General features: G+C 45.6%; 1 protein-coding gene across 2 annotated transcripts; it reads right to left on the reverse strand.

The window, feature by feature from the left end:
* Window positions 1-11,435: 11,435 nt before the first annotated feature.
* olfm2a (olfactomedin 2a) lies at window positions 11,436-47,886 on the reverse strand. 2 transcript variants are annotated; one of them, XM_038989228.1, is made up of 6 exons: window positions 47,749-47,886; window positions 31,111-31,260; window positions 18,166-18,321; window positions 16,462-16,681; window positions 15,672-15,778; window positions 11,436-12,567 (listed from the first exon to the last, which is right to left on the reverse strand). In XM_038989228.1, the coding sequence occupies exons 1-6, from the start codon at window positions 47,884-47,886 to the stop codon at window positions 11,893-11,895; spliced, it is 1,446 nt and encodes a 481-aa protein (XP_038845156.1). In that variant the 3' UTR covers window positions 11,436-11,892. The 2 variants fall into 2 exon arrangements, with proteins under 2 accessions (XP_038845156.1, XP_038845155.1); XM_038989227.1 differs by having other exon boundaries at window positions 47,743-47,886.
* Window positions 47,887-72,089: the final 24,203 nt, after the last annotated feature.

Here is a 72,089-nt window from a genome sequence, read left to right on the forward strand (position 1 = left end):
CTGTGAGTGCAGCGTTTAGTCCCACCTGCTTCTTGGTGATTGCACCATGATGTCATCTTCACAACACATGTCACTGTCACTGCAGTCACTTGATCATCCATCCCATCCCTGTGGACACGGGTAAGTGGCCAGAGCAAAGTGATGGAAAGTGGGTTGTTGTTAGGGAGGGAACAAATCAAAATCGAAATCAAAGTTTATTTGTCACGTGCGCCGAGTACAACAGGTGTAGGTAGACCTTACAGTGAAATGCTTACTTACAGGCTCTAACCAATAGTGCAAAAAAGGTATGTGTATGTGTGGACACCCACACATACACATACATAAATTTCAATTCACAGCAGTTGGCAAATGGGTGTCCACACATACACACCCAAAGAAATAAAACAACAGTAAAAAGACAGGCTATATACAGTAGCGAGGCTAGAAAAGTAGCGAGGCTACATACAGACACCGGTTAGTCAGGCTGATTGAGGTAGTATGTACATGTAGATATGGTTAAAGTGACTATGCATATATGATGAACAGAGCATAGCAGTAGCGTAAAAGAGGGGTTGGCGGGTGGTGGGTGGGACACAATGCAGATAGCCCGGTTAGCCAATGTGCGGGAGCACTGGTTGGTGGTCCCAATTGAGGTAGTATGTACATGAATGTATAGTTAAGGTGACTGTGCATAAATGATAAACAGAGAGTAGCAGCAGCATAAAAAGAGGGGATGGGGGGGACACACACACAATGCAAATAGTCCGGGTAGCCATTTGATTACCTGTTCAGGAGTCTTATGGCTTGGGGGTAAAAACTGTTGAGAAGCCTTTTTGTCCTAGACTTGGGACTCCGGTACCGCTTGCCATGCATTAGTAGAGAGAACAGTCTATGACTGGGGTGGCTGGGCTCTTTGACAATTTTTAGGGCCTTCCTCTGATACCGCCTGGTGTAGAGGTCCTGGATGGCAGGCAGCTTAGCCCTGGTGATGTATTGGGCCGTACACACTACCCTCTGTAGTGCCTTGCGGTCAGAGGCCGAGGAATTGCCGTACCAGGCAGTGATGCAACCAGTCAGGAGAGCGAGGTGGGGAACAGGGGAGTGAGGTGGGGAACAGGGTAGCGGGGCCAGCGTCGACAGAGAGGTGGGGAACAGGGTAGCGGGGCCAGCGTCGACAGAGAGTTAGGGAACAGGGTAGCGGGGCTAGCGTCGACAGAGAGGTGGGGAACAGGGTAGCGGGGCCAGCGTCGACAGAGAGGTGGGGAACAGGGTAGCGGGGCCAGCGTCGACAGAGAGGTGGGGAACAGGGTAGCGGGGCCAGCGTCGACAGAGAGTTGGGGAACAGGGTAGCGGGGCCAGCGTCGACAGAGAGGTGGGGAACAGGGTAGCGGGGCCAGCGTCGACAGAGAGGTGGGGAACAGGGTAGCGGGGCCAGCGTCGACAGAGAGGTGGGGAACAGGGTAGCGGTGCCAGCGTCGACAGAGAGTTGGGGAACAGGGTAGCGGGGCCAGCGTCGACAGAGAGGTGGGGAACAGGGTAGCGGGGCCAGCGTTGACAGAGAGTTAGGGAACAGGGTAGCGGGGCCAGCGTCGACAGAGAGGTGGGGAACAGGGTAGCGGGGCCAGCGTCGACAGAGAGGTGGGGAACAGGGTAGCGGGGCCAGCGTCGACAGAGAGGTGGGGAACAGGGTAGCGGGGCCAGCGTCAACAGAGAGGTGGGGAACAGCGGAGCGGGGCCAGCAGGGCAAAGGAGGTTCTGTGTGGCTGGGAGCATCCTGTTGTGTCCCTGGGGGGTTGGGGTGATGGACGGCCCTGTGAATGGCTGTGACTGTGACTGCAGCACAGCGGTGGTGGCCCCAGCCCGGTGGTGGCAAGGTGGGACGGGTGGTGGTGCCAGCGCTGTGCTGCAGAAGTTTACGGCCCTCGTCTGTCTCCCTCTGTCTCCTTCGCTGACAGGGCCCCTGCTGTGATGAATGTAAAATTGATAAAGGTTCATTGATATGCGTCGACTGGAGGAAAACCCATCGACTACCTCAGCAGACTCCCTCCCTTCCACCCTCCACTTGTTTGGGGTAAATGTATTTAATAACAGGATCAGCAAATCAGCCCAGCCCCAATTTGCATATTAATGAGGCACTGTGCGTGCCTCCTGCAATGTTTATGGGGAGTAAAGTGGGAGGGAGCAGAGTTTTAAATGACCTTTACTTTGTGTATTTGTGGAGGGTGGCAGGGGTGGGGCTCTGTAGTGCCACGGCGAGGAATTACCATTTTTCAAGAGACAGATAGCCTAAGTATATTAATTAGATGGATAAGTCCCTTCCCAACCTGGACAGTTTGTGTGGGAGTTCCTGCTCATTCACACACACTGAATACAAATAACACGCACAGATATCCAAATCCAACGTATAGGTTTTTCTGTGATTTCAGAATGAGACATTTCATGTGTCCCACATAAATCAATATCTAACCATTATTAGCTGTCAAGGATGAATGTGTTTTTTATGTATGGCTGTACGGTAAACTCCTTTTATGAATGCATGGATATAATGAAGATTTGTGTAGCGTTGAAAATGGAATCCATATTCTATTCGACGGGCATGAATTATACAACAACTCTGTGTGAGGAGGAATGTGAATTCACTAACCCAAAGACTGCTGAACGTATTACTCTGGCAGGCAGGCGTGTCCTTGGAAACTTGGCCCTCTGGACTTGCGCTGCAATTAGTTCCATGTTTTAGTCACACACATTATATATACAAAAGTATGTGGACACCCCTTCAAATTAGTGGATTCATTCGGCTATTTCAGCCAACCCTGTTGCTGACAGGTGTATAAAATTGAGCACATATCCATGCAATCTCCATAGACAAACATTGGCAGTAGAATGGCCTTCCTGAATAGCTCAGTGAATTTCAACGTGGCAGCGTCATATGATGCCACCTTTCCATCAAGTCAGTTTGTCAAATTTCTGAGCTGCTAGAGCTGCCCAAAGCATAGTGCCAACTGTAAAGTTTGGTGGAGGAGGAAAAATGGTCTGGGGCTATGCCCCTTTGCTCCATGGTTTGGGCTAGGCCCTTTAGCTCCAGTGCAGGGAATTCTTAACGATACAGCATTCAATGACATTCTAGATGATTCTGTGCTTCCAACTTTGTTGCAACAGTTTGAGGAAGGCCCTTTACTGTTTCAGCATAACAATGCCCCCGTGCACAAAGCGAGGTCCATACAGAAATGGTTTGTCGAGGTCCTGCACAGAGCCCTGACCTCAACCCCATCAAACATCCTTGGGATGAATTGGAACGCCGACTGCGAGCCAGGCCTAATCGCCCAACATCAGTGCCCAACATCACTAATGCTCTTGTGGCTGAAGGGAAGCAAGTCCCCGCAGCAATGTTACAATATCTAGTGGAAAGCCTTCCCAGAAGAGTGGAAGCTGTTTTAGCACCAATTCCATTTTAATGCCCATGATTTTGGAATGAGATGTTTGGCAAGCAGGTGTCAACATGTTTTTGGTCATGTAGTGTAGCTTTGTGGTGTCTAAAGTGGGCCTTGGCCTGCTCCTCTCTGCACCTCTCCCCTCTGCACCTCTTCCCTCTGCACCAGACCACCTGTAGTCCTATGACAGGCAGCCTGCTTCTTCTCATTTCTCGGTCATGAATGAGTCTAGAGGAAGAGGTGGAAGGGAGAAGCAGAAGGAAATAGATTCTCTCTCTCTCTTCTGAGATGCTTTCCCTGCCTCCTCTTCTCTTGTTCTTACAGAGGGGGCGAACAGCCCCTCGTCTATCGGACAGTAACTACAGCAGGAAAAGGCTTCTGATCCCTCCTGTCTCCTCACCTCAGCCCAGATTTCATTCCTCTCTCTCTCTCTCCCCTGGAGCACATCCTCCTCCCTCTCGCACCTCAAGATTCTGTTAAAGATTTGGTTTGAGCTCGTTATTGCTCTGTCAGCGCTGTTGCGCTTCGTGTTATCTCAGTCTGTATTTATTTCACTATTGTATATGTACATTTCAATCCACACATCAACACCACGCCACACCAAACGAATAGACAGTTTGTTCTTGAAGAATGAATTCACTCCTGTTCCTGGCTGGTGATGCATTATCTGAGAGGAAATGAGAAAGGGGGAGAAACTGTGGGAGCGAGGATGGAGGAAGAGGGAGAGAGAGAGGAGACAGGAGGGAGTGTTTTAATATTGACGCCCATGTATTCCTTCTGTTCCCAAATGAATGGCAGTTGGAGTGAGAAGAGGCTGAGACAGAGACAGAATAGAACTGAGAGTGAACTACAGGATCATGAGCGTTCCATTCAGTTGAGATCCTAATGGCACTGTGAATGGTTTAGTAAATGGTATAAATGGTCATTGAGCTGACAGATGGAGGTGGTGTATACCTCCATCCACACTAATGCTGCTGTTCTTCAGGCCACTCAGCGACTTTTATAGACACACCTCTATATCATGTTCGAGTCTGGAGGACGTGACATCAGTCAAGGCCATGATCCCTGGAACAGGAACACACAACAACAAGCACTGACACTAATAGCCTAGCCTGCTCATCACATCACAATATCAGACCTGATTTACACCTGTGACACGGGCAGTGACGTAGTGGAGGAGAAACACTGACACGCGTCACGTAAATGCCGTGTTAATACACAGCCTTTTGATATTGTGAATGAATAGCGTTTACACGCCTTTCTTTATCAGCACATTGCAGGATACAGGCACCAAATCTAGAAATAAGTCCTAGTGGGGATTTTATATGGCACATCTCTAACTGCAGTATCACATTAAGCTCAGTTAGTCGAACACGGCGCTCGCAATGCCAGGGTTGTGAGTCAATTCCCGCTGGGACCATCCAAATGAAAATGTATGCATGCGGTCGGTTCTTTATATCGGAATGGCCACCCATCCCGACCTAACCCTATCCCTACCCTAGCTTCCTGTCCGCACCCCGGTTCAACCCTAACTCTAACCCTATCCCTACCCTAGCTTCCTGTCCGCACCCCGGTTCAACCCTAACTCTAACCCTAACCCTACCCTAGCTACATGTCCGCACCCCGGTTCAACCCTAACTCTAACCCTATCCCTACCCTAGCTTCATGTCCACACCCCGGTTCAACCCTAACTCTAACCCTATCCCTACCCTAGCTACATGTCCACACCCCGGTTCAGCCCTAACTCTAACTCTAACCCTACCCTAGCTTCATGTCCACACCCCGGTTCAACCCTAACTCTAACCCTATCCCTACCCTAGCTTCATGTCCGCACCCCGGTTCAACCCTAACTCTAACCCTATCCCTACCCTAGCTTCATGTCCACACCCCGGTTCAACCCTAACTCTAACCCTATCCCTACCCTAGCTTCATGTCCACACCCCGGTTCAGCCCTAACTCTAACCCTATCCCTACCCTAGCTTCATGTCCACACCCCGGTTCAGCCCTAACTCTAACCCTAACCCTACCCTAGCTTCATGTCCACACCCCGGTTCAGCCCTAACTCTAACCCTATCCCTACCCTAGCTACATGTCCACACCCCGGTTCAGCCCTAACTCTAACTCTAACCCTATCCCTACCCTAGCTTCATGTCCACACCCCGGTTCAGCCCTAACTCTAACCCTAACCCTACCCTAGCTACATGTCCACACCCCGGTTCAGCCCTAACTCTAACCCTATCCCTACCCTAGCTTCATGTCCACACCCCGGTTCAGCCCTAACTCTAACCCTAACCCTACCCTAGCTACATGTCCACACCCCGGTTCAGCCCTAACTCTAACCCTATCCCTACCCTAGCTACATGTCCACACCCCGGTTCAACCCTAACTCTAACCCTATCCTTACCCTAGCTTCATGTCCGCACCCCGGTTCAACCCTAACTCTAACCCTATCCCTACCCTAGCTACATGTCCACACCCCGGTTCAGCCCTAACTCTAACCCTATCCCTACCCTAGCTTCATGTCCACACCCCGGTTCAGCCCTAACTCTAACCCTAACCCTACCCTAGCTACATGTCCGCACCCCGGTTCAACCCTAACTCTAACCCTATCCCTACCCTAGCTTCATGTCCGCACCCCGGTTCAACCCTAACTCTAACCCTATCTCTACCCTAGCTTCCTGTCCGCACCCTGGTTCAACCCTAACCCTAACCCTATCCCTACCCTAGTTACATGTCCGCACCCCGGTTCAACCCTAACTCTAACCCTATCCCTACACCCTAGCTTCATGTCCACACCCCGGTTCAACCCTAACTCTAACCCTATCCCTACCCTAGCTTCATGTCCACACCCCGGTTCAACCCTAACTCTAACCCTATCCCTACACCCTAGCTTCATGTCCACACCCCGGTTCAACCCTAACTCTAACTCTACCCTAGCTTCATGTCCACACCCCGGTTCAGCCCTAACTCTAACCCTATCCCTACCCTAGCTTCATGTCCACACCCCGGTTCAGCCCTAACTCTAACCCTATCCCTACCCTAGCTTCATGTCCACACCCCGGTTCAGCCCTAACTCTAACCCTATCCCTACCCTAGCTACATGTCCACACCCCGGTTCAGCCCTAACTCTAACCCTATCCCTACCCTAGCTACATGTCCACACCCCGGTTCAGCCCTAACTCTAACCCTAACCCTATCCTAGCTTCATGTCCGCACCCTGGTTCAACCCTAACTCTAACCCTATCCCTACCCTAGCTACATGTCCGCACCCCGGTTCAACCCTAACTCTAACCCTAACCCTACCCTAGCTACATGTCCGCACCCCGGTTCAACCCTAACTCTAACCCTATCCCTACACCCTAGTTACATGTCCGCACCCCGGTTCAACCCTAACCCTAACCCTATCCCTACCCTAGCTACATGTCCGCACCCCGGTTCAACCCTAACTCTAACCCTAACCCTACCCTAGCTACATGTCCGCACCCCGGTTCAACCCTAACTCTAACCCTATCCCTACCCTAGCTACATGTCCGCACCCCGGTTCAACCCTAACTCTAACCCTACCCTAGCTACATGTCCACACCCCGGTTCAGCCCTAACTCTAACCCTATCCCTACCCTAGCTACATGTCCACACCCCGGTTCAGCCCTAACTCTAACCCTAACCCTACCCTAGCTACATGTCCACACCCCGGTTCAGCCCTAACTCTAACCCTAACCCTACCCTAGCTACATGTCCACACCCCGGTTCAACCCTAACTCTAACCCTAACCCTACCCTAGCTACATGTCCACACCCCGGTTCAACCCTAACTCTAACCCTCTCCCTATCCTAGCTTCATGTCCACACCCCGGTTCAGCCCTAACTCTAACCCTATCCCTACCCTAGCTACATGTCCACACCCCGGTTCAGCCCTAACTCTAACCCTAACCCTACCCTAGCTACATGTCCACACCCCGGTTCAGCCCTAACTCTAACCCTAACCCTATCCTAGCTTCATGTCCGCACCCCGGTTCAACCCTAACTCTAACCCTATCCCTACCCTAGCTACATGTCCACACCCCGGTTCAGCCCTAACTCTAACCCTATCCCTACCCTAGCTACATGTCCACACCCCGGTTCAGCCCTAACTCTAACCCTATCCCTACCCTAGCTACATGTCCACACCCCGGTTCAGCCCTAACTCTAACCCTATCCCTACCCTAGCTTCATGTCCACACCCCGGTTCAGCCCTAACTCTAACCCTAACCCTACCCTAGCTACATGTCCGCACCCCGGTTCAACCCTAACTCTAACCCTATCCCTACCCTAGCTTCCTGTCCGCACCCCGGTTCAACCCTAACTCTAACCCTAACCCTACCCTAGCTTCATGTCCACACCCCGGTTCAACCCTAACTCTAACCCTATCCCTACCCTAGCTACATGTCCGCACCCCGGTTCAACCCTAACTCTAACCCTAACCCTACCCTAGCTACATGTCCGCACCCCGGTTCAACCCTAACCCTATCCCTACCCTAGCTACATGTCCGCACCCCGGTTCAACCCTAACTCTAACCCTAACCCTACCCTAGCTTCATGTCCGCACCCCGGTTCAACCCTAACTCTAACCCTACTTATTAAGGGCTCTATTCAATCCGTATCCCGAAAGTTCCGCGTTACACCATTATTACATTTTAAAGGCAATGTTCCCGCATTAGCGGAGACTGCCTTCACGGTGAACACGGCATATGTCTGCTCACTCGGAAATAACCTTCACATTTATATTGCGTCATCTGTTATGCTTCCGTGATACAGACTGAATAGAGCCCTTCATCCTTTTCGTGTCTTGAGGCTTGTCAGGCCACATCTTCTTTTTCTACCCTAACCCTAAGATTAGCCCTGACCCCAGATGCTTCCTTCCACGGTGCGGCCGAGCCCTCTGCCCTGTCCACTAACCTACAGCAGTGTAAATACAGAGGGAGATTGGGGGAGCAGGAGTCCACGTGGCCCCACCCCCATCAGCTACATTTCATGTTAAATCTTCACTGCCTCAATGAAGTGTGCCATGTCAGAACATCACAAGTGTAAAACCAAATTATCCATGGCTGTGCCCCAGAATATTGCCACAGCTTTACTGCCCTTCACAAATCCTAGCCTAATTAGACTCTAGAGCTGGGAGGATCGATGGCTGCTCCAAAACGCTATTAAACACAGCAGTTAAAGGAGAGGGTCTCTCAGGAGACATCTTTCTTTTCTCCATCTCTCTCTCTCTTCTGTACCTCTACCTCCACAGTCCTCCCCCACTTCAGAGAGAGAGAGAGAGAGCTCATCCAGAGTGATTAAGATACTGTAGGACCCTCTTAAGAGAAGGAATATGGCTGCAGAGTAACTGTGTTGTGTTTATGTGTACCTCCCTCCTGCTGCCTGCCGTCGCTTCAGTATAGCAGGGAGGATATAACTGATGGTTTAATTGGCCGGTTATAAAGCAGCTGCCGGAGCTTGCATACAGCGCTGTAAGTCTTCATTTAACAGCAGGGCATCTTTGCTGTTCCAGCCTCGGCTCTGGCTGCAGACGAACGACATGGCAGCTTTATATGTATAATAGACTTTTTCTTATTCTGCCCCTCCACGAGACGGATGCATGATTAATATGGTGGTGGGTGGGAATGGGCTCTCACAACTCTCAGGGACCAGAGTGTTTCTCTCTCTGTCTTCTCCCCATTCAGCTCAGCCCCTCTCCTCTCCATCACACTGTCTGCCACTATTATATGAGTCAATCAGAGCGAGTGCATGCAGAGCAGAGCAGAGTAGACATGCATACTTATAGGCAGCTAGGCTAAGCTCTGAGTGAATGAACTCTTACTATGCCACTCCATGGTTCAAACTTCTCTTCCTGGATTGCATAAACGCTAGGATCCAATCAATCGCAGATAGTGGATTTTTCAGGATACCACTTTGAGAAGTGTGAAGTGTTTGATTTGCACAGCAGCATGTCCTGGATAGAGGGAGTTGACACTTGTAGAGATTGTCAGTCTGGTTGTGTGCTCTGGATGACTTTGGTTGTGTGCTCTGGATGACTTTGATGAGTTGAACGCTATGGACTGGCGGTTTCTAAATCAAGCGTCATTTCCCTCCATCCAGGACATGTTGCTATGCAGATCAAACACATTTCTGGAAATCCACTATCTGAAATTGACTGAATCCTTGCCTGACGCTTCCAATGGACAGAGACATGTAATGGACCAAAATCCTCTAATTGAAGCAGAAGTTTGTTAATAAAGCCTGATAACGGTGAAATAATATATGTTAGAATTTCCTTTGGGTGGATATGATTGTTTAGGAGGATGTAAGATAGAAATGATCATGTTAAGGTTTTGGAAATACATGTCACAGGAGGCTGTTGAGGGGAGGACGGCTCATAATAACGGCTGGAATGGAGTAAATGGAATGGTATCAAACACATGGAAAGGTTTATTACCATTCCAATATTCCGTTCCAGCCGTTACTATGAGGCCGTCCTCCCCAATTAAGGTGCCACCAACCTCCTGTGGTGTGTGTTAATATAGCTCTACTGTATGAGTGTGTGTATGCATATTTAAAATGGGCAACTGTTTAGATCCCAAACTCATTTCACGCACGATTATTTCCTCCGTTTCATCACAGCTGTACGTGTCCTTCCTCTCCGCTCAACTCAAATGGATGAATAATTAGACCTCGTCATGAAACACAGCCTCTCTTAGTGGACTGTCCGTCAGGGGGTGCATCCAAAATGGCACCCTATTGCCTATAAAGTACACTACTTTGGACCAGAGCTCTATGGGGTGCACTTTTATAGGGAACAGTGTGCCATTTCAAGCGCAGCTGGGAGTAACCATACCGTAATAAAAGCTTTTTTCTTTCTTTACATTAATTATTCTAAGAGACCAATACTCCGTGGGAGATACGGCCTGTGTTATTCTCCATGCTGAATTAGATTGATTTGTGTCTACGTGAAGTCTCAAAGGAAAGCTATTGAGACATGTCGTTGTTTTGTGTTCATCGTCTGAGTTTTGGTATTGTCCTGCATTCCCACACGTCCTTCTGCTTGTGAAATGTCAGCCTTGCTCTGTCTGTGAACTCATCAGGGTCCGGGACAGCATGAAGACTGACCGATAGAAAGGTCACCTCCAGAGAATCAGATCACCATGGTAACCCAGGGCTACCCCTCACCACCTCATCCTCCCGTTTTATTCTCCTGGGTCTCTTCTAAAAAAAGATCTGATCTCGTCTCAACCTGTATAAATGAATAAAATGAAAGGAAAATTGTCTCTATCCAAACTCCTCTGCCTTTCAGAGATAAACCTGAAATGCCAAAGGGGTTTTTTAGATTATTTTGTTGGTAGTTTTGTTTTATGTGTCATTGAATAAACAGGAACACAGTGAAAAGGTCACTGTTTATGCAGGTGGTGTCATACTGAGTGTGCACTCTGTTTGTCTATTGTAGTGCAGCGGGGGCTGGTGAAGAGCTATGCACTTTTAAAGAGATGGAGAGAGCCAAACGCAAACAGCAACAGTTGGCGTCAGTGTTGCCTGGGGGCTCAGTTCTCTGCCTCAATGCTAATGTTGTCACATTTATCGTTACCATTTCCATGTCTCTCTCTCGCTCCCACACTCTCCAATCCCTTCACACCTCTATCCTTTTCATCCATACTGTTTATGACCACTTGTTCTTTCACAGGCAGATCACCTTGGAAACAACATTGTGGCTGTATTCAAACTTTGAGGTTTTCAGGTAGTGAGAGCTCAAGATGGACATGTTATTTGGAGTGTTGTTTCTTCTGTCCCGTTAGGAGGATTATTGAAGGAAATGGAGCTTTCATAATGAAAATCAAACCAAAAAAAGCTATTTCAGCCCTCAAAGAGAATAATGGTGGACGTACTCTCCTCAAGAGGCGGGAGCCACAATAAAGGACAAAGTTTTAAATGGTAAAGGTTGATATTTATTTCTCATCACAAATAAAAAGAACCATGCTTACTCATCACAGAAAAGAAAATCAGAAAGTCTCGCCCAGTCTATATATATTTACTGACCTTGCTGTCGGAGTGGATTTTTTTCTGAATGAATAACAGCAGTCTATGAAGAAGATTGAAATGCTTTAAAAAAGTCCAAGCCTCCTTCCGTCCATCTGTCTGCCTGCCCATCCCCCCCCCCTCCATAACAGCATTATAGTTTTGTTGTGTGTTCGGTCTGACTCTGCCTCTGGGTTAGCCTGGTCCCAGATCTGTGCTATCTTTCCAACACATATGGTCAATGTCACACTAGGAGTTGTCAAGACAGCACAACAGACCCGAGACCAGGCTAGCTCTGGGTGTCTCTGGAGGCTTGTGAACGCAGGACGGCTCATAGAAATGACTGGAATGGAATCAATGGAATGCTTGTTTGATATCATTCCATTCATTCCATTCCGACCATTACAATAGGCCCGTCCTCCGATGTAAAGTGACACCAGCCACCCCTGGTGTCTCTAGTCCCCAGCGGTCTTAATGACCTGGAACAGAGTGACGTTGTAGAGCACCTGGTGTCCATTGTTCCAGGTGTACAGCACCCTCTCTCTGGGGTTATAGTCCATCATGGAGATGTGGGAGTACTGGTTATGGAAGGGGATGTCTGTGTACTCGTAGCTAGAGGAGTTGGTGTAGTAGGCGAAGTAGATCTTAGCCCCGGCCAGGTGGGAGTTGGTGACGTATAGCGTGCTACAGATCATGAAAGACTCTCCGGCGCTGCGCTTGGGGAACCCTGTGTCCCACGTCTGCAGCACCTCCAGGCTCTGCGGCTCCAGGCGGCTGATGACGATGTTGCCTGCGTTTGGGATGGTGGTGTAGACGGCCCACAGACCGTTCTCGTCTGCCATCAGGTCGATGTCTGAGGAGCCTCCCCAGGAGTAGGGGAAGGTGTTGTTGTAGCCGGCCCCACTGAGACTGCGCTGCACCAGAACACTGCGGGACCTGAAGTGGTACTTGATGATGATGTTGCTCTGGTACTTGTTGTAGTACAGGGAGCCGTTGTAGACCACGTGGCCGGTCCCCGCCCAGGGGTGGGGTAGCAGGTGCTGAACGAAGTTCTGGCCTTTCATGAAGTCGTTTAGGGTGCGGTACTCCAGGACACGACGACCTTTAAAGTAGCCGTCCATGGACCACACCTAGAGAGAGAGAGTAAGTGAGTGTGAGAGAGAGAGTAAGTGAGTGTGAGAGAGAGAGTAAGTGAGTGTGAGAGAGAGAGTAAGTGAGTGTGAGAGAGAGAGTAAGTGAGTGTGAGAGAGAGTAAGTGAGTGTGTGAGAGAGTAAGTGAGTGTGTGAGAGAGTAAGTGAGTGTGTGAGAGAGTAAGTGAGTGTGAGAGAGAGTAAGTGAGTGTGTGAGAGAGTAAGTGAGTGTGTGAGAGAGTAAGTGAGTGTGAGAGAGAGTAAGTGAGTGTGAGAGAGAGTAAGTGAGTGTGAGAGAGAGTAAGTGAGTGTGAGAGAGAGTAAGTGAGTGTGAGAGAGAGTAAGTGAGTGTGAGAGAGAGTAAGTGAGTGTGAGAGAGAGTAAGTGAGTGTGAGAGAGAGTAAGTGAGTGTGAGAGAGAGTAAGTGAGTGTGTGAGAGAGTAAGTGAGTGTGAGAGAGAGTAAGTGAGTGTGTGAGAGAGTAAGTGAGTGTGAGAGAGAGTAAGTGAGTGTGAGAGAGAGTAAGTGAGTGTGAGAGAGAGTAAGTGAGTGTGAGAGAGAGTAAGTGAGTGTGAGAGAGAAAGTAAACATAGTGATAATGTCGTGCTCCATTACATCAGAGGTGTCTGATCTTCAGGTGTGGAGGGTCAGTATGGTCTTTCTTCCTGGACAACCTGCCTACGGTGGTGCCCTGAGCTAAGTGTGTGTGTGTTCATACGAGCATGTGTAGGTGTGTGCACATGTACGCGTGAGTGTGTTTGTGTGGTGTATGTGCAGTGCGTACAGTGCTATTGATCTCCTGTGTGTGTGTGTGTGTATGTGTATGTGTGTGTGTGTGTGTGTGTGTGTGTGTGTGTGTGTGTGTGTGTGTGGACATGTTTAACTATTCAGTAGTCCTCACAAGAATAGTAAACAAACAAAAATTTGACCAACTAGGGACATTTTTTTGGTCCCCACAAGGTCAAATGTTATTTCTAGGAGGTTTAGGGTTAAGTTTAGAATTTAGTGCTAGGCTTAGAATTACGTTAAAGGTTAGGGTTAGGAGCTAGGGTTAGTTTTAGGGTTAGGGATAGGAGCTAGGGTTAATTTTAGGGTTAGGGGCTAGGGTTAGTTTTAGTGTTAGGAGCTAGGGTTAGTTTTAGGGTTAAGGAGCTAGGGTTAGGTTAAGGGTTAAGGTTAGGTTTTTGGGTTACGGTTAGGATTAAGGTTAGGGTTAGGGAAGGGTAAGAGTACGGTCAGGGTTAGGGAAAACAGGATTTTGAATGGGACTGAATTGTGTGTCCCCACAAGGTTAGCTGTACAAGACTGTGTGTGTGTGTGGGAGTGAAGAAGTTGTCTGTATTCTCTGCTCTGCAGTCAGCCCAGCCAGCCACACTGCTCTCTGCCCTTTTCCAGTCCACACTTACAGGAAATCAATCCTGTTAGCGTCTCTTTCCCTCTTTTCTCTCTCTACTGAGAATGACTGGATCAGGACATTGACAGATCTGCCCCCTCCATGACCCAATCTCCACTCATCCCCTGGCCTCTCCAGTATTAATTGATTCAATTAAACCACAGTCAGCTCACATATGTACTTTTTGCTCTTAATGTATCAGGCAAGGATTTAGGTTCTATCCACTAGTTTTCAGACTGATCCCCGGAGGGAGGGAGGACAGGAGCCGGGGTGGTGCTGGAATAGCAGCTGAATTATGGAGGAGGGAAGATTATGGAGCATTAAGTATTATTTCCCGTTTTCACTGTTAAACGAGTCCCTAGAGCATGGAGGCGCTTTGCTTGAGCCCTAGTTGGGACACGCACAGGCAGACAGGCATGTCTGAGAGAGAGGTTTTTTGTCATGTAGCATTTGGGAGGCAGTATGGAGCAAATTACATTTCACTCTCAGGAGCCAATGACATTTCGGCTCCAAAATGTGATCACAGTGATGGATATGGGTGTTAATGTGATACTCCTTGGATGTATGTGGGCTATAGGATCAGTGACCGATATGAATTCTAACGTGATGTCAGTGAGCAACGTGATCATTAAACACAGTAGTCTGCATGGGGGAGACAATGACCTACAACACATATATTTAGTCTGGGACATGATGACAGTGTTAAGATGAGAAAGGCCATCTTCATTTCCCCCCCACTGAACGAAACATCTATCATCTCCTCCCCTCATCTCTCTCTTCCCTCATTTCTTCTATCCTCCATTCCTCTCCCCCTCCACATATCCCCTTCTCTCCCTCTCCTCTTCCCTTCTACCATCCCCCCCTCTCCTCTTCCCTTCCTATACCCCCTGTCCTCCCTCTCCTCTTCCCCTGTATCTCATCTCCACACCAGAGGATCTTGTTAACGTGCAACCACATGTCATCTCCAATTAGGAAAACCCATTACTATATCATCTATGTCCAAGCTCACATCCTTGTCTCAGTCTCTGCTGCTCGGCTAGCAGTCACACTGCTGGTAATTACCCAGGGGATTGGAGAAACTTCTGCTTAAACAACTCGTTCATTTCTTCCCCCGCGACAGAATGATTCATCAGCAGGCGTACTGTGGCTGTGACGGGATGGGACAGGAGTGAGGGAGGGAGGGAGAGAGAGAGGAGGGAGGGCTGACATCCATCAGTGACTCAGCTCTCAGTGACTCAGGAGTCTGACAGACTGTAGGCAAAATAGTATGTCACCAAAGTAGCATTACAGCATACAACCCCCCTGTGAGGGTCCTGTGGAGCTGTAGTCTAAGCCATGTGATACACTCTGTTTTGGGGGTCAGGGGTCAGTGTGTGTGCGTGGTTTGGTTTATACTATCCTTCTGGTGACCAGAAGACCTCACAAGGATAGTAAAACAAGGACAATTCTGAGTGGGGACATTTTGCCAGTCCCCAGAAGGAAAAGGGCTTTTTTAGGTTTAAGGATTAGGTTTAGGGTTATAATTAGTGTTAGGTTTAGTTATAGAGTTTGGGTTAGGGGTTAAGGTAAGGGTTAAGGTTCGGTTAAGGGTTGGGGTTAGGTTTAGGAGTTAGAGTAAATAGGAATTTGAATGGGAATCAATGTTTTGGTCCCCACCCGGGTAGTAAAACCAATGTGTGTGTTCGTGCATGCGTTCATGTGGAAAACTTACCCGGTTGTCTGAACTAGGGATCATGGTGTCAGTCATCCAGGAGCCGAATCTTGACCCTGACGCACGGATGGTGATGGGGTTACTGACGCCGGTCAACTTCCCACAGCCTGCGACACACACACACACACACACACACACATCCACCCACCCAGAATATCGTGAAATATTAAACAGCTAAAGGAAACATTTCAGCTGCAATCCCTTTTTCTGTTAAATCATCAGTTTAGCTCCACATATTACATGAGAATGATCATTTATCCGGGCATCTCTAGGCCATTACTGGATCATTTATCCAGCTTAACACTGAACATCACTAGAATGTTGACCATTAATAGCCTGCGTCTCAGCTACTGTAGCTACATTTCACATTGCTCTTAGTGATAGTACTCTGGTGGAAAGGTGGCATCCTATGAACTCTGGTTTTTACAAGTGTTTTCAGAGAGCACTGCTTGACTATTCATTGAGAAAAACAGTAAGTCCTTTATTCTAAATCCAACAGCATCTCAGGTTGTGAACAAATACATTTAGTATGATAATATTCCAAATGATCTGTATTAGGTTTTTCTTACATTGCCTAGTCAATGTGAATAGCCCTCACAGTATTATGTACACGAAGACTACCTCTAACCAGTCATAGTAGAGTAGTCCATGACAAGCCAGATGACATTCAATGCTGTTGGGATGTCAGTATCTTTCTATCAGTATAATGTCATCCTGGATCTTCACCTTTATGGATATTTATGAGTCTCCACAGATACCACCCCCCCCCTCCACCCTCCACTCTCCTCACCCAGTTTCTGCATGCAGGAGTGGAGCCTGGTCTCCAGCAGCAGGACCCTGTGTCTCAGCTCCTCGTAGTCGTAGGCTCCCATCTCCTCCTGGATGGCCATGAGCACCAGCGACAGGTTCCTCACCTCCTCCCTCACCCGGCTGATCTGACGGGCGTCCGTCTTGTACTGCTCCAACACCGGCAGTAGGGGGAGCAGCTGGGTCACCTTGTCCTTCAACTCCTGCGGGTTGGATGGAGAGAGGGAGAGAGGGGTGACAAAGAGGAAGATTAGATTCAGAAAGAGGAAAAACAGTAGGAAGAGGAGTGAGAGAGAGAAGCCACACACATAGCAAACAGAAGGGCAGATGTGTGTGTGTGCTGGTACTGACTGCATTCCAATGTCAGAACTAGTTGCTGTTCTCATGACAAATCCCCAAATGTGTTTTCATGCACACTGTTGATCCTGGACTCTATTGTTTCATTCTCCAATGCATTCTTCCTCATCCGGGGACCTAGGTCATCTATCCTATCCTAGCCTCAGCTCTACATCTATGACTGATCTGCTGTCAGGGAGGTGGTGGGGCTGATTTCTCATAGGCCAGTGGTGTATTGATGAAGGGGCAGCAGGAGAGGAAAGGTAGCCTGAGGTAGCCTGCTAAGGTACATCAATGCAGTCCTGTGCTGTGAGGCTGTTAGGAGCAGCAGGCACATCAATAAAACTAGTCCACCACAGGGGGGGCTGTTTTCTCCTTGTTAAGGTTTATCGTAAATCTGGTGACGGAGCAGCTCTCAGCCCCACAGCATAAATCTCATTTCCCCCCGTTCGCCCCGCAAAAATTCCCTCTCGTTAATCTCCCGTGCCCTCGGCGACGTTGAGCGCCACACATTCGTCAGGCTGTCTCACAGAAAGTCAAATGCAGCTTTTAGACTTACGCTGTTTTTCTGGACCCATTGGATTGTGAATGAGTATTTATTCACATTTGGAATGCTATTTGAATTTGCATGACTTGGCATATGCTAGCGATATTAAGATATATTGATGAATGGGGGGGGGGGGGGGGGGTTCGTAAACATTGCAGTAACTTTAATAATAAAACGTGTTGAGAGAGAAACACCACAGGGCCATTCCCCACCACAGGGCCATCCCTGTTGCCGTGCAGAGTCCCAGCAGTAAATCAAGTTTACGCATTAAGAATTTATCAGAGCATCTTTTAATCAAACCATTATATGGTCCATCTAATATCCGCAGAGTGTAAGAAACACGTGAAAAGGACCAGCTGACAGCAAGACAGAAACACTGTCTGATAATGGAGCCTGAGATTCCGCTTGTAGGAAGATAAGGAACAGATAAATGTGAATATATATGGCTGTTAACTGAGAGAGAGAGAGAGAGAGAGAGAGAGAGACACTTGCGCTTGGTCGTGGGGTTTTAATAATGCAGGAGAGATTGTGCTCAAATTGCCGCCTGTACATGACTCAATTACACTGAAATAGCAGATGAAGATAAGCTATATGAGTGTTAGTGTGTCTTTATGTGTTGTGATGTAGAGGAGGCTGTAGTAAGTATACGTTATAAAGCCTGTGCTAGAGTCCAGGATGTTCCTATAGAAAGTTCTTATCAGAAAGTTCACATACATAGTTTAGAAATACGCTTCAGGTAGAAACCTGTGTGATTGATTTTCAGTACAGATGAATGGACACATGCACGCATGTCATGTGCATTACCTGTAAGCTCTTGGGGTTGAGGCTTCGGGGGTTGTCTGAGGCAGTCTTCAGCTTGACGTCTACAGCCTTCATCAGGCTCTCTGTGTTCCTCACATACTGAAGGTCCCTGTTGGTCCGCAGGTCCAGCAACTCCATGGACTGGGTGATGTTCTGGACCTGTCAGTCAAACACACACATGCTGTTAGAACGCACAGACGCACAAACAGACAGATAGATACAGAAGCCCCGTTTATACCTGGTTCTAACTTGAGTCCTTTGTCCTGATCTTGTCCACATTCTGATTGTGCCCACATTTTTTGACAGGTGTAGACACTCAAAAGACACAGATCATCCTGCCCAACTCCAGAGGTAGTCAGACACACATTGTGACTGGATATCTTACTAGTGTAGACAGATCTGTACACAGAAACCATTTAAGTCGTCATTATTCCTCCCTCTAAAATCACTGAGAGGTGGCACCATTGACTGACTACATCAATATGTGTCAGTCAATAAATAATAAATAAACAATAAATAAATGTTATTTTGAAGGAATAGCTGTGAAATCATTTGCATAAATGAAGGGACCAGGAACTCTTGTGACAATTCAGACGGATAACAGACACATTATAATACCATATGTAGACACATTTCTGGACATGTGGGCACAATCAGTATGTGGACAAGATCAGGACGGACCCAAGTTGGCACCATGTATAAACGGGGCTAGAGTCAGACACACAGACACGCAGTCAGACACGCAGTCAGACACACATAAAATGACATGTTTATTCAGTGGCCTGTGTTTTCCTTTTTATTAAAATGAGTGTGCTGTGCCGTACTCCCAACAGCACTTTGCCTTCACTTCCTCTTATCAGAAGTTAGCGGTGTCTTCCTCCTCTCACCACCAGCTGTCCAGCCCACCCACTGGGACAAATGCCCACTGGAACCACCCACTCACTATACACTCTGCTACTGCTCTATTCCACCCACACACTACACCCACTCTCCCACACACATAGTGGCCAGGGTTCAACTGGCCAAACCTTATGTAACTAATTAACAGAATACTTACAACCTCATGCTAATCGCATTAGCCTACGTTAGCTCAACCGCCCCGTGGAAGGGACACCGATCCCGAAGAAGTTTTAACAGAATGAAATATTCATTTATGTACATGAATAATTATGGAGTTTGTAGTTCATTCAATGTGTGTATTAAAGTATGTACTGTACATGAATTACACTATATACAAAAGTATGATTAGTGGATTCGGTTATTTCAGTCACACCTGAGCACAGCGCCATGCAATCTCCATAGACAAACATTGGCAGTGGAATGGCCTTACTGAAGAGCTCAGTGACTTTCAACATGGCACCGTCATAGGATGCCACCTTTTCAACAAGTCAGCTCGTCAAATTTCTGTCCTGCTAGCGCTGCCCCGGTCAACTGTAAGTGCTGTTATTGTGAAGTGGAAACGTCTAGGAGAGTAAAAATCATCTTTCCTCGGTTGCAACACTCACTACCGAGTTCCAAACTGCCTCTGGGAGCAACATCAGCACAATAACTGTTCGTCAGGGGGCTTCATGAAATGGGTTTCCATGGCCGAGCAGCCCCACACAAGCCTAAGATCACCTGTACTCTGGAGTGATGAATCACGCTTCACCATCAGGCAGTCTGACGGACAAATCTGGGTTTGGCGGATGCCAGGCGAATGTTACCTGCCCCAATGCATACCACCAACTGTAAAGTTTGGTGGAGGAGGGATAATGATCTGGGGCTTTTTTTCATGGTAGCGTTTCATGGTAGCTAGGCCCCTTGGTTCCAGTGAAGGGAAATCTTAATGCTAGAACATAAAATGACATTCTAGAATCTAGACGATTTTGTGCTTCCAACATTGTGGCATCAGTTTGGGGAAGACCCTTTCCTGTTTCAGCATGATAATGCCCCCGTGCATAAAGCGAGGTTCATAAAGAAATGGTTTGTCGAGATCGGTGTGGAAGAACTTGACTGGCCTGCACAGAGCCCTGACCTCAACCCCCTCAAACACCTTTGGGATGAATTGGAATGCCGACAGCGAGCCAGGCCTAATCGCCCAACATCAGTGCCTGACCTCACTAATGCTCGTGGTTGAATGGAAGCAAGTCCCTGCAACAATGTTCCAACATCCATTGGAAAGCCTTCCCATAATAGTGGAGGCTGTTATAGCAGCAAAGGGGAGATCAACTCCATTTTAATGCCCATGATTTTGGAATGAGATATTCGATGAGCAGGTGTTCACATACTTTTGGTCATGTAGTGTGTATTATGAAGCCTCCGGTTGTGTGTGACTGTGTGTAGACACACTGTGTCCTGGCATGTGTGACAGACAGGTATCTCCATCCCCAGAGAGGCCTTGAGGTAACACTAACATTAGCTAACGCTAACCACAGACTGCTAGCAAGTTCCATATACCTTCTCCTGGCTGGTTTAGATACATGTTCTAGTCCAATCTGCTTCTGCTGTCTGGCGGTCCAGCACAGTGAGTCATGCTGCTCCATATCTCTTCCTTATCACACTGAGGGAGGTGATAAAAGCTGTTTAAATGTCTGTCTGTCTGTCACCTGCGAACATCATGACTCGGGCTGGGCCTAGGGCTCGCGATAATTGACAGTTAATTAACATAAGTGTTTAACGTCTCCAGGAATCTACACATACAAGCTGCATACACGCCTGATGCGCGCCTTTGGAACATAAAAGTCTAATAAATACAATGAATCTACACCATCACAATAAATCCATTCTTATTTTAGTCAGGTCTAAAGAAACATGATATGAAGAAAATGTATTTCAGAAGAACTGAAAATGAGTTGGCCTACTGTATGTTATCTTGCTGTGCGCCCATGACATAGGCTAGTTCATTTAGCAGACAAGATATGCTTATAAGTCGTATGTCATTATTTTATATTATATGATTTTATAGTATGAAGAATATAATTGAACTTAGCTGAATAAAATAGAAAGGATATTTTTCCCATCCAGGAGAGAGTGGGCATATGAAGTGGCTATGTTGAGCGTAAAAATTATAATTTGCTACAGTAGATTTATATGCTTGATTTAGAGTTATTTGGCAACTTTAGTTGTGAATGATACAAACCTTAGAATGCCTTAAATCAAAACAAATATGGGCTGCATGATGCCACTACAGGCTATTGATGATTTGAGAAAGTTGCAAAAAGAACTTAAGCTTTGTTCTTTGCCTCAGGCTGCACGCTCTGTTCTCTCATCACATTTTCATTCTCCTCTTTTTAGTGGCAACCATCAAAACTCTGCTTTCACACAGGATTGCATATAGAAGGAATGAAGGAGAAAGAGGAGGAGATGGAGACGCACCGTGGTGAGATAATCTCTAGCTAAAGGTAATGTGTCAGCCTATTAATTGTGAAAATATAAAAAATGCCCTCTTACTAGGCTATTCAAAATCAAATCAAATTCACTATAATTGTAGGCTAACTCTGGAAGCCACCCTGCACAATCAATTAACCAATAGCATCGCCTAGGCCTATACGTTCTCTCCCAGATTAATGGATAGACATTTTGGAGCGTAACATAAGGTAACCAAACCATCCAGTATGCATAATACTACAGTCCAAACTCAAAGACGATTACTAGAATTTTGGAGTATAGGCTATGTATTGTATAACGGCACAATCGTTAATTTAATTCAGTTTTTTGGGGGGGGGGGGGCTTGGGCTCATATATAGGCCTATGGTATTCACAAGCTCTAATAGTATGGTCCTTTTGAATGAATCAACACCTTAGAATGTCCATTTTGATGTGTTAGGCTTTGAAACAACATCCACAATGAGCATGTTTTCCACTCAGTTTCAACCTGCTGTTGAACTTCTTTCTTCAAACTGATCATCACAGTGAGGTGAGTTTTAAAAGCATGACACTGTTTTGATGATTAGTGTTGGATGTGATTTTTGACTGCATTTGCATTGCTGTCAGAGTGGTTAGAGGGACAATAGAGCCCTGAGTACCAGGTAATTAGGACCTGATGGTGGTTAGAGCCCTGAGTACCAGGTCATTAGGACCTGATGGTGGTTAGAGCCCTGAGTACCAGGTCATTAGGACCCGATGGTCGTTAGAGCCCTGAGAACCAGGTCATTAGGACCCGATGGTCATTAGAGCCCTGAGTACCAGGTCATTAGGACCTGATGGTCAAGTTAGTGAGTTGGGTACTACCAAAGCAGTGCATAAGAGGATATAACTCAACAGTCATGTGGAATTATTATTATTGTATTTTTTTAGGGGGTAGACCAGCTTTTGTATTGCAGATAGATTGTGGCTTCCATAAATGTAATTGTTTGCATCATTTCCAATCCCTCATACATTTTCTTTGTAAATATATACAGTACCAGTCAAAAGTTTGGACACACCTACTCATTCAAGGCTTTTTCGTTATTTTTACTATTTTCTACATTGTTGAATAATAGTGAAGACATCAAAACTATGAAATAACACATATGGAATCATGCAGTAACCAAAAAAGTGATAAACAAATCAAAACATTTTTGATTTTAGATTCTTCAAAGTAGCCACTTAACAGATGACAGTTTTGCACACTCTTGGCATTCTCTCAACCAGCATCACCAGGAATGCTTTTCCAGCAGTCTTGAAGGAGTTCCCATACAGTTGAAGTCGGAAGTTTACATACACCTTAGTCACCTTAGCCTATTTGAATAACATTGACACCCAAAGCACCTTGAAAAATGAATGTGTAACAATACTTATCAGAAGTCATGTTGCTTGTTGCTGTTTGCCATCATGTTTCTGTCATCATTTAGAGTTAATGTACTGTATCTTGTTTAATGTTTACCACATGCATTAGTGGTGAGCTTTGGCAGCATGCATTAAAATTCAGAGAGAGCGAGAGCGAGATCATTCTAATCTGATCATCTTTCTCTCCACTTTCGATGGGCTTGTGTCCTAATTGCATTGCTCTCTCTCTCATTACAATTGACTTTGACTGTCGGTGTGGCGGTAATATGATCACCGCAACAGCCCTAACCATGACCATGGGTATGGAATTTGTACACCTTTACAAATGATGCTAGATATTATATCATTTTACAATCTCTGGATAGAATTGAACTTTGTACGGTACATTGTTAGCATATCCTTGGCTGTCTGAGGTGAGGATCAGATCTAGTGCGTTTTAAATGAGGATGTTATATCGGATGACAGAGTGGCTCCATTCAGCCCACCTCCTCCTCCTCCGCTAGGCTCTATGGTATGCTGGGTGGGCGGCTCAGAGACAGAACCACTGATCCCAGGTGTCCTCATTAGTCTGGCCTTTATTAGACCGGAGTGGTAGTCCTTCACAGCTGCTGTCTTACAAGCTCACACACACCATGCCCACAAACACATTTGTGCATTCGTCAAAAAAGTGTGTGTGTGTGTGGACACAAATGTGTGTGTGTGTCAGTCAAAAACCTGAGCGGCAACTATATTCATTAATAACTTTAGTGAAGTGGGCAACATAGCCAAAACATTTGTGATTTACAGCACCCTACTAGCGTGGAGGGACTGTAAGAAATACCTGGGCATCTCCTCCCAAATATGTTCTCACTCGCCTATAGTAGGCAACCCAGACTTGCCAAAAGCCCTGAGGGATGCCAACTTTAATCTTTGGCATACTCTAGGAATCAGGACCTTTTCAGACCTATTTCATCAGAAGACCACTACACTGAAATCCTTTCAAGAGCTCTGCAGTGAATTCAATGTGCCAAGATCCCATTTTTTTTTTTTTAAATATCTTCAAATTAGACATGTCATCTCCTCATTTACTTCCAAGAGGAGGTTTAGAACTCAGTTGAATGAAGTTGAAACCCTTCTTGTCACAGCACAATCCATTAAAGGCAAAATATCCTATATCTATAGACTCCTTTCTGAGAAAGGAGGATCCTCCTTTACTCCTTTGAAAATAATATGGGAAAAGGACCTTGGTCTGACTATCAGTGATGAGTTATGGGCGGAGGTTTGCGACAGGGTATACTGCTCCTCTACTAATGTAAAAATGAAAGAATCTAATTACAAATTTTTGTACAAATTTTATTACACTCCCTTGAGACTCCATAAAATGAAAACAGACATTTCTCCTAACTGTAAAAGATGTACCTCTGAAAGTGGAACCTATATGCATGTATTTTGGAGCTGTAGAGAGATTGCCAGATTTTGGCAATCTATACATACTGCTGCACAGAAAATACTAGATGTACAGTTTGATATGACCCTGTGTCTCTATCTTCTTAATGCCCAGCAGGACTTTGTTCTTGATCCTGACAGATAAAATCTGCTCATGACCATTACATACTTTGCTAAGAAATGTATTCTTCTATTGTGGGCCTCTAATACTTCTCCTACATTTAAAATGTGGATTGACCAGATTGTTGACTTTCTCCCTCTTGAAAAGCTCACTTATGACCTCCACAAGAGACAGCCCAAGTTTGATAGACTCTGGTCTCCACTACTCAACTATATTTCAAATTGGACAGAGTGAATGGGGGGATCAGGGAGATGAGCAGATGCGTGTTGTGTAAGGTGCTGTAAAATCTAAAAAACTAATTATTGGCTCGTCATCTCAGCTAAGGCTGGAAATAGCTAATAAGAACCTTGATAGTGCTGCTGCAAGTTCTATATTTTAAATTTTGTTATAATTATTATTTGTGTGTATGTATGTGTATATATATATATGTATGTATGTATGTATGTATGTATGTATGTATGTATGTATGTATGTATGTATGTATGTATGTATGTATGTATGTGTATATATATATATATATAAAACAATTTTTTATTATTATTATTTTTTTAAGTCTGTCACATCTGTGAATGTGGAATGTGTTTGGTTGGTTGATTGAAAACTTAATAAAACTTTAAATTGAAAAAAAAAAAAACCTGAGCGGAGGAGACACACAGCGTGAAAGGAAGGGGAAAAGATTGCTATCAGTGTGAATGAGATCAGAGAATTCAGGTGTCTCATTGATACACTGAGGCTTCCACAGCCCATTCAGCATCTCAATTTACCTCACCTCTCCTCTCAGCACCCTATCAATGTCGGCCTTCCTATCTCTCTCTCTCCCTCCGCCTCTATCTTTTTACCACCCACAGACTCCCCTCACCAATCCTAACTCAATACAGTCTCCTGCCAGGCTCCAGTGGTCTAGTATGTACAGTAGAGCTGGAGATGTGTCTATGAGAAGTTAGAGCAGAGTGCCCTGCTGGGGAAAAAGGCCTGGACAAGAGTCTCAGCAAGCCAAATTATTAGCCACAACACAACCGCTGAAACCTCTGGAAGGAGGTGGAGAGTTGGGGTTAGATATACATGCCGACTGACGCGCTCTCGGCATCTCTCTCTCTCTCTCTCTCATAATACCCTACCAAACCACTAGGCTCTTTTCTAGACCTGAAAGGATCGGTTAGGTTACACCTTGTGATTCACCTTGGCTTCTGATTTGCTGGGGTGGCTTAAACCTATGCAATAATTTCAGACTTACAGGAGAGTCTATGGAGTTTGGAATTCAGCGTCCCTCTCCCCAAACCTGGGTGTGTGTGTATGTGCATGTATGTGTGTGGGGTGCAGAGAGTGGTTGGAGATTGCATTTGCATATTCAGTGCTCTGAGGCCGCTGCCAAGCTATTCCAGCATCTCTCTACATGTTTGAGGATATGTGTTTCACACACAGCTTTGTTAGAGGCAGGCACAAAAACAGATGTGTGTGAATGAGTGCATGAATGAGGCATTTTTTTTAGAGGCATTCTATTTCATATGGCTGCTGTGCTGTAGTGTATGAGTGTAGAGAGATGGTGTAGAGAGTGTATGAGTGTAGAGAGCTGGTGTAGAGTGTATGAGTGTAGAGAGCTGGTGTAGAGTGTATGAGTGTAGAGAGATGGTGTAGAGTGTATGAGTGTAGAGAGATGGTGTAGAGAGATGGTGTAGAGAGTGTATGAGTGTAGACAGATGGTGTAGAGAGTGTATGAGTGTAAAGAGATGGTGTAGAGAGTGTATGAGTGTAAAGAGATGGTGTAGAGAGTGTATGAGTGTAGAGAGATGGTGTAGAGAGTATGAGTGTCGAGAGTGTATGAGTGTAGAGAGATGGTGTAGAGAGTGTATGAGTGTGGAGAGATGGTGTGGAGAGTGTATGAGTGTGGAGAGATGGTGTAGAAAGTGTATGAGTGTAGACAGATGGTGTAAAGAGTGTATGAGTGTAGAGAGTGTATGAGTGTGGAGAGATGGTGTGGAGAGTGTATGAGTGTGGAGAGATGGTGTAGAAAGTGTATGAGTGTGGAGAGATGGTGTAGAAAGTGTATGAGTGTAGAGAGATGGTGTAGAGAGTGTATGAGTGTGGAGAGATGGTGTAGAAAGTGTATGAGTGTGGAGAGATGGTGTAGAAAGTGTATGAGTGTGGAGAGATGGTGTAGAAAGTGTATGAGTGTGGAGAGATGGTGTAGAAAGTGTATGAGTGTGGAGAGATGGTGTAGAAAGTGTATGAGTGTAGAGAGATGGTGTAGAGAGTGTATGAGTGTGGAGAGATGGTGTAGAAAGTGTATGAGTGTAGAGAGATGGTGTAGAAAGTGTATGTGTGGAGAGAGATGGTGTAGAGAGTGTATGTGTGGAGAGATGGTGTAGAAAGTGTATGAGTGTAGAGAGATGGTGTAGAGAGTGTATGAGTGTAGACAGATGGTGTAGAGAGTGTATGAGTGTAGAGAGTGTATGAGTGTAGACAGATGGTGTAGAGAGTGTATGAGTGTAGAGAGTGTAGAGAGATGGTGTGGAGTGTATGAGTGTAGAGAGATGGTGTAGAGAGTGTATGAGTGTAAAGAGATGGTGTGGAGTGTATGAGTGTAGAGATGGTGTGGAGTGTATGAGTGTAGAGAGATGGTGTAGAGAGTTGTCATGACGCTGGCCTGGGGGTAGGTTTATGACAGTCATAAATACCTCTCCCCCCTTTTTTTCCTCTCTCTACCCTACTGATGTGACTATTGAAAATCCCTTGGTTAACATAGAGATTCTGGGGGGAAATGAACCATATTTTGGTAATACGACCAGTTGAACATATGCGTTGGTACTTAATAAATATGATGTCAGTTCGGTTGTCATCTGAGACATTCTCATCAATGATAGGATGACAAACGGTACAGTGGAAAGTCTACATATTATAGTTATCAGATTCACATGGAATTGTTGTCCAATTGTAATGTTTGAATATATAATTATTGGTGAAAAGATTAAATGTAATTTTAGCTTCCAAATGAGAGATTTGGGTTTTCATAAGGTTAGGGCTCTGCTCAATCAGTGGCCCGCCCCTGTGAAGATACATGGGTTATAAAACTATGAAAACACACCCTTCTCCCTCCACTATATAAGCCCTTGACGAAAATGTAACCTTCTGTTCCGAGGACGACGGTCCATACGTTAAAAGGACTAACATGTCAACTACAGAACTAAGCCAACCTCAGCGTGAGCTTTGGTTGTGAATGGTATGAACTTTGAACTCTTATTCACTAAAGAAGTGAGACATCCTAGTCGTTGAGTTAGCAACAGCAGCTGTAAACGTGGGCTAGGAAAGGACAGACAGAGTATCCCGTCTACCACACAACGACGACACTACAACGTATTTTGTTCACCACCAGAGACACTCTTCAAAGAACAAAGGACTGTTGGGCAACACGGCCTTCCATCTACCACCAACCTATTGAAGCACAGCTCAGAGTAAATATTTCTTGCATTTTCCTTTTCCAAATGGGCGGTAATTTAGAACGCTTAAGTTTCTGTATTTACGATAGAGTAGCTGCCTACGGCCCGATAGAGACATCGCTTCTCCCTTTGTTCTTCAGTCTCCCCGCTCTTTCACTCAAACCCAGCCCCCTTTTCTTTGTGTAACCAGCTGTCATATCTGTTCCGTCCGCTAGGGACGTTTTCCTTTATGACATAATTTGTAATCAAGGTATGATTCATTCGGTGTATATGTAATTCTGTGTGATTAGTTAGGTATTTAGTAAATAAATAATTAAACCCAATTTTGTATTGCTGATTCAACTGTTAGCCAGGGTTCGTGAAGATAAACAAGAATTTACAAATTTCAGATGAGACTGAAATAAGGTGACGATTAATATTGACTGCTATTGATGTAAAATATTACTAGGTCTTTAAGAGTTTATTCGGAAGATAACAGCTCTATAAATATTATTTTGTGGTGCCCCGACTTTCTAGTTAATTACATTTACATGATTAGCTCAATCAGGTAATATTAATTTCGGAGAAAGGATTTTATAGAATAGCATGTCATATCACTTAATCCGGCATAGCCAAAGACACGACAGAGTGTATGAGTGTAGAGAGATGGTGTATGAGTGTAGAGAGATGGTGTAGAGAGTGTATGAGTGTGGAGAGATGGTGTAGAGAGTAGAGGTCGACTGATTATGATTTTTCAACGCCGATACCGATTATTGGAGAACCAAAAAAAGCCGATACCGATTAAAAATCGGCCAATTTTATAAATTTATTTGTAATAATGACAATTACAACAATACTGAATGAACACTTATTTTAACTTAATATAATACATCAATAAAATCAATTTAGCCTCAAATAAATAATGAAACATGTTCAATTTGGTTTAAATAATGCAAAAACAAAGTGTTGGAGAAGAAAGTAAAAGTGCAATATGTGCCATGTAAGAAAGCTAACGTTTAAGTTCCTTGCTCAGAACATGAGAACATATGAAAACTGGTGGCTCCTTTTAACATGAGTCTTCAATATTCCCAGGTAAGAAGTTTTAGGTTGTAGTTATTATAGGAATTATAGGACTATTTCTCTCTATACCATTTGTATTTCATATACCTTTGACTATTGGATGTTCTTATAGGCACTTTAGTATTGCCAGTGTAACAGTATAGCTTCCGTCCCTCTCCTCGCTCCTACCTGGGCTCGAACCAGGAACACATCGATAACAGCCACCCTCGAAGCAGCGTTACCCATGCAGAGCAAGGGGAACAACTACTCCAAGTCTCAGAGCGAGTGACGTTTGAAACGCTATTAGCACGCACCCCGCTAACTAGATAGCCATTTCACATCGGTTACACCAGCCTAATCTCGGGAGTTGATAGGCATGAATTCATAAACAGCAGAGCTGCTGGCAAAACACACGAAAGTGCTGTTTGAATGAATGCTTACGAGCCTGCTGGTGCCCACCATCGCTCAGTCAGACTGCTCTATCAAATCATAGACTTAATTATAACATAATAACACACAGAAATACGAGCCTTAGATCATTAATATGGTCGAATCCGGAAACTATTATCTCGAAAACAAAACATTTATTCTTTCAGTGAAATACGGAACCGTTCCGTATTTTATCTAACGGGTGGCATCCATCAGTCTAAATATTCCTGTTACATTGCACAACCTTCAATGTTATGTCATAATTACGTAAAATTCTGGAAAATTTGTTCGCAATGAGCCAGGCGGCCCAAACTGTTGCATATACCCTGACTCTGCATGCAATGAACGCAAGAGAAGTGACACAATTTCACCTGGTTAATATTGCCTGCTAACCTGGATTTCTTTTAGCTAAATATGCAGGTTTAAAAATATATACTTCTGTGTATTGATTTTAAGAAAGGCATTGATGTTTATGGTTAGGTACACGTTGGAGCAACGACAGTCCTTTTCGCGAATGCGCACTGTATCGATTATATGCAACGCAGGACACGCTAGTTAAACTAGTAATATCATCAACCATGTGTAGTTATAACTAGTGATTATGATTGATTGATTGTTTTTTACAAGATAAGTTTAATGCTAGCTAGCAACTTACCTTGGCTTCTTACTGCATTCGCGTAACAGGCGGGCTCCTTGTGAGGCAGGTGGTTATAGCGTTGGACTAGTTAACCGTAAGGTTGCAAGATTGTCAGCCCAGGGATTCAAGGTAAAAATCTGTCGTTCTGCCCCCTGAAGAAAGCAGTTAACCCACCGTTCCTAGGCCGTCATTGAAAAAAAGAATGTGTTCTTAACTGACATTCCTAGTTAAATAAAGGTGTAAAAAAAATAAAATAAGAATTAACATATTATTATTTATTTTATTTTAAATCGGCGTCCAAAATTACCGATTTCCGATTCTTATGAAAACTTGAAATCGTCCCTAATTAATCGGCCATTCCGATTAATCGGTCGACCTCTAGTAGAGAGTGTATGAGTGTGGAGAGATGGTGTAGAGTGTATGAGTGTAGAGAGATGGTGTAGAGTGTATGAGTGTAGAGAGATGGTGTAGAGAGTGTATGAGTGTAGAGAGATAGTGTGGAGAGTGTATGAGTGTAGAGAGATGGTGTAGAGAGTGTATCTACACCATCTCTCCACACTCATACACTCTCTACACCATCTCTCTACACTCATACACTCTCTACACCGTGTATGAGTGTAGAGAGCTGGTGTGTTCGACTGTTTATTTAAACTGACATTGTGTGTGAACAGTTCGAGTGCAGCTGCAGCAGTAGGCTGGCTGCTCCATTTACTGATCTGGTTTATATTCTTTTTCCTCACTGCTTTTTCTTGACTTTGTTTTTCAGCCTAACGGATCCAATTGGAACAATGCTACAAGGTGAAGGCTCAATGAATCCAATCTTCATGGGTACCTTTTTTTCTAAAGCTACTGCAATCGTTTTGACTAACGAACTAAGTATTCTGACACACAATGTTTGCATGCATGACTGATCAAATCTCAGTGGGAATGAGTGAGTGTGACTGTCATAGTGTGACTGTCATAATGTGACTGTTCATTGCTAAGAGTCTAATTGGTTTACTACAGAAGAGGCCAGGGTGTGGATTCGTTTCTATGCCTGCGTTGTGTGTGTGCGTGTGTGATTGTACCAGACGTGGAAAACAAAATGTGTGAGTGTGTGTGTTGTTGACGGCTGTTACCTTCTCCATGAGCTGTCGGAGCTGCCGACTGCGTGGGTCTCGGTTACACATGTTCTGGGCCGGGGCCACCACTGTACAGATACACTTCCCATCTGCATCCTGAGCTGAACTGTAGATCTGCCAGCCCTCCTCTGGGCTAGGATAGATAGCCTGCACGGAGCCACAGAGAGAGGGGGGTGAGATAGTGATAGAAAGAGAGAGGGGGAGAGAGGGAGAATGGAATAGAGAGATGCCGTAAAGAAAAGTAAGAAGGCGAAAGAAAGGAGAGGATGTAGAGAGAGAACAAAATAAGGGGGGGGAGAGAGAGCGGGGCTTACAAAGTAGAGAAAGGGAAGGAGGGATCAAAGGACTGTGTGAGAGGAGAGCTTCTAATAAGTTTGGACACAGAGAGGAAATAGAGCTGTATTGGGATCGATAGCACTGTTCTTTACCAGAGCACCATGGGAGGGGCTGAAAGGATGGATGTCTCTCTTAATAATCCAATCAGGAGAAGTAGTGTACACACACACTCAAGCATTGACATACTGTACAGAAACACAAACTCAAGCATTGACATACTGTACAGAAACACACACTCAAGCATTGACATACTGTACAGAAACACACACACGCCTGTAAGAGACACATACACACACGCAAACATGGCTTTAGTACAACACACACGCATATGGACACAAACCCCCACACAGAATACAAAGTCAATTGTAATGAGAGAGAGAAGAGCAATGCAATTAAGGACACAAGCCCATCGAAAGTGGAGAGAAAGACGATCATTTTAGAATGGTTTGGGGGACAGACAGGAGGACTGTGTTTGGAGTATAAAGTAGCAACCACCCTGGGAGCCAATGTGTGTTTTTTTCTCTCTCTCTCTCTCTGAATTTTAATGCATGCTGCCAAAGCTCACCACTAATGCATGTGGTAAACATTAAACAAGATACAGTACATTAACTCTAAATGATGACAGAAACATGATGGCAAACAGCATCAAGCAACATGACTTCTGATAAGTATTGTTACACATTCATTTTTCAAGGTGCTTTGGGTGTCAATGTTATTCAAATAGGCAGTAATATCTTTATGTCACAGTGGCCTGTCTAGCCGGTTACTGTGCGCAATATTCCTGTCTGTACTCTTTATTATTCCACCTTTACATCATCGAGTTTCCTGCAGCTCGAACGCTCTATTCTCTAGTCTGAGGCTAATCTCTCTCTCTCCGTCTCTCCCCCGTTCCCCCTGGAACGTTGAGGCCTAGCCCGAATCATGAAAAACAGACCCAGACCATTATTCCTCCTCCACCAAACTTTACTTGGCACTATGCATTGGGGCAGGTAGCGTTCTTCTGGCATCTGCCAAATCCAGATTCGTCTGCCGGACTGCCAGATGGTGAAGCGTGATTCATCACTCCAGAGAACGTGTTTCCATTGCCCCAGAGTCCAGTGACGGCAAGTTTTATACCACTCCAGCTGACGCTTGGTATTGCGCATGGTGATCTTAGGCTTGTGTGCTGCTGCTCGGCCAAGGAAACCCATTTCAGGAAGCTCCCGAACGAACAGTTATTGTGCTGACGTTGCTTCCAGAGGCAGTTTGGAACTCAGTAGTGAGTGTTGAAACCGAGGACAGACGATTTTTACCCGCTTCAGCACTCGGCGGTCCCTTTCTGTGAGCTTGTGTGGCCTACCACTTCGCAGCTGAGCCGTTTTTTCTCCTAGATGTTTCAACTTCACAATAACAGCACTTGACCGGGGCAGCTCTAGCAGGGCAGAAATTTGACGAACTGACTCGTTGGAAAGGTGGTGAAGGTGCCACGTTGAAAGTCACTGAGCTCTTCAGTAAGGCCATTCTACTGCCAATGTTTGAATATGGAGATTGCATGGCTGTGTGTTCGATTTCATACACCTGTCAGCAACGGGTGTGGTTGAAATAGCCGAAACCACGAATTTGAAGGGGTGTCCACATACTGACTACACCGGCCACTAGAGTGCATCCTCCATCATGCGCATGTTGATTTTGTCCATCCACATCTTACAAAATCATGTTTCTTTACTCCGACTATTAACACTAGAAAAGCTGGGCATCTAGTAATCTCGTTCTGAGCCAATACATTCTAACATATAATAAATACATTTCATTTATGCTATTGCAAAAAATGATCACAATTATGCCCTTTGAGTTTTTTGTTAGTTATCTGTGATTAATATCTCCTCGTTCATCGTTCAAATACCCACGTGGGGTTGGAAGCTCCTGAACAACAATGAGTAGAATGGAGAGGCTGGACATTAAGTGTCTCAATTAGAACCAAGATCTAGTTTAGCGCTTGGCTACACAGACAATACGCACGTTCACAGGCCCGAGTGGTGTGGCTGAAATGACTGAATAACATGTGTACATTTATTTTGCACCACTTGCGCACGCAACGTGGCCGGTGTGGTTTAGATGTTACTGATCCGTTCCTATTTTCAGTATTCCTCTGCCTAAATGTCAGATCAATTACAGGGCTGGGAATTGCCCGGGGACTCGCGAAACGATATTAATCACGATACTTAGGTGCCGATACGATATATATTGTGATTCTCACGATTCTGTATGTGTTGCAATTTGATACTGTGATTTGATTGTGTTTCGATGTTCCAAACATACTGCTCACCATGTGTCTTCTACAGAGGGACAAGAGAGAGCCATGAGAAAACGAGTTTTGATCAGTCACGGAAATAAAATGGCTGAAAACAAATTGGCTCCCTATTTAAAAAGATGGAGAAATACTGGAGTTTGGTGCAGGTACAGCCAATTAGCGCAAAAATACTACTGCGATATTGTCAAAATGATATAATATGTCTGAATAAATATCTCGATATGAAACTGTGTCCATTTTTCCCCCGTCACTACTCATTAACACTACAAAGCAATACGTAAAACATCAGGCACAGTAATATTACACGCAGCACATGATGCAACCTACCATACATGCTCCAGTTGTATATAATCAGCCTAATGATCATGAAACGAATATGCAGAACATCTGGTGCAGCAACGCATGCTCCACCATCGCCCTCATATCCTCTTATCGTCACATCTTCACACATACGGTGACTGTGTTCTCCAGACAATTCACTGGTGCGGAAAAGGTTCGTGCAGAGTGAGACATCTCCTGTTCATTAATGTTTCATAACACTGACTTTTAAATGAAGAGCTTATTAAAATCAGACCCAATTTCATTACCACCCACCTATTACTTCTGGAAGTAATTTCCCTCATCTCCCCGTAATGGCAGAGGGAGCAGGTGGCTGCAGGGGGAGCAGAGGAGAGGAGGAGGAATCTTGGGGTAGAGATACAGCTGCACTAATTTGTCTGGCAGCTTCGGGAGCGCAGATACTGTCGATATACGTGCTGCAGATCTATATCCATGTAAACATCAGCCCCCATAAGCAGCAGTAGTGGTGTGTAGGAGTCTGATCAAAGTGAGTTGACATTTTGTTACACAACACCCACTTATTTATGTAAATATGATTGTTATTAAATTCCCTCTCCCGGGACGAGAACAGGCAAATTTACAATGGTTCATCTAGCATCTGTACACATAGTACACGCTCGCACCATGCATCCATGCTCCCAGCCTCTCATTAGGATTTTAACAGCAATCTCCTGAGCATCAAGGGAAAAGCTATAAGCTTCAAATGCCAAGCTTGAATAGTATCTGACTGACTGAGACAGACAGACAGGGAGTTGAATGGAGAACTGTGTATGTAGTACAACATGTATGTTAACTTAGTCTTTATGATAAAAGAGCTCTTTTAATTCTTTGTGGCCATCACTGAGCTTATTCATCTACTGAACATTCAGCAAGGCTTTAAAGAGGCAGCAAAGCAAGTCCTGACTATAATCCTATTCTCCCACAGTCACAGACAGATCCAGACGGGTGTTTGAGGAGAGAGGTGCTGCTGGTGTCCCAGAAATGGCTCCATTAGGAGCTGCAGATGACATAGAAAACGTAAAGCGGCAGATTTGGGGATGTCACAGTCAATGCTGCCATGCGAAAGCCCATTAAGGAGATGACAGCGGTAATAAAAAACGGGGGATGGGGGATTACAAATCAAATGGGTCTTAGTCACTAAAATGAAAATTACATTGCTCTTAAGACGTCTGACCTGCCCCCTCCACATGAATCATCACTAGGATCTCTCCTCTCTCTCTGGGCGGCTCTATCGGACCTGGGTTCAAATAGTATATGCTTTCTTTTGAATGCTCCAACGGTGCTTGATTAAGCTCGTCTGGCATAATGGAGAAGGCCCAAAAGTGCAAATCCCACCCATCTGGCGCTCCAGACAGGCTCAATTAAATACTGTAAGTATTTGAAAGGAAACCAATACTATTTGAACCAGGGTCTGCCACACCACCACAGCACACCATTCTCTCCCCACCAGCCATCCTGCCATGCTAGATTGACAGAGAGATACTTAAACAGAGAGTGAAGGAGGTAGAGAGGGACATGCGGTAAAAGAAAGGCTGACAGAGAAAATAGGAAAATGGTCGAATTTCAGTGCGATGGAAGCAATTTCCTCTAGCTGCTGAGCCCGTGGCTTGACTATCTCTGTCTCTATCTCTGCACAGTCAGAAGAGTGAGTGACACATTCAGTACCATACCTGCTGGAGGTGGGGAAGAGGAGAGGTGAGATGAGGAGAGAAGGCTGAATTCTTTGTGGCCATCACTGAGCTTATTCATCTTTGAACGCTGGTGATTGTGTTGCTTTCTAACCTCTAAACATTGTCCTAAAGAGAAACAGTTAGCCGAGTTTAGATTGAGATTAAACACTAGGAGCTGGGTGGATAAACAGATGAGTGATAAATGGTCAGGTGAATGACCAATGAGGAGATTGGTTACTTATTTGGCATTGATTACCTATGATCAATCTTTGATCACAGACTGACCAATGACCATAAAGACTGATAAATTGAGAAGTCAACAGACCTGTGGGTGATGTCACAGTGTCTCTATCAAGGTGACCCAATCTCCTGCAGTACCACCACCCTGCCACTGGCATCTCTACCTCCTCAAACCTCTACTAAATTCAGCAAAAAAAGAAACATCCCTTTTTCAGGACGCTGTCTTTCAAAGATACTTCGTAAAAATCCAAATAACGTCACAGATCTTCATTGTAGAGGGTTTAAACACTGTTTACCATGCTTGTTCAATGAACCATAAACAATTAACGAACATGCACCTGTGGAACGGTCGTTAAGACACTAACAGCTTACAGACGGTAGGCAATTAAGGTTACAGGTATCAAAATGTAGGACACTAAAAAGAGGCCTTTCTACTGTTTCTGAAAAACAACAAAAGAAAGATGCCCAGGGTCCCTGCTCATCTGCGTGAACGTGCCTTAGGGATGCTACAAGGAGGCATGAGGACTGCAGATGTGGCCAGGGCAATAAATTGCAATGTCCATACTGTGAGAAGCCTAAGACAGCACTACAGGGAGACAGGACGGACAGCTGATCGTCCTCGCAGTGGCAGACCACGTGTAACAACACCTGCACAGGATTGGTACATCCGAACATCACACCTGCGGGACAGGTACAGGATGGCAACAACAACTGCCCAAGTTACACCAGGAACACACAACCCCTCCATCAGTGCTCAGACTGTCCGCAATAGGCTGAGGGAGGCTGGACTGAGGGCTTGTAGGCCTGTAAGGCAGGTCCTCACCAGACATCACCGTCAACAACGTTGCCTATGGGCACAAACCCATCGTCGCTGGACCAGACAGGACCGGCAAAAAGTGCTCTTCTCTGACGAGTCGCAGTTTTGTCTCACCAGGGGTGATGGTCGGATTCACGTTTATCATCGAAGGAATGAGCGTTACACCGAGGCCTGTACTCTGGAGCGGGATCGATTTGGAGGTGGAGGGTCCGTCATGGTCTGAGGGTCCGTCATGGTGTGTCACAGCATCATCGGACTGAGCTTGTTGTCATTGCAGGCAATCTCAACGCAGTGCGTTACAGGGAAGACATCCTCCTCCCTCACGTGGTACCCTTCCCGCAGGCTCACCCTGACATGACAATGCCACTAGCCATACTGCTCGTTCTGTGCGTGATTTCCTGCAAGACAGGAATGTCAGTGTTCTGCCATGGCCAGCGAAGAGCCCGGATCTCAATCCCTTTGAGCATGTCTGGGACCTGTTGGATCGGAGGGTGAGGGCTAGAGCCATTCCCCCCAGAAATGTCCGGGAACTTGCAGGTGCCTTGGTGGAAGATTGTGGTAACATCTCACAGCAAGAACTGGCACATCTGGTGCAGTCCATGAGAAGGAGATGCATTGCAGTACTTAATGCAGCTGGTGGCCACACCAGATACTGACTGTTACTTTTGATTTTGACCTCCCTTTGTTCAGGGACACATTATTCCATTTCTGTTAGTCACATGTCTGTGGAACTTGTTCAGTTTATGTCTCAGTTGTTGAATCTTGTTATGTTCATACAAATATTTACATATGTTAAGTTTGCTGAAAATAAACACAGTTGACAGTGAGAGGACGTTTCTTTTTTTGCTGAGTTTATATCTCAACAGCTATCCACCGCCTCACCCATCAGCTCACAGCCAGCCTCATTACCAGTCGAGCCCCAATGAACTAACTACAGTGGGGATTAACCAATTAGGTGTTAGCGGCTGGGCTACGCTGCGGGCTCAAGCCTGCAGAATTGACTTCCTCCAGTGTTTCATTAGGAGCGGAGCATTCATCCCTGGAGCGGAGCAGAGCTGAGCTGCGCGCTGTATAGCCAGGATAAATGAGATTATAAATCAGCAGCTCCCCACTTTACGAGCGTGACGGGAAGTCTATTACAACTTTCATAAGCAGAGAGAGAGGAAGAAAGAGATTGGGTCTGAGAGAAGGGCAAGAGGGGATAAAAAGGGGTCAGAGAGGAATTTGAAGAAGAGAGACAGCGAGTCAGAGAGGGAGATGAAGGACAGATAAAAGAAAGAATAGGGGTCTCCAAGCCTGGAGTACAGTAGCATTCTATTTGAGGGAAAGTGAGCAGTGAGTGTGTCTCTCTGCAACGTGATGTAGCCTGCTTGGTGTTTCCGTCTTTAGCCGCTGCCTGCCCAGCGATGCCCACAGCCAGGCAGAAAACATCTGTCTCTATCTGCTGGGTTACAAACACTCCAGCTCCACTCCGTTATGCATAATTATGTCATGGCCAAAAGATCAACTGAACCTCTCAATCATTACCGGGCCTGCCATGATGAGCTAGTGTGTGTGTGCGCGCACACACACACACACACACACACACACACACACACACACACACACACACACACACACACACACACACACACACACACACACACACACACACACACACACACACACACACACACACACACACACACACACACACACACACACACACCTGAAATGAGCAGTAGTCCCACAACCCCTGAATGCACACAGGCCAGCTGCTGGTCTTAAATATAACTCAATGAAGAATCACACAATCACAGCAACACAGCAGCAGCAGGGCCCCTGGTCTCCCCATGCAGTCCAGAGTAAAACTGATTACCACAATCAGCACAGCATGGCTACTGGTCAATAATATGACTCATAAACTCATCACTTTCTTCTCCTCCTCCCTCGGTCCCTCTTTAAAGGTCTCTATTGCTTCTACACTCTATCCTTATGTGCCTCTTGTGCCGATAGATCTCCCTCCCGCTCTCTTTCTCTTGCTCCTGTCACGTACTGCTCTTCTCAGTGGAAGGGCCTGAAGTGCTATTAAGGCAGGTGGCTTTGCTCCTGTCTATAAAATGGTGTCGGAGTGTAACTTGACCTGCCCTTTCTTACCCTGACCAGCCTGGCACAACCATACAGTCCTGGTGAGGAACATGGTCCAACTATACATCCTGTGTTAGTGAACTATCTCCTTCTGAAATGAACACCCGCAACCATTGGTATAGTAAGGACAGGAAGGGAACACATGAATAAAAACAATACTCCCTTCACAGAACAGTGCAAACTGGCCCTAACCAGAATAGAAAGAGGAGTGGGAGGCCCCGGTGCACAACTGAGCAAGAGGACAAGTACATTAGAGTGTCTAGTTTGAGAAACAGACACCTCACAAGTCCTCAACTGGCAGCTTCATTAAATAGTACCTGCAACACCAGTCTCAACGTCAACAGTGAAGAGGCGACTCCGGGATGCTGGAGTCACTCTGTCCAGTGTCTGTGTTCTTTTGCCCATCTTAATCTTTTATTTTTATTGTCCAGTCTGAGATATGGCTTCTTCTTTGCTACTCTGCCTAGAAGGCCAGCATCTCGGAGTCGCCTCTTCACTGTTGACGTTGAGACTAGTGTTTTGCGGGTACTATTTAATGAAGCTGCCAGTTGAGGACGTGAGGCATTTTTCGGCAAGACAGATCTTCCAAAGGTGGGCCAAGGATCACCTTCAGTGCTCAGTTGTCTCCACCAAGTCTGTCCCCAAACAATTTGATTTCCTGGTTTTAAGCATTACACTTTCAAATAGCTCTTTGTTGACTGTTTCTGGGTGTTATCGTCCTCCATCAGCACGGGCCTGTACCCAACCTGCCCTAAGCTCTCTCCTGGCCCCTTACACTAAGTCTGAATTTGTCCTGCTAGGTGACCTAAACTGGGACATGATTAAACCACCTGACCAAGTCCTAAAGCAACGGGACTCCCTAAATCTTTCTCAGATTATTACCAATCCCACAAGGTCTGACTCCAAACACCCAGAAAAGGCTACTCTCCTCAATGTTATCTGTAATGACCTTAGTTTATCACTGTTTTACAGCCTGTGTTTGTAATGGCTGCTCAGTGAAATGACCTGTTCTGATTTGTCATAGACGCTTGCTAAAAGACTTATGAGCAAGCTTTCCTTCATGAACTGGCCTCTGTAAAATGGTATAGAATCAGCTTGATCCCCTCTGTCGAAGACGCTTGGACCTTCTGTTTTGATATTTTCAGTGGTATTGTTAACAAACATGCCCCCATAAAGAAAATGAGAATTAAAAACAGGTTCAGCACCTGGTTCAACCGTGATTTTGCAGAGTTACTCCACCTCAAGAATTGCATTTGGCGAAAGGCTCATCAGTACACGCATACTCAGACTGACTTGCTCTCGTTCAGGCAAATGAGAAATAAGTGCACTCAGGCTATCCAGGAAGGCCAAAGTTAGTTACTTTAAGGAGCAGTTCTCTCTCTGTGGGTCTAACACCAAGACGTTCTGGAAACCAGTTAAAGACCTGGAGAATAAACTCTCCTCTTCACAGCTGCCCATGTCCCTTAATGTTGATGATGTGGTTGTTACTGACAAGAAGCAGATGGCTGAGCTCTTTAATCACCACTTCATTAAGTCAGGATTCCTATTTGACTCAGTCATGTCTCCTTGCCTGTCCAACATTTCCTCATCTCTCACCCCTTCTAATGCGACTATCCCCGATGCTTCTCCCTCTTTTTCCCCTGCCCAGCTACAAAGTTTTTCCCTGCAGCCAGTCACTGAGTCCGAGGTGCTAAAGGAGCTCCTTAAACTTGACCCCAAAAAACCATCTGGTTCAGATGGCTTAAACACGTTCTTCTTTAAGGCTGCTGCCCCTATCACTTCCAAGCCTCTCTCCTTTCTGGGGAGGTTCCCATTGCTTGGATGGCAGCCACGGTTCATCCTTTATTGAAAGGGGGAGATCAAGCTGATCCTAACTGTTACAGGCCTATTTCTATTTTGCCCTGTTCATCAAAAGTGTTGGAAAAACTTGTCAACTTGGCTTTCTTGAAGTCTATAGTATTCTGTCGGGTATGCAATCTGGTTTCCGCTCAGGTTATGGATGTGTCACTGCAACCTTAAAGGTCCTAAATTATGTCACCATTGCCCTTGATTCTAAGCAATGTGGTGCAGCTATTTTTATTGACTTGGCCAAAGCTTTTGATACGGTAGACCATTCCATTCTTGTAGGCCGGCTAAGGAGTATTGGTGTCTCTGAGGGGTCTTTGGCCTGGTTTGCTAACTGCCTCTCTCAAAGAGTGCAGTGTATAAAGCCAGAAAATCTGCTCTCTCAGCCACTGCCTGTCACCAAGGGAGTACCCCAAGGCTCAATCCTAGGCCCCAAGCTCTTATCAATTTACATCAATAACATAGCTCAGGCAGTAGAAAGCTCTCTCATCCATTTATATGCAGATGATAGAGTCTTATACTCAGCTGGCCCCTCCCCGGATTTTGTGTTAAATGCTCTACAACAAAGCTTTCTTAGTGTCCAACAAGCTTTCTCTGCCCTTAACCTTCTTCTGAACACCTCCAAAACAAAGGTCATGTGGTTTGGTAAGAAGAAGGCCCCTCCTCCCACATGTGTTATTACTACCTCTGAGGGATTAGAGCTTGAGGTCACCTCCTACAAGTACTTGGGAGTATGGCTAGACGGTGCACTGTCCTTCTCTCAGCACATATCAAAGCTGCAGGCTAAAGTTAAATCTAGACTTGGTTTCCTCTATCGTAATCGCTCCTCTTTCACCCCAGCTGCCAAACTAACCCTAATTCAGATGACCATCCTACTTATGCTAAATTACAGAGACATCATTTATAGATTGGCAGGTAAGGGCACTCTCGAGCGGCTAGATGTTCTTTACCATTCTGCCATCAGATTTGCCACCAATGCTCCTTATAGGACACATCACTGCACTCTATACTCCCCTGTAAATTCGTCATCTCTGTATACCCGTCTCAAGACCGACTGGTTGATGCTTATTTATAAAACCCTCTTAGGCCTCACTCCCCCCTATCTGAGATATCTACTGCAGCCCTCATCCTCCACATACAACACCCAGTCTGCCAGTCACATTCTGTTAAAGGTCCCTAAAGCACACACATCCCTGGGTCGTTCCTCTTTTCAGTTCGCTGCAGCTAGCGACTGGAACGAGCTGCAACAAACACTCAAACTGGACAGTTTTATCTCAGTCTCTTCATTCAAAGACTCAATCATGGACATTCTTACTGACAGTTATGGCTGCTTTGTGTGATGTATTGTTGTCTCTACCTTCTTGCCCTTTGTGCTGTTGTCTGTGCCCAATAATGTTTGTACCATATTTTGTGCTGCTACCATGTTGTGTTGCTACCATGTTGTTTTTATGTTGTGTTGCTGCCTTGCTATGTTGTTGTCTTAGGTCTCTCTTTATGTAGTGCTGTGTTGTCTCTCTTGTCGTGATGTGTGTTAAAAAAAAAAAAATGTTATCCCAGCCCCCGTCGTCGCAGGAGGCCTTGTGGTAGGCCGTCATTGTAAATAAGAATTTGTTCTCAACTGATTTAAATAAATAAAACAATTAAATAAATAAAAGTAATGATGGACTGTCATTTCTCTTTGCTTATTTGAACTGTTCTTGCCATAATATGGACTTGGTCTTTTACTAAATATGGCTATCTTATGTATAGCACCCATACCTTGTGACAACACAACTGATTGGCTTAAATTGTGGAATTTCTTTCCTTAATGCGTTTAACAAGGCACACCTGTTAATTGAAATGCATTCCAGGTGACGACCTCATGAAGCTGGTTGAGAATGTAAGGGAAGAATTTCCACGACAAGAGAATGTCAAGAGTGTGCAAAGGTGTCATCAAAGCAAAGGTTGGCTACTTTGAAGAATCTCTTATTTGTTTAACACTTTTCTGGATACTACATGATTCCATGTGTTATTTCATAGTTTTGATGTCTTCACTATTATTCTACAATGTAGAAAATAGTAAAAATAAAGAAAACCCCTTGAATGAGTAGGAGTGTTCAAACCTTTGACTTGTGCTGTATATATATTTACACTGAGTGTACAAAACATTAGGATCAAGCTCTTTCCATGACATACTGTAGACTGACCAGGTGCATCCAGGCAAAAGTTATCATCCTGAATTGATGTCACCTGTTAAATCCACTACAATCAGTGTAGATGAATGGGAGGAGACAGGTGAAAGAAGGATTTTTAAATCTTGATTGTGTATGTGTGCCATTCAGAGGGTGAATTGGGCAAGACAAAAGATTGAAGTGCCTTTGACCGGGGTATGGTAGTATCTGCCAGGCGCACTGGTTTGAATGTGGCAAGAACTGCAACGCTGCTGGGTTTTTCACGATCAACAGTTTCCCGATCAACAGTTTCCCATGTGCATCAAGAATGGTCCATCACCCAAAGGCCATCCAGCCAACTTGACACAATTGTGGGATGCATTGGAGTCAACAGGGGCCAGCATCCCTGTGGAACACTTGACACCTTGTAGAGTCCATGCCCCGACGAATTAAGGCTGTTCTGAGGGAAAAAGGGTGTGCAACTCAATATTAGGAAGGTGTTCCTAATGTTTTGTATATTCAGTGTATATGTGTGTGTTTGCAGTCAGGATGATTGGTGAATGTGTCCAGTAGAGCATCTCCACAAGTGATCTATCTATCTGATGTATATCTATATCTTCTAACTCCATGCTATATCATACCTCATAAATATTCATCATAGAGATCTAAATATTCATTCATACAGAGGATCTAAGAGCTTCAAATAACAAGAGAAGAGGTTCTACCATCAAACATAAAATAACTATGTATGAATATGGATAAAAGAACACGGAGCGACTTTAATCTGAGTTGGTCCTTTCATCTGCCGTCATAAATCAATCATGGAGTAAGATTTATTAGATTGATTTATTTATTAGATTGCGACGTGCTAAAGTTTACAGTCATGGACACCATGCAGACAGACTAGCGTAGAGACCCCAATCTGAGTGGCAGGCCTCTCTCTCTTTGTGTGGGACCATTGTTTGTTCCTCTGGCTCTTTTGATATTTCCCTTCTTCAGCCTTCTGCCTGGCTGGGTTATTATTAATACAAGAGATCAAAGGGACAACAGCACTGTGTGGAGTATGTGTGTCTGACAGACTGTCCCCCCCCCCCCACCACCACCACACACACTTGTTTCTTGTTTGATAGTGTAATAGAGTCCTGCCATACCGTCTTGTGTCAAGGTTGTGTCTTGTGTTATTGGATTATTCACGGTTTGGTTTTGCACTACCCGGGCTAGCCATACCCGGGCTAGCCATACCCGGGCTAGCCATACCCGGGCTAGCCATACCCGGGCTAACCATACCCGGGCTAGTCATACCCAGGCTAGTCATACCCAGGCTAGTCATACCCAGGCTAGTCATACCCAGGCTAGTCATACCCAGGCTAGTCATACCCAGGCTAGTCATACCCAGACTCAGTCGTTTTGAAGAACTCACTATGGTGAACTTCTTTAGATGCTGAGTGCAGTGCCACACAGCCATGGACCAGCTCAGCTCAGCTGGTTGTTGGAAAGGGACGGAAAGCAAGTGGAGCAGACTGATTGTAGCTCAGAGGAGTGTGAATGTGGGACATTGATCATGCATGGGGACATTAGGGTGAGGAGCAGTCATACATGGCCATCGGGACACTGGCACCACAACATCACTAGACGACCCAAGAAAGGACTAGCGGGTTTGAAATGAACCTAACAACAACGTTAGTCAAATGTTCCTCTAATGCTTTAACCCCCATTGCTTCCATAGGTTTAACCTCCAGCTCATCTGCATGGCTGAACCTTAGAAAGTTTTATAATGTGTTTAGATTCCACCCAATCTACCATGTCTCATAGAATTTGTCATTAAGACTTTAAAATATGAAAATGTTGTTGATGGAAGCGTTCGATGTTGCTTTGAGAGGGATGAAAAATAAGGAGCAACACAAATTGGCTCTTTGTTGAAGCAGAACATTTGAAATGGTCCTCCTCTCTGATGACTCCATCACCACCACATCAACCATGGAAGCAGAACGGATCTCAAAGGCCCCCCTGAAGTAGCTCTTCCAGACCATGGCTCTGTTTCAATAGCCACACTACTATCAATACTACTATACCATCTACTTCAAATGATGCCATGTATTGGCCATGAATTCTAAGGACATTGGGACCACAGGAGGTTGGTGGCACCTTAATTGGGGAGGATGGACTTGTGGTAATGGCTGGAGCGGAATAGGTGGAATGGTATCAAATACATCAAACACATGGTTTCCATTATTATGAGCCGTCCTCCAATCAGCAGCCAGGTCCTGCAGTCCATGTCCACTGGAGAAGAAGTCCACTTAGACCACACCCACCCAGGCAGGAAGCAGAACCACTCCTGTACTACTCATTCAGGGACACTATGGGAATGTCATCATTCCTAGTTCCTCAACAGCTAAAACTCTGAAAAACACACAGATCAGACACAAGCTATATTGATATTGAACTTGAAGAGAAATACCTGGCTTGAGCTGCGTTAGCAGAATAGATAAACACATCTCAGGGAATGTTTTTCTAGACCTCTCTCTACAAGGTCAACACCTTCATAGAGCTCAGCCTCAACCGTGAAAACATAAACAATGTTTCCTCCAGTGAGCCGTTGAGACAGTTATTACAGCTGGGTGCCTCAGTGCAATAAAGTGGTATTTGTTGGTGCAGCAGGCTTTTATGATAAGACTGGACTGATTGAGGATAGGGCTCTGCGATAGAGGATAGATTGGGAAGATAGTGTCACAATTCTCTGGACAGATGGACCCCAGCTCCTGAGACCATAGGGAGAATTGACCAAGAAATACACACCTGTAAGTGCGCACACACACACACACACACACACACACACACACACACACACACACACACACACACACACACACACACACACACACACACACGCACACACGCACTAAGGAAGGCAGGCAATGAGGCAGGCATGCGGCATGCGCGCACACAAACACACAGAGCTGGACACACACAGACGGATAGAGCTGGACAAACACACACGGACAGAGCTGGACACACACAGACGGACAGAGCTGGACACACACAGACGGACAGAGCTGGACACACACACACGGACAGAGCTGGACACACACACACGGACAGAGCTGGACACACACACACGGACAGAGCTGGACACACACACACGGACAGAGCTGGACACACACACACGGACAGAGCTGGACACACACACACGGACAGAGCTGGACACACACACACGGACAGAGCTGGACACACACACACGGACAGAGCTGGACACACACACACGGACAGAGCTGGACACACACACACGGACAGAGCTGGACACACACACACGGACAGAGCTGGACACACACACACGGACAGAGCTGGACACACACACACGGACAGAGCTGGACACACACACACGGACAGAGCTGGACACACACACACGGACAGAGCTGGACACACACACACGGACAGAGCTGGACACACACAGATGGACAGAGCTGGACACACACAGATGGACAGAGCTGGACACACACACACACACACACACACACAGATGGACAGTGCTGGACACACACACACACAGATGGACAGAGCTGGACACACAGATGGACAGAGCTGGACACACAGATGGACAGAGCTGGACACACAGATGGACAGAGCTGGACACACACACACACACACACACACACACACACACAGATGGACAGTGCTGGACACACACAGATGGACAGTGCTGGACACACACACACACACACAGATGGACAGTGCTGGACACACACACACACACACAGATGGACAGTGCTGGACACACACACACACACACACAGATGGACAGTGCTGGACACACACACACACACAGATGGACAGTGCTGGACACACACACACACACACAGATGGACAGTGCTGGACACACACATTTCATCAGGGCTGGGCGTTTAATAAGGGAGCAGATGCCATGAAAATAGACCCAGGAAAGAACCAAAGGCTATCACTCACTACTAATGATCCTGAACATGACAGATGCATTCCTCTGCCTGACACTTCTCAACACCTCTCATCTCAATACGGAGCATCCATATGCACAGTCACACCACACATACATCACAGTGTACACACGTGTACATCCACAACAAGCTACACAAACCTTCACATCTCAATCTCTTAACACGCTCCTCACATGAAACCCAACATAATGTACCTCTCAAGGAGATACCACATTTGAAGGTCCCTGCTTGGATTCTGAACTCATACACCTATACATAGTCGGTCCATTTTGACACAGGGGACGAAGGAAAGAGAGATGGGGGAACGAGATACGCATCCAACTGGAATAGGGTGTGTAGGAGCTGGAGACCAAATCTCCCAAGCCCCCCCCCATCATCATCATCATCATCATCACCTCAGAGTTGGCATATCATCAGTTACACCCTCCAGCTCTCTGACATATCAGTCAACATCCTCATCCCTCACCACAGCAGCAGTATCTCAGCTCTGATCACCCACAGCACACAGACGATTCACCAGCAGGACAGTTCTCCCCTGATTCTCCTTCTCCTCCCAGCAATCAACACAGCAAAATCATTCTGGATCGCTTCCCTGGGTGCATCACTCACACAAGACCCTGAACATCATTCCCACTTCGTCTGACTCCCAGCAGCATCGCTCTCACATGCACCGCTTTCATCCTCTATCATTTCTCTTAGCGCCGTCCCCGTGAGACAGACCCTCTCCGATACCCACCCCCCCAACCCCACTTCAACCACCCTACCGCTCTGAGACCCCTCTCCCGGTCTCCAACTCTTCCACCCAGCAGACAGAAAGGATGGGAAAAGAGCAGTCTACTGTACGCACGCTGACGATCCTCTCGGAGGTGCCCCCTCGGGAGACAGTGGTCCCGTTGAGTCCCACCAGAGAGGGCAGTGTCTGGGACATCCAGTTGGTCACCATGGCCATGGTGCTGAGCACCGCCCCGATCTTCAGCAGCGGCACGCTCATTTTGCCTGTCCCCCCACCTCCACACCGCTCTGCGCTCTTCAGCCCCTACCACCCCCCTGCCCTGCACTCTTCCACCTCTCCTCCGCTCAGATCACCCCACTCTGCCTGCCTGCACAGGGACCAGTTAGTCAGCCAGGCAGGAGCAGAGAACCAGGCGGACAGGCAGTTAGCCAGAGACACAGCCCCAGCACGGTGGCTCTCTCCTCAACCCAGGGAAGAAACTAGAGCAGCCCTAATAACCACAGACCCAGGCTTAGTCAGTCAGTCAGCCAGCAGTAGAACCAGAGAGCGGGTCAAAGGAGGACAGCAGCTCACATCCAGCAGCAGCATCACACTGGGTCTATCTGTCTGAGAGCAACTGCCTGTCAGAGCCTCTCTCTCCCTCGCTCGCTCTCTCAAGATACAGAGCTGCGCATTGGCTGCCTCCCTCTCTCGTCCCCTCCCTGGCTGCCTCCCTCTCTCTCCTCCAAGGCTGCCTCCCTCTCTCTCCTCCAAGGCTGCCTCCCTCTCTCTCCTCCAAGGCTGCCTCCCTCTCGTCCCCTCCCTGGCTGCCTCCCTCTCTACTCCCTGGCTGTCAGCCTCTCCTCCCTTACTCCAGTCTTTCTTTAGATGCTTTACATCCCTGCTTTCTTTTTAGTCTCTCCCTCTCTTTCACACCTTCTATCGCACTTCTCTCCTGACTCTTTAGCGTGTTCATTGAAAAGCACACAGTCACAGAGAGAGACGATGACACTGTGGAGGGAGGCTGCAAGGGTATGTAGATGAGTGCAGACAAGACAGGACAGGACATTCAGTGTTCAACACCATGACTGTGTTGGGTTCCATTACTCTGTCCAACTCACAGCTAGCCTGCAGCCTGTTCAGAGGCATCACCTCATACACATCCCCCTCTCTACTCAGATGGACTGGAGGAGGAGGAGGAGGAAGATGCAAGCAGGGTGAGTATTAATGAGGAAGATGAGGGAGAGGAAGAAGAGGGAGAGGAGGAGAAGGAGCAGGCTGCGTGGTGAGGGTATAATGAAGAGGATGAGGGTGAGGAAGAAGGAGAAGAGGCAAGCAGGGTGGGTATTAATGAGGAAGAGGAGGGAGAGGAAGAAGAGGAGGGTATTAATGTGGAAGGAAGTGGAAGAGGCTGCATGGTGAGATGGACATAAGGAGGAAGAGGGCAATTAGGGAGAGGATGAGGTGTAAGTAGGCATTCATGGCAGGGTAATAATGAGGAAGAGGAACGAGGTGTTCCAGCCCACAGCTCCTCCTCTCCTCCTGATAGCCCATCAGTTACCCTGCTTCCTGACTCTTCCTTAATCACCCTGTAATATGCACTCAACCGCTACAGCCCCGCTCGCCACTGCACACACACACACACACACACACACACACACACACACACCTCTGACTGTTACTGGCACACACCCCCCCCACACTGCTATCTTTTAACTCAAGCTGAACGAACCCCCCTCTCTCAAAGTACTGGCCATGCGAGGAGCTTTCAGTGTGGACCTAACTAACTAAACGAGTTGATGAAATAGAAAGTTAATCAATAATAGGGAGGTAATTATAGAAGTGGAGAAAATTGGAAGCCTAATGGATCCGACTGTGAAATGAAGTAGGAATTAACAGGCTTTTCATGGAGCAAAATGGCTGCCATGTCGTGCATCACCCAGGTGGGTGCTACAGAGTGGGGGTGGTGGAGTGAGTATGTGGAAACCATGTAAAGCAGTTGATCATCATCATTGTCATCAGGTCGTGGTTGTTATCATCATTACTTTCTCATGTGAAACTATTTCTTGAACCAGGCAAGTGTCATGTTTCAGAACTTCTGCTTACTCTGCCCATAGAAGATGGTGTCAATTTACCCTGTAGGGATTATGCATCAGCATCAAATGACCCTCTAAAACAGCAGCCACTCATAATGATGACAGACTGCCTGGGTATGACAGTATGCCCATGTCATCTCCTCTCCTCTTTGTGTATGGTGACTGATTGATCTTGTCAGACAAGCCTCTCCTACCCAGATACCGACACTGGGCAGGGGCTGGGGAGATGGTGAGTGATATGGGGTTTGCTGTGTAGGGCCATGGGTTGACATGTTATGAGAGGAGACAGCTTGCTGAGCTCCATCCAAGACATGTCAGGCCTCCTCAGCTCACCTGCTTGTTCTCTCTCTCCCACTCTGCCTCTCCAGCCTATTGCTGTGACAAGGCTGCCCTCAAGTGGCCAGTAGGAGCATTACAGCTGTTCAGCTCACACCCATTTGCTTGAGGCCAATCAGCCTTTGACAATTACTGCCTCGCCGGTGTTTACCCGCTGGTGGTGACACACGATTGTCACAGTTTTGTATCATGATGGTATGTGAAGGATGAATTGAGTCACACATCCTCTCTTTAGAATAATCTGTTGTAATGGTTCTATATTTACTATGCTTTCCCTTCTAGGCTGTCGTATGATGCATTTATACATGTAGCTAGACTATTCACAGATCACACACACAGGTCCCTGCAGGATCTTTACCTTACCCTGTATATGAAAGAGTAAAAGATCACAGCAAAGCAGACAGAAATACCCCTAGTCTAGTTGAACCTGAGTATGAGTGGGCTGGGGATTGCCAGGGACCTCACAATACGATAATATCCTGATACGGTGACAGGTAGCCTAGAGGTTAGAATGTTGGGCCAGGAACCCAACGGTCGCTAGTTCAAATCCCTGATCAGACGGGGTAAAAAAATCTGTTTATGTGCCCTTGAGAAAGGCACCTAATCCTAATTGTTGCTGTTGATAATGGCTGACCCTGGCCATGACCCTACACTCTGTCTCAGGGAGAGCGGGATATGCAAAAAACACATCTCCATTTCATACATGTGTATAATACACACTTGTACATGTGTGGAACAGGACTAATGTAAGCACCCATTAAATTATTATTACTTAGGTGCCGATACGATATGTATGTGATTCGATACTGCGATTTTATTGTGATTTGATGTTCCAAAAATATTGCTCACCATGTGACAGTGGCGGTCGGTGCCGTTTATGATGAGGGAGGACGAATTTAAATGTTTTTATGAGCATGGCCTTATTTCTATTACAGCATATTGGATAACTGTCTTTCATACTTCACCCAGCTCAATGTAACATGGATAGGCTTAGGCTACTACATGTAGGCGCACAGGTCCAGAGAAGTCAGAGTAATGAAGGTGACAGACAGTGACACATTCAATGCCGCCTTGCACACTCTTGCCTGCATCAAACTGATCTAGGGTGTAATCATTAGTCCAACAGTTGCAAACGAGAGTTTCTATTGGACATACTCCGGTATGTTTATTCCCGTTCCGTTGCTTCCGTTTAAGAAAGGCTTTTCAACAGAAATCGGCAGAATGAATACATCCCTGATCACATGCAAACACAGAATTAGCAGCCACATATAAACCGCGTGATCCCTTTGTTCAATGTAGCCTATATATACACTCTGAACAAAAATATAAAACGCAACACGCAACAATTTCAAAGATTTTACTGAGTTACAGTTTATAAGGAAATCAGTCAATTTAAATAAATGAATTAGGCCCTAATCTATGGATTTTACATGACTGCAAATACAGATATGCATCTGTTGGTCACAGATACCTTAAAAAAAAAGGTAGGGTCGTGGATCAGAAAACCAGTCAGTATCCGGTGTGACCACCATGTCCCTCATGCAGCGCGACACAGCTCCTTCCTATAGAATTGATCAGGCTGTTGATTGTGGCCTGAGCAATGTTTTCCCACTCCTCTTCAATGGCTGTGTGAAGTTTCTGGATATTGGCGGGAAATGGAACAGGCTGTCGTACACATCAATCCACAGCATCCCAAACATGCTCAATGGGTGACATGTCTGGTGAGTATGCAGACCATGGACATGTTTCAGCTTCCAGGAATTGTGTACAGATCCTTGCGACATGGGGCCATGCATAATCATGCTGAAACATGAGGTGATGGCGGAGAAATGAATGGCACGACAATGGGCCTCAGGATCTCGTCACGGTATCTCTGTGCATTCAAATCGATAAAATCTAATTGTGTTCGTTGTCCGTAGCTTATGCCTGCCCATATCGTAACCCCAACACCACCATGGGGCACTCTGTTCACAACGTTGACATCAGCAAACCGCTCGCCCACACGATGCCATACAAGCTGTCTGCCTGCTGGCCGGTACAGTTGAAACCCAGGATTAATCCGTGTAGAGCACACTTCTCCAGCGTGCCAGTGGCCATCGAAGGTGAGCATTTGCCCACTGAAGTCGGTTACGACGCTGAACTGCAGAGTCAGGGGAAGACACTGGTGAGGACGGCAAGCATACAGTTTCTGACAGTTTGTGCAGAAATTCTTTGGTTGTGCAAATGCAGTTTCATCAGCTGTCCGGGTGGCTGGTCACTGACTATCCCGCAGATGAAGATCCCGGATGTGGAGGTCCTGGGCTGGACTGGTTACATGTGAGGCCGGTTGGACGTACTGCCAAATTGTCTAGAACGGAGGCAGCTTATTGTAGAGAAATGAACCTTCAATTATCTGGCAACAGCTCTGGTGGACATTGCTGCAGTCAGCAGGCCAATTGCACGCGCCCTCAAAACTTAAGGCATTGTGTTGTCGGACAAAACTATACATTTTAGAGTGCCTTTGGATCATCTTGGCAAAGGAGAAATGCTCCCTAACAGCGATGTGAATAAGTTTGTGCATAAAATTTGAGAGAAATAAGCTTTTTGTGCTTGTCTAAAATTTTGGGGATCTTTTATTTCAGCTCATGAAACATGGGACCAATGCTTTACATGTTGCGTTTATATTTTTGTTCAGTATAATTCCATTTCTCTCCTCCTCTCACCTTTTCCCTTCGCTTGTGGACTTCAGTGCACAATACAACAGCTGTTTGTGAACACCTTGACAAGCCAAACTTTCCTATCATAACCGCAACACACAGCCTACATCGTTGCCACCATATTAAGGTCATAGTCAACATAGCTACTAGAACTAACACATTAGTAAACCCGCTACAATCATACAGCAGTTTAGCAGTTAAACTGGCGGGCCCCGGTGGCAGCTCTTAGAAGAGTTCCATTGTTGGAAAGCCATAGCCAGCTAGCTAACATAGCATCCTTCTGTTTGAACCGTGTGTTTGAGTAGGCTAAACTAGATAGTTACATTCGCTAGCCAAGTAAGTGAAAGTAAAAAATATATACTATGAAATAAGGCTCTCTCTCTCTTGCTTCTCCTGTTCAACTATTGTCTTTCTCTCTCTTTGAGTGAACTACATTTTATGGACTGCAGTGCTAGCTGGCTGTAGCTTATGCTTTCAGTACTAGATTAATTCTCTGATCCTTTGATTGGGTGGACAACATATCAGTTCATGCTGCAAGAGCTCTGATAACTTCCGGAGGACATCCTTCAACCTATCATAATTACTGTGTAAGTCTATGGAAGGGGGTGAGAACCATGAGCCTCCTAGGTTTTATTTTGAAGTCAATGTACCCAGAGGAGGACAGAAGCTAGCTGTCCTCCGGCTACACCATGGTGCTACCATACAGAGTGCTGCTGAGGCTACTGTAGACCTTCATTACTAAACAGTGTGTTTTAATCAATTATTTGGTGACGTGAATAATATTTAATATATTTTTATCAAAAAAGTTAAACTTTTGTAATGTTTCACTGAGGAGGATGGCAGAGAGAGCATGATAAAATGAGTTTATCAATAATGTAAATAAAAGTGCTGAAAACACATTGGCTCACTATTTGAAAATAGTTTTGGGGTTATGTATTGTGTGTAATAGAGCATGTGTAAGCAACACATCATCCATGTGTTAGTGTCCATGGCCACCGGATGGCAGCGATGATTTAAATAAAGAGACAAATGTATCACTGACAACCTTGTCATACTAGTACATGTTTCTACAGAACGGATCTACCGAATCTCTACTGAGCTCTAGTGTGTAAGACAGATATGCAAGATGAACTAGACACAGTATTGGGGGAAGCAAGATTTACTGGGAACATAATAACATCTGCCATATCTATTAGAGGAGAATCTACGCAATTCAGTAAACCCACTGTCAGACTAAAGTTTGCACTAGTATGATCCGACAAGCTTTAAGCAACTATTGTCTCCCGTCTGGACTACTACAACTCGCTGTTGGCTGGGCTGCCCGCTTGTGCCATCAAACCCCTGCGACTTATATAGAACTCCACAGCCCGCCTGGTGTTCAACCTTTCCAAGTTCTCTCATGTCACCCCACTCCTCCACACACTACACTGGCTTCCAGTCGAAGCTCGCATCCACTACAAGACCATGGTGCTTACCTACAGAACAGCAAGAGGAACTGCCGCTCCCTACCTTCAGGCTATGCTACACCCCAACCAGAGTACCCCGATTCTGCCACCTCTTGTCTCTTGGGCAGTTCCCGCTCAGCCCAGTCCAAGCTCTTCTCTGTCCTGGCACCCCAATGGTGGAACCAGCTTCATCCTGAGAGTCCCTGCCCATCTCCCAAAAACATTAAACATCTGAAACCCTACCTCTTCAAAGAGTATATTAAATAATCCCACAACTCCCCCCCCCCCCCCCCCCCCCCCCCCAAAGGTGCCTTTTGTAAACTAACACTTGCAATTGACAGCCCATCCCACCCATCTCTACTGATAGCTACTTGATTGAGTACAAATGTGCTATGACTGTGCTATGTGGTTGTCCCACCAAGCTATCTTAAGATGAATGCACTGTCAGTTGCTCTGGATAAAAAAAAGTCTGCTAAATGACTAAAATGTCAAATGTAATGTAAAGCCATTCTGACATTTTACCTCCTCCCATTCTCTCCATTTCTCTCCTCTCCATTTCTCTTCTCTCCTCTCCCTCTATTTCTCTCCTCTCCCTCTATTTCTCTCCTCTCCCTCTATTTCTCTCCTCTCCCTCTATTTCTCTCCTCTCCCTCTATTTCTCTCCTCTCCCTCTATTTCTCTCCTCTCCCTCTATTTCTCTCCTTTCCTCTCTCCTCTCCTCTCTCCTCTCCTCTCTCCTCTCCTCTCTCCTCTCTCCTCTCCTCTCTCCTCTCCTCTCTCCTCTCCTCTCTCCTCTCCTCTCCTCTCTCCTCTCTCCTCTCCTCTCTCCTCTCTCCTCTCCTCTCTCCTCTCCTCTCCTCTCTCCTCTCCTCTCCTCTCTCCTCTCCTCTCTCCTCTCCTCTCTCCTCTCCTCTCTCCTCTCCTCTCTCCTCTCCTCTCTCCTCTCCTCTCTCCTCTCCTCTCTCTATTTCTCTACTCTCCTTCTCTCTCTATTTCTCTACTCTCCTTCTCTCTCTATTTCTCTACTCTCCTTCTCTCTCTATTTCTCTACTCTCCTTCTCTCTCTATTTCTCTACTCTCCTTCTCTCTCTATTTCTCTACTCTCCTTCTCTCTCTATTTCTCTACTCTCCTTCTCTCTCTACTCTCCTTCTCTCTCTACTCTCCTTCTCTCTCTACTCTCCTTCTCTCTCTACTCTCCTTCTCTCTCTACTCTCCTTCTCTCTCTACTCTCCTTCTCTCTCTACTCTCCTTCTCTCTCTACTCTCCTTCTCTCTCTACTCTCCTTCTCTCTCTACTCTCCTTCTCTCTCTACTCTCCTTCTCTCTCTACTCTCCTTCTCTCTCTACTCTCCTTCTCTCTCTACTCTCCTTCTCTCTCTACTCTCCTTCTCTCTCTACTCTCCTTCTCTCTCTACTCTCCTTCTCTCTCTACTCTCCTTCTCTCTCTACTCTCCTTCTCTCTCTACTCTCCTTCTCTCTCTATTTCTCTACTCTCCTCCCGTTCTCTATTTCTCTACTCTCCTTCTCTACTCTCCTCCCGTTTTCTATTTCTCTACTCTCCTTCTCTCTCTACTCTCCTCCATTTCTTTACTCTCCATCTCTCCTTTTTCTCTATATTTCCCCCAGACTTTCTTTTTCTCTACTGACCTTCTTTCGCTCTCTCCTTCTCTCGCTCTCTCGTTCCCTCCCCCCCTTGCCTGGCTACCCAAACTTCTTGCTAGGCCAAACAACACGCCCACTGACGGTTTCTTCTCCACAAAGAGTCTGGATCTGAGTACCTACCTGACAATTTCTAGAACGCAAACACATTCTAACCGTTCTGATTGGTCCCATATACCGATGGATTGGGTCAGAGCCAGAACACACGTAGGTAAAGCGATGTTTGGACAATTTGTCATTGGCTTTGATACTCTGATTGGTAAGAGATGATCCAATCGCTGATGACTGGTTTGTACAGCACCCCTGACTTTGATGTCAGCACAAACAGCTTCAACTATGGCAGTCTCAGACTGAAGTACAGTATGTGGCAAACATAGAGCAGAGGAATAATTCAATTTGAGTCGCCAGGCAATCCCCTCTCTCCCTTCCTGTCTCTCTCTGCCCTGTGGCCATGGTGAAATGGCATCACATCTCTGCATTCTACTTGTGTCCTGTAGGCCTCTCATTCCTTCTATTTCTGTCCAGAGCTCTTAAACTCTCATTAATGATATTAACCATATTCTCTCACATCCACATCCTCCAATACATGTCTGCATGCATACTGTACATATCACTACAACCAACTCACGTCTTCCCACATGCAACAAGACCAAATAGGATGATACACATCTAATGAAAAATTCCATTGTAGTCGTTGCCCATGGCCATTTTCTATAAAGGGCATTTTTTATCAGTTCCTACTGTGAGAATGCCCACCAACAACAGAAATGGCAGTATCTGTGTATCACCCATGGAGGGCAGCAAAGCACTGCTGAGCCCCGAGCTATAAACTGTCTGAGACAACAACACTCAATACTGCCTCGCTGCGGATTAGACTGCAGACAACTGCATCAATCACACGTATTGACGAGTTACACATGCACCATGAACACAGCTTCTGTCCAGCTCCTCTCTGTCAGTCATAGCTTGAATATCACCTCACACTTCTTCTGTTGAAACAAACTCAATCCAAGCAACAGTACTAGAGACCAAGGCCTTGTCCAAAATGGTATCCTATTCCCTATGGGCCCTGATCAAAAGTAATGCACTATTTAAAAAATAGGGTGCCATTTGGCCACATCCCAAGACTCATTACCACAGCTAAGAGCTGCAGAATAGCTAAGAGCTATTCCTACTGTGTAAGATATGAGTGGTTTCATTCTAAGAATACTGCCTATTTATTATGAGTCATTATTCATTAAATTTGATCACAGCCATGGAGGCCCACTTGCCTTCCTAGGAAATCACGATCAACATCAGTCCAAACTAAGCATGCTCTCATTTCCATGGCAATGGTTTCAAATGGCATAAATATAGCCAAAGTTCAGAGAGGATGGCATGCTTGGTGCTTTAAGACGGAGTGGATAGGGAACCACGCTTACATGCATCATGCATTGACCCCTGCGACCAAATCATATTGAACTCATTCAATAATGCAAGCAGCGAAATGTCACCGCAAAGGAAGTGCTGTCATGTCACACGCAGACCGCAAAGCATCTACTGATATAATATGACAAGACATGGTATGCAGCTGACATGTAGACCATACATTTAACGTGCATGTATGTATGTATGTATGTATGTATGTATGTACAGCCTGCATCAGCAATTTCTCACAGAGGCATCAGAGGCAGGGTAAAAGACAAGGGAGGACTGGAAAGTCTCGCTTAAACATTTTATGGATATGCCTAGTTTGGAATGTGAATGTGTCTGTGTGTCCGTGTGTGTGTCCGTCTGCACACTAGAGGAGGCTGGTTGGAGGAGCTATAGGAGAATGGCTCACTGTAATGGCTGGAACGGACTGAATGGAACAGAGTCAAATGTGGTTTCCATATTTTTGATGTGCGTGATAACGTTCCATTTAGTCCATTCCAGCCATTAAAATGAGCCCGGCCTCCTATAGATCATCCCACCAGCCTCCTCTGATGCACATACCTGAGTGTCTGTGCCTCTCCATTGAGCTGTGAAGTATGTATCCTGTAATCATTGTTGCCACAGTGGCGTGTGAAGGAGAGAGCTGGCCAACAATACATCACCACACTAGAGTCTCTGTATCTGTATATAGGCCTACTGCAGACAGAGTAGACTGAGGTGGGTTGTGGGAGAACTGAAGTCATCAGTAAATGTGTCTGAATCCTCTAAATGACTATGACAGATTTGTATTGCTGTCTGTTGATGACTGCTCCTACTGACCCGTGTGGGGTAGGATTCACATGATAGACTCATAACTCCACGGTTACTATTAGTGGGAGTTTTCAGTGGGGGTCTGGCTGACTGTTAAAGCGCTAAATGGCTGACAAGCAGCAGGGAACTCACACGCGTCAGACCCTGCATCAGTATCAGCCAGAGAAAAGCTATGTAACGTCATGAAAAGAGATGCAATCATGGCATGGCAATCAGCCACCATGTATCCTGCTTCACTTGTTACAGTGGCACTGCCCGTCATCCTGTATAAGCTACCTACTTATGCCCCGTGCCCATTGGAGCAAGCAGGGCTCAATGCAACCACTTACTGTAGCAGCTAATGTCCCTGCCTGCATGTATCCATCCCACACACAATTACCAGGATCACCTCCCTATTCACTGCACCTCCATGACCCAATTACCATCCAGCCATCAGCCCGGGACACAGAACCACAGAACACTCGTTGTGGCGCATCAGAACAGGGAAAAAAGCCAGTGCCATGTGCTGACCTTTCCCTGCATCCAGCTAATCAAACACTGACTCTGTGGCGGTCAGTCTGGGGAGTGGGGGGCTATTCTAGTAAATGTAGTAATTACTGGCAGCGAATTGGGAGTCTTAAGCCTGACTGACTGAAAGGTAGCTGAGGCTGAAAAGAAAAGCTTATAATTGAGGCTGCCCCCCCATGGCCTCTCACTCTGCCTCATCAAAAACGCCCTTCACTCCCGCTCACCGCTTGTGGCGCTGGCGTTGTCACTGCTATCTCTCAGAATAATTGGCTTTCCCCATTCAAAGCTCCAACGATAGATCACTCCTTTCCTCTTTCAGGAGGCCCAGCTTGCTTCTCCAGTCCAAATGGTGTGACATTTTTAGACAATCCGCAGTCTATAGTGCATCGTCTCCTGCAAGGCTACTGTTTATAGGCCAACAATACTCTCTCGATACTCTCAACCCACCTGTGTTGTTACAGAGAGGACTCTTCAAAGTATCTGTTCATTATTGTTGTGGATATCATAGTGTCACACCCTGATCTGTTTCACCTGTCTTGTCTCCACCCACCTCCAGGTGTAGCCCATCTTCCTCATTAACCCCAGTGTATTTATACCTGTGTTCTCTGTTTGTCTGTTGCCAGTTCGTTTTGTCCGTCAAGCCTACCAGCGTTTTTCCCCTTGCTCCTGTCTTTTTCTATAGTTCCTGTTTTCCCGATTTTTACCATTCTGCCTGTCCTGACCCTGACCCTGACTGCCGTTCTGTACCTTGTCACACTGCCCTGGATTATTGAACTCTGCCTGCTCTGACCCTGAGACTGCCTGCCATTCTGGACCTTTTGCATCCTATCTGGATTACTGACCTCTGCCTGCCCTGACCCTGATACTGCCTGCCGTTCTGTACCATGTCACACCACACTGGATTATTGACCTCTGCCTGCCCTGACCCTGAGCCTGCCTGCCGTTCTGTACCATGTCACACCACACTGGATTATTGACCTCTGCCTGCCCTGACCCTGATACTGCCTGCCGTTCTGTACCTTTCGGACTCTGATCTGGATTACTGACCTCTGCCTGCCCTGACCCTGATACTGCATGCCGTTCTGTACCATGTCACACCACACTGGATTATTGACCTCTGCCTGCCCTGACCCTGAGACTGCCTGCCGTTCTGTACCTTTCGGACTCTGATCTGGATTACTGACCTCTGCCTGCCCTGACCCTGATACTGCATGCCGTTCTGTACCATGTCACACCACACTGGATTATTGACCTCTGCCTGCCCTGACCCTGAGACTGCCTGCCGTTCTGTACCATGTCACACCACACTGGATTATTGACCTCTGCCTGCCCTGACCCTGATACTGCCTGCCGTTCTGTACCTTTCGGACTCTGATCTGGATTACTGACCTCTGCCTGCCCTGACCCTGATACTGCCTGCCGTTCTGTACCTTTCGGACTCTGATCTGGATTACTGACCTCTGCCTGCCCTGACCCTGATACTGCATGCCGTTCTGTACCATGTCACACCACACTGGATTATTGACCTCTGCCTGCCCTGACCCTAAGACTGCCTGCCGTTCTGTACCTTTCGGACTCTGATCTGGATTACTGACCTCTGCCTGCCCTGACCCTGATACTGCATGCCGTTCTGTACCATGTCACACCACACTGGATTATTGACCTCTGCCTGCCCTGACCCTGAGACTGCCTGCCGTTCTGTACCTTTCGGACTCTGATCTGGATTACTGACCTCTGCCTGCCCTTGACCTGTCGTTTTGCCTGCCCCCTGTTCTAGTAATAAACTCTTGTTACTTCGACACTGTCTGCATCTGGGTCTTCCCTAAAACGTGATAATGGAGGGTGATTGTACTGTAATGACTAGAAGCTTTCTTTCAGCAACCTTTTCATATACAGAACATTTAATATAAAAGCCTGGAGATTATTTCAAAAGCCTACCACCGCGCCAGTCAGGCATCTCCTCAGACAGCTGGTGGGCCAACAGTTTCCTGTCTGTCTGTAGTACCTCATTCCCTCTCCACCTGAGGCAATGTTCACACATGTCAACCAAGAGCAAAGTGAAGGTATTGAAGTGATTAGCTAATCACTATGGGGCATTACACAGAGAAGGCAAAGAAAAGAGAAAGACAGGAAGGGAGAGTGCAAGTATAGGTATCTGCAACCCAATATAGTGACCGGAGTATGGGTGAGTGGGTGTGTCGAAAGGAGTGGGTGTATGGGAAAGCAAATCAGCTAATTGGGCAGATTTGATGCCACTCAAGACCGTTTTGCGTGGCTGATTGGGCCGCACTACAAGTCAATAGTACGCCGGCGGGAGCTACGTGGCCATTTTTTTCTCTCACATGATTTCATTTCAAGTAGGATAGCAGCCTACACAAGAAATAACTAATATTGATAACCATCTAGATGTCACCTAATAATGAGGGCATGAATGGCAACCACACGGCAATAACACCGGGACACAGTTCCCTTCGCTCCCGCTTGACAAGCACTACAGTCCGGCAACGGCGTGAAAGGTAGCTACCTATAGCCAATGTCAGGGTGATAGTCACAGTAAGCACACACATAACACATGAAGCAAAAGTACACCCATCATCAATACTTTTAATCAAAATTTAACAATCATCATTTCTATAACTGAAAATATAAAATGATTTGTTGTAAAACTAACAGTGAAATACGACTCAGACTCATCCTCTGGCTTGAAAACAGAAGTCTAAACTCTTGCGGTACAGTCTCTCAATGTACGGCTCAATAAAAACCATCTAACCACAGAGTTTCTAAACCATACTCTTCTGTCCGTGACTATGGGCTATGTAGTTCTGTGACTATGGGTTAAGTACTGTAGTTATGTTACTATGGGATATGCAGTTCAGTTACTATGGGCTATGTACTGTAGTTCTGTGACTCTGTGCTATGTACTATGTTCTGTGACTATGGGCTATGTACTGTAGTTCTGTGACTCTGTGCTATGTACTATGTTCTGTGACTATGGGCTATGTACTGTAGTTCTGCAATATACTGTATGGGCTTTGTAGTTCTGTGACTACAGTTGAAGTCGGACGTTTACATACACCTTAACCAAATACATTTAAACTCAGTGTTTCACAATTCCTGACATTTAATCCTAGTAAAAAATTCCTGTCTTAGGTCAGTTAGGATCACCACTTTATTTTAAGAATGTGAAATGTCACAATAATAGTAGAGAGAATAGTTTATTTCAGCTTTTATTTCTTTCATCACATTCCCAGTGAGTCAGAAGTTTACAAACACTCAATTAGTATTTGGTAGCATTGCCCTTAAATTGTTTAACTTGGGTCAAATGTTTTGGGTAGTCTTCCACAAGCTTCCCACAATAAGGGGTGAATTTTGGCCCATTCCTCCTGACAGAGCTGGTGTCACTGAGTCATGTTTGTAGGCCTCCTTGCTCGCACACGCTTTTTCAGTTCTGCCCACAAATGTTCTATAGGAATGACGTCAGGGCTTTGTGATGGCCACTCCAATACCTTGACTTTGATGTCCTTGAGCCATTTTGCCAAAACTTTGGAAGTATGCTTGGGGTCATTGTCCATTTGGAAGACCCATTTGCTACCAAGATTTAACTTCCTGACTGATGTCTTGAGATGTTGCTTCAATATATCCACATCATTTTCCTCCCTCATGGTGCCCTCTATTTTGTGAAGTGCACCAGTCCCTCCTGCAGCAAAGCACCCCCACAACATGATGCTGCCACCCCCGTGCTTCACGGTTGGGATGGTGTTCTTCGGCTTGCAAGCCTCTCCCTTTTTCCTCCAAACATAACGATGGTCATTATGGCCAAACAGTTCTATTTTTGTTTCATCAGACCAGAGGACATTTCTACAAAACGTACGATCTTTGTCCCCATGTGCAGTTGCAAACCGTAGTCTGGCTTTTTTATGACGGTTTTGGAGCAGTGGCTTCTTCCTTGCTGAGCGGCCTTTCAGGTTATGTCGATATAGGACTCGTTTACTGTGGATATAGATACTTTTGTACCGGTTTCCTCCAGCATCTTCACAAGGTCCTTTGCTGTAGTTCTGGGATTGATTTGCACTTTTCGCACCAAAGTACGTTCATCTCTAGGAGACAGAACAAGTCTCCTTCCTGAGCGATATGACAGCTGCGTGGTCCCATGGTGTTTATACTTGCGTACTATTGTTTGTACAGATTAACCTTCAGGCGTTTGGAAATTGCTCCCAGGGATGAATCAGACTAGTGGAGATCTACAAGTCTTGGCTGATTTATTTTGATTTTCCCATGATGTCAAGCAAAGAGGCACTGAGTTTGAAGGTAGGCCTTGAAATACATCCACAGGTACACCTCCAATTGACTCAAATTATGTCAAGTAGCCTATCAGAAGCTCCTAAAGCCATGACATCATTTTCTGGAATTTTCCAAGCTGTTTAAAAGGCACAGTCATGTATGTAAACTTCTGACCCACTAGAATTGTGATATAGTGAATTATAAGTGAAATAATCTGTCTGTAAACAATTGTTGGAAAAATGACTTGTGTCATGCACAAAATAGATGTCCTAACCGACATGCCAAAACTAGTTTGTTTAACAAGAAATTTGTGGAGTGGTTGAAAAACGAGTTTTAATGACCCCAACCTAAGTGTATGTAAACTTCCGACTTCAACTGTATATGCTATGTACTGTAGTACATAGCATCTGTGACTATGTGCTATATACTGTAGTTATGTGACTATGGGCTGTGTAGTTCTGTTACTATGGGCTATGTCAGGGGTCGGCAACATATTTTTTTGGCCCCCCCCCCCCAAAAAAAGTTTTTTGTAAAACATTTATATATTTTTTGGGGTACAAAAAAAAAGACTAAAATCACCAGGAATTCAGCTAAAAATGTGTTTAAATTTAGGAAATCTGTTCCCAATTATTCCCACAAATAGAAAAAGAGACTTGATCGTGTCTCAATGTAATCAAGATATGAAATTAATGTTATTTTCAAATACCATCTCTCTTTGGGCTTCGTTGTGGTCAATTTGCAGTGTACAAATTATTAAATATGTTCTGGCTGCCCGACCATCCATTCTGACACAATCGATCTACAGATTATTCCTAGTTGCCTACCCCTGGGCCATGGGGTTCTGTGACTATGGGCCATGTAGTTCTGTGACTATGGGCCATGTAGTTATGTGACTATGGGCCATGTAGTTATGTGACTATGGGCCATGTACTTATGTGACTATGGGCCATGTACTTATGTGACTATGGGCCATGTACTTATGTGACTATGGGCCATGTAGTTATGTGAATATGGGCCATGTAGTTATGTGAATATGGGCCATGTAGTTATGTGAATATGGGCCATGTAGTTATGTGAATATGGGCTATGTAGTTATGTGACTATAGGCAATGTACAGTAAGCTCCAGAAGTATTGGGACAGTGACACATTTTTGGTTATTTTGGCTCTGTACTTCAGCACATTGGATTTGAAATGATACAATGACTATGAGGTTCAAGTGGAGACTGTCAGCTTTCATTTGAGGGTTTTTACATCCATATCGGGTGAAATTACAGCACTTCTTGTACTGTACATAGTCCCCCATTTTAGGAGACCAAAAGTATTGGAACAAATTCACTTATATGTGTATTAAAGTAGTAAAACGTTTAGTATTTTGGTCCCATATTCATAGAACGCAGTGACTACATCAAACTTGTAACTACAAATTTGTTGGATGCATTTTCTGTTTGTTTTGGTTGTGTTTCAGATTATTTTGTGCCCAATAGAAATTAATGGTAAATAACGTATTGTGGAGTCACTTTTATTTAACTAGGCAACATTTATTGAACTATTTAACGCCCTATGGGACTCAGCCGGTTGTAATACAGCCTGGAATTGAACCAGGGTCTGTAGTGATGCCTCTAGCACTGAGATGCAGTGCCTTAGACCGCTGCACCACTCAGGAGCCTCCAGTGTAGTGCAGAATAAAATATACACTTGTACATTAATGTGAATGCTACCATGATTATGGATATTCCTGAATGAATCGTGAATAATGATGAGTGAGAAATTTACAGATGTACAAATATCATACCCCCAAGACATGCTAACTTCTCACCATTACAATAACAGGGGAGGTTAGCATTTTGGGGGGACTATGATATTTGTGCGTCTGTAACTTTCTCACTCATCATTATTCACGATTCATTCAGGATTATCCAAAACACCCTCTAATTAAAGCTGACAGTCTCCACTAGAACGTCATAGTCATTGTATCTTTTCAAATCCACAGTGTTGGAGTACAGAGCCAAAACAATCAAAATGTGTCACTGTCCCATTACTTTCGGAGCTCACTGTAGTTCTATGACTCTGGGCTATGCAGTTCTGTGACTATGAGCTATGTAGTTCTATGACTCTGGGCTATGCAGTCCTGTGACTATGAGCTATGCAGTCCTGTGACTATGGGCTATGCAGTTCTGTGACTATGGGCTATGTAGTTCTGTGACTATGGGCTATGCAGTTCTGTGACTATGGGCTATGCAGTTCTGTGACTATGGGCTATGCAGTTCTGTGACTATGGGCTATGCAGTTCTGTGACTATGGGCTATGCAGTTCTGTGACTATGGGCTATGCAGTTCTGTGACTATGGGCTATGCAGTTCTGTGACTATGAGCTATGCAGTCCTGTGACTATGGGCTATGCAGTTCTGTGACTATGGGCTATGCAGTTCTGTGACTATGGGCTATGCAGTTCTGTGACTATGGGCTATGCAGTTCTGTGACTATGGGCTATGCAGTTCTGTGACTATGGGCTATGCAGTTCTGTGACTATGGGCTATGCAGTTCTGTGACTATGGGCTATGCAGTTCTGTGACTATGGGCTATGCAGTTCTGTGACTATGGGCTATGCAGTTCTGTGACTATGGGCTATGCAGTTCTGTGACTATGGGCTATGCAGTTCTGTGACTATGGGCTATGCAGTTCTGTGACTATGGGCTATGCAGTTCTGTGACTATGGGCTATGCAGTTCTGTGACTATGGGCTATGCAGTTCTGTGACTATGGGCTATGCAGTTCTGTGACTATGGGCTATGCAGTTCTGTGACTATGGGCTATGCAGTTCTGTGACTATGGGCTATGCAGTTCTGTGACTATGGGCTATGCAGTTCTGTGACTATGGGCTATGCAGTTCTGTGACTATGGGCTATGCAGTTCTGTGACTATGGGCTATGCAGTTCTGTGACTATGGGCTATGTAGTTCTGTGACTATGGGCTATGTAGTTCTGTGACTATGGGCTATGCAGTTCTGTGACTATGGGCTATGCAGTTCTGTGACTATGAGCTATGTAGTTCTGTGACTATGGGCTATGTAGTTCTGTGACTATGGGCTATGTAGTTCTGTGACTATGGGCTATGTAGTTCTGTGACTATGGGCTATGTAGTTCTGTGACTATGGGCTATGTAGTTCTGTGACTATGGGCTATGTAGTTCTGTTACTTTTATTTTATTTCACCCTTATTTAACCAGGTAAGCCAGTTGAGAACAAGTTCTCATTTACAACTGCGACCTGGCCAAGATAAAGCAAAGCAGTGCGACACAAACAACAACACAGAGTTACACATGGAATAAACAAACATACAGTCAATAACACAATAAAAAAGTATATATACAGTGTGTGCAAATGAGGTAAGATAAGGGAAGTAAGGCAATAAACAGGCCATAGTGGCGAAATAATGACAATTTAGCAATTAAACACTGGAGTGATAGATGTGCAGGAGATGAATGTGCAAGTAGAGATACTGGGGTGCAAAGGAGAAAAATAATAATAGTATGGGGATGAGGTAGTTGGATGGGCTATTTACAGATGGGCTATGTTCAGGTGCAGTGATCTGTGAGCTGCTCTGACAGCTGGTGCTTAAAGTTAGAGAGGGAGATATGAGTCTCCAGCTTCAGTGATTTTTGCAATTTGTTCCTGTCATTGGCAGCAGAGAACTGGAAGGAAAGGCGGCCAAAGGTAGGAATTGGCTTTGGGGGTGACCAGTGAAATATACCTGCTGGAGTGCGTGTTACGGGTGGGTGCCGCTATGGTGACCAGTGAGCTGAGATAAGGCTGGGCTTTACCTAGCAAAGACTTTGATGACCTGGAGCCAGTGGGTTTGGCGACGAATATGAAGCGAGGGCCAGCCAACGAGAGCATACAGGTCGCAGTGGTGGGTAGTATATGGGGCTTTGGTGACAAAACAGATGGCACTGTGATAGACTGCATCCAATTTGCTGAGTAGAGTGTTGGAGGCTATTTTGTAAATGACATTGCCGAAGTCAAGGATCGGTAGGATAGTCAGTTTTACGAGGGTATGTTTGGCAGCATGAGTGAAGGATGCTTTGTTGCAAAATAGGAAGCCGATTCTAGATTTAATTTTGGATTGGAGATGCTTAATGTGAGTCTGGAAGGAGAGTTTACAGTCTACCCAGACACCTAGGTATTTGTAGTTGTCCACATATTCTAAGTCAGAACCGTCCAGAGTAGTGATGCTAGTCGGGCGGGCAGGTGTGGGCAGCGATCGGTTGAAGAGCATGCATTTACTTTTACTTGCATTTAAGAGCAGTTGGAGGCCACGGAAGGAGAATTGTATGGCATTGAAGCTCGTCTGGAGGTTAGTTTACACACTGTCCAAAGAAAGGCCAGAAGTATACAGAATGGTGTCATCTGCGTAGAGGTGGATCAGAGAATCACCAGCAGCAAGAGCAACATAATTGATGTACAGTATACAGAGAAAAGAGTCGCCCGAGAATTGAACCCTGTGGCACCTCCATAGAGACTGCCAGAGGTCCAGACAACAGGCCCTCCGATTTGACACACTGAACTCGATCTGAGAAGTAGTTGGTGAGCCAGGCGAGGCAGTCATTTGAGATACCAAGGCTGTTGAGTCTGCCGATAAGAATGTACTATGGGCTATATAGTTCTGTGACTAAGGGCTATATAGTTCTGTGACTAAGGGCTATATAGTTCTGTGACTAAGGGCTATATAGTTCTGTGACTAAGGGCTATATAGTTCTGTGACTAAGGGCTATATAGTTCTGTGACTAAGGGCTATGTAGTTCTGTGACTAAGGGCTATATAGTTCTGTGACTAAGGGCTATGTAGTTCTGTGACTAAGGGCTATGTAGTTCTGTGACTAAGGGCTATGTACTGTAGCTCTAACTAAGGAATACTAGTGAGCGTTCCGTCTCCTAGCTCTGAGGTTGTGTTCCGGCTGCAGGTCATTAGTGTTCAGGGAAGCTGTTACATTTAATTAGAGTTTATTATTGTAATGCGGAGCAGAGCAGCCCCAACACATCCCCTAACTGCCTAATGTATTTGTTTTTCCGGGTAATAGCGTGTTGACTCTTTTGCCTGTGGAGGGGCTTGGGAAGGCTGCTGGGTGAAAAGCCTGGCCTAGAACCACACACCAGTCAGGTTCATATGCAGTACACTGTACAGCGTAGTCTTACTGTAGTTTCCTGGATAGACTCGTGGTAGTCTCTTCACAGCCGCTGTGTTTGGGGCCAGCAATACTATACTCATGGAAACAGAGTGGAATCATTGAGCCGTTCAGTTATTACACAAACACACAGAAAAACAAGCACACCAACTGGATCAAATGAGTTTTAAGCAGTAGAAATGGGAGCTGGCCATGTGTGATGAGCGGGGTCTACCGTGGGGGACTACAGGGGGGGCTACAGGGGGGGGCTACAGGGGGGGGTACAGTGGCTGAGAGGAGAAGGGGGTTGGGCTCTCACTGTGTACTCTATCATTTACACAACAGGGGATCTGTTTGAATCATCAACTCTGTTGTGTGGTAGAGGACACACGTTGTCCTTTCAATGATACATACTACAGTATAGCTAGTAAGTTGAGCTGATGTATGACTGAAGTATTACGTACTACATACAATAGGTTGTGAACATCGATATTAGGCAACAATATGACGCGAAAAGAATAGAATAGTCGGAATTAAGCATTCCATGATATTTACACTACCTGTAATAACAATATAATAATTAGGTGGTGCCTCCTTTTGTTCTATTTCAGACACATACAAGTGTGTATTATACACATGTGAATAGGAAATTAGTTTTTTTGCATATTCCACTCCCCCTGAGAGTGGGGTCACAGCCATTATTGACAGCAACCCTGGAGCAATAAGGGCACATTGGCAGATCTTTCACTTAAGTCATCTCAGGGATTCGAACCAGCAACCTTTCGGTTACAGGCCCAATGCTCTTAACCACTAGGCTACCTGCTGCCCATGTTCCTCTCCCTCTCTGCAATTGTGCATGTGTATGTGTGTGTGTGCATCGTGTGTGTGTGCGCGTAATATTTATAGGCATGTTCTGTAGGTACAGTATGTGTGTCTGTTATCCAGTCCTGTCAGGAAGGAAAAGGGCGGTCCTTAATGAGGATATTTGTGTAGGAGCCTTGAAGACATGAGAAATCGGAAAAGACCATCTTCTAAATGAATATTCCATTCATACGTGAGCCGGGAATGGACAATGATTTCTCCCTTAAGGGGATGCTTCCTATACTAATCATTAACATAAATATTCTCTCTATTTTCTCTCCCTAAGACATCTCAGCAGTGTTTTCACCTCCTGGGTCATATCACTGTTGAGTGTAAAGCATGACGGCCAGAGGTTAAAATGAGGCAGGAAGGAACCAATTAGAATAGTTTCACTCCCTAAAGATGGGGGAGAGATTACATTATAAAGGGTATTTCATATATTTATCATAAATAATATGTATGGAAAGTCAACAAGCTGGTGGAAATTTCCCCCCAACAATAGAAAACAGACCTTGATGACAGCCAGGGCCCTTCTCTGCATTACAATAATATCAAATATAGATATACTGCATCTTGTAGATATTGATGTGATCCAACTTGGATACCATTCTGCATAATTTCTGATTGGTGAACAATTCAGGATAGGTTTAACGGTTTGTACAATGTACACAATCAACTCTATGTCAAGTGCATTGAAATGTCTCGATTTTTAAGACTGACATTTCTGATACTTAGACAACATACCAAAGCCCCCCAGCATATCTGATATAGAGCTACCTCTCCATCATTACAACAACAGGCACACAGAGAGGTGCAGTCCCCACTAGCTGGGTCTGTCTAGTCATTTTTAATAGAGCCCTGTCTCACTATGATCAACACAGATTTCAGGCTGGCTGCAAATATCGATCGCCAACAAACCAAGTAGAAAAATGTGTCTGACAAGTGAGAAGCACTCCTCTCCCAGAGAGTTTCCCTCAGCTATGTCCCTTCCAGTCCACCTCTCACTAAGGAGTGGGAGAGAGAGAGAGAGAGAGAGAGAGAGAGAGAGAGACAGAGACAGAGGGAGGAACCGAGAGAGAGTCAGAGGGAGAGACCGAGACAAGCAGCCTAGGGCAATGTGGCTTAAAGGGACCTTTCCTGAATATTTGTTCATTCATTTGGCAGTAAGTGACTTTTACATGCTGACCAAACCGCACACTCGTGTGCTTCTGCATGCACCATCGCGCGCATGTTTATTTTGTCCACACCGGACGCGATCAGGTTGAAATATCAAAACAAACTCTGAACCAACTATATTAATTTGGGGACAGGTCGAAAAGTATTAAACATTTATGGCCATTTAGCTAGCTAATTTGACCTGGGATATAAGCATTGGGTTGTAATTTTACCTGAAATGCACAAGGTCCTCTACTCCGACTTTTTATCCAATTAATTCTACATCTGCATTGCTTGCTGTTTGGGGTTTTAGGCTGGGTTTCTGTATAGCAGAGCTTTATAAATACATTTTATTGAATTTGATTGACTGGAGTGTGGACCTCAGTTCACCCACACTGCTCGTGTGTGTCAGCAAGCATCTGCGTAGCCAGGCGCTAAAATATAACGTGGTTCTATTTGTTACCCTCAACCACCCTTGCAAGTCCTGCCTCTCCCATGTCCTCATTGGTTTTTAGGAGCATATACCCACGTGCCATCTCCTCATTGGTTTTTAGGAGCATATACCCCACGTGCCATTTCCTCATTGGTTTTTAGGAGCATATACCCCACGTGCCATCTCCTCATTGGTTTTTAGGAGCATATACCCCACGTGCCATCTCCTCATTGGTTTTTAGGAGCATATACCCACGTGCCATCTCCTCATTGGTTTTTAGGAGCATATACCCACGTGCCATCTCCTCATTGGTTTTTAGGAGCATATACCCCACGTGCCATCTCCTCATTGGTTTTTAGGAGCATATACCCCACGTGCCATCTCCTCATTGGTTTTTAGGAGCATATACCCCACGTGCCATCTCCTCATTGGTTTTTAGGAGCATATACCCCACGTGCCATCTCCTCATTGATTTTTAGGAGCATATACCCACGTGGGTGATTGAAAGATGAACCGAGGTCCACACTCCAGTCGGTTGTTGTAATGCACCTTAAAGTTGGTTGCCAACTGTCATATAAAGTCCAAAGAAGATGAAGAAGCCTTAAGGAAAGAGGAGAGATTACTAGAAACGAACTCGGTTGACAGTTTATCTGTGGATTAATTGTCAGTGTAGAGGACCGTGTGCATTTCAGGTAAAATAACAACCCAATGTTCATATCCCAGGTCAAATTAGCTAGCAACAGCAAGCTAGCTAGCTAAATTGCCATAAATGTTTAATGCTTTTCGACCTGTCCCCAAATTAATATAATTGCTTCAGAGTTTGTTTTGATATTTCAACCTGCGTGTCCTGATTGCGTCTGGACAAAATCAACATGCGCGCAATGGCGCAGACGCACGGGCGGTCTGGTCAGCATGTTAGCCTCTATGTCTCCAGCTTAACTACAGGTGCGGGTTATTGCTCCAGGTCCCATTGCATCCTAAACTGTAACTAATCATTATTAGCTGGTGACTGTAGTATCAAGGATCTGTCATGGTCCGTGTGGCAGACCATGCTGTAACGGGTAGGCTAGCTACACCTCTCTCTCATAGCAGATGATGTGTTGGCAGGCATGTTATGTCCTTATTTCCAATTAGCCAATTCTACCTTATTCCTCTCCTCATGCACAGTTGCATACCGCTCATGAGGCTTGTCCACACTCCACACACACACACATACGAGAGAAGAAGAGAGGGGGCTGTAATTATATTGAAAGCACCGGATGGATCAGTGTGTGAAGCAATCAGAGAAAAAGTCAAGACCCATCACGTTCTCTTCCTCTCTCCCATCTCTACATCTTTTCCCACTTTCTCCTCTCTGCATGGTGTTTCCTACACTAGCGTGCCTCTTGCCCAGGTATACAGTATGTGGCAGATTCACACGCCATTGTTTGGCCATACTTGTGGCCATATTGATTTAACAACAGAGGCCTAATTACAACCAATCTGTCAGGAGAGGAGTGTGAGCTAGGCGGCAGGCAGACAGTCAGGGGAATGGAATGAGAGTGACGGAGCGATAGAGGGGTAATTATTCCTTTCTTTGTCATTAGGATGGAGAATATAATAACCCTGTAGGCAGAGCACCAGGCAGTTTAC

Source organism: Salvelinus namaycush, chromosome 3 (genome assembly GCF_016432855.1).
Source record: "Salvelinus namaycush isolate Seneca chromosome 3, SaNama_1.0, whole genome shotgun sequence".
Lineage (NCBI taxonomy): Eukaryota > Metazoa > Chordata > Actinopteri > Salmoniformes > Salmonidae > Salvelinus > Salvelinus namaycush.

Bases quoted from the DNA above. Each gene is read 5' to 3' on its own strand.
- olfm2a (XM_038989227.1), bottom strand. From the start codon at position 47,886: ATGAGCGTGCCGCTGCTGAAGATCGGGGCGGTGCTCAGCACCATGGCC. The intron at 18,322-31,110 runs GTAACAGCCGTC...TTTGACTGACAG, and splicing joins TCCGACAGCTCATGGAGAAG to GTCCAGAACATCACCCAGTC. The intron at 16,682-18,165 runs GTAATGCACATG...TCCAACCCGCAG, and splicing joins TCAACCCCAAGAGCTTACAG to GAGTTGAAGGACAAGGTGAC.